Source organism: Coptis chinensis, chromosome 3 (genome assembly GCF_015680905.1).
Source record: "Coptis chinensis isolate HL-2020 chromosome 3, ASM1568090v1, whole genome shotgun sequence".
Classification (NCBI taxonomy): domain Eukaryota; kingdom Viridiplantae; phylum Streptophyta; class Magnoliopsida; order Ranunculales; family Ranunculaceae; genus Coptis; species Coptis chinensis.
Window position 1 is genome coordinate 30,568,278 of NC_141458.1, and position 72,089 is coordinate 30,640,366.

Below are 72,089 nucleotides of genomic sequence, written 5' to 3' on the forward strand. Positions count from 1 at the left end.
TTACAGCCCCTCGTTAAATAATTGATATGGCGATGCATCGGTACCCATATAAGCTTGAATGGTTCATAGGCTTTAATTCAACTTCTTCAAAAGAATATCTTGTTGGCTGGGATCGGTAACATGCGACTTTAATTCTTTCACTTAATTCAGTTTGATTCAATGGCTTGCTTATTATGAGTTGTGAGTGAAGCAAGGCTGTTAAGGTAAATGTGAAACTAAGGTGCCAAAGGCCTATATTGCTTGTGGTGAGAGGAGAGGTGCACTTCCGATTGAAGACTTTCAGTAGAAACAAAACTATGAAATACCATCAGGAGCCTTAGGTACCGATTTCTACAATAAAATTCGCTGTGAAATACCATATCATCAGGAGCGGCAAATGGAAACCTATTGTTTGTGAAATACCCAGGACATGATTATAATGGAAACCAATGAATTTTATTGTTTGTGAAACAAAAGGTAACCTATTGGTTTACGTTTCTTATGAGAGTCCTTGGATATAAAAAGAAAGCAAGTCGGCTCATCATCAGTCATAAAACTGAGAGAGAAGAAAAAAAATAAAAAAATAAAACAAAGTTATGATATTATAATTCTTTTTCGTTCGTCTTGCTCAGTAAGGTTTGTATATGTGCACGTTGGAGACTCTAGTGCTTAACAAGATGATTACGTGGCTTAAGGGTTTGATCAATTGAATTGAGGTTTGTGAAAAGATTAGATTTTTTTTTTAGTCTGTGACAATAGGGTTTGATTCTTTTCTTATTTTTTGACAGTATTGAAAATATTTGTTTAATGGAGAGGAATTATAACTTGAATAGGAGATGGGGTGATAAAGGGGATTTTAATATGAATAGGGTGGCGAAGGGTATTGAAGTAGATAGTTTGAGAGCAAAATATGATATTGATGATGATGTATCTATTGAGTATGTTAGTAGCGATATCGACCAAAAGTGTAGCTAGATGGAGATTACATCCTTTATAATTATCTCCTGGCTATTGGGCTATCTTTGCCCGTGTAGCGAGAATTTGTAAGGTTTATCAAAGGAGTATGTCTTCAGACCTTTTGTTTGAGTTATTGAAGCCTATGCGGCAAAACAAGGCTTCTTTTAAAAGTTATGCGTTGGGATATCATACTCATCACAACAAGAATTATCGGTTTTATGGGATGCCTTCAAACTACAAGAATGTGAAATTGTATGGTTTTAAGATCAAAGGCAATTGGAGGTTCGAGAATATTGATTATCCTAACAATATATCAGGTAAGGATGTTAACTCAATATTCTTATAATTATTATTTTAATTAGTTAGCATCACAATTTGAATATCTTGTTCTTTTTTATTAGGGATACTCTGAAGTTTCCAAATATATCAATATTTAGCAGCGAGAAGATAAAAAAGAAATTTGTTAGTTTGTTTAGTCATAATGCAGATGTCTATGATCTGTCGTTTCCAGATGATATTGTAGATTATTATCATGATATAGAAACTGGACTACTTAATGAGCCTAGGGAATTAGCACCTTACTGTGGCTCAAAGAAGAGAAAGAATGTTATTGTAGATGATAGCAGTGAAGATGATGAATAAGTGGAAAGAGATGACTCTGAGGATAGCGGACAAGAAAATATTAGAAAGAAGAAAAGAAGCGTACGTCCAAAAAAGATGGAAAGAAAACTTGGGATAACTCAAGTAAAATTGAGGAAAGAATTGAGGATCGAGAAATGGTATGTATATAATATTTCTTTTAAAATATCATATATGTAATACCTATAATATGTTTTGGAATGACGTTTCATTATGATAGGTTTTTTGTCTTCCTGCAAAAAAAACTACTGATGTGCATGATATTGATGATGATGATATCAGTAGGGAAGCGGTGACTAATAGTATATCTGAACTTGATGTTAGTGTTGATCTTGTTTTTGTGATTTAGAATTATTTTCGTTATTGATTGTGTAATGGTTCTTTTGTTAATGTAGATGGAAAAAATTGCCTATGGTGGAGATACAATTGGTTCAACTTCTGTTGTCAGGATCAATTTTGGAGTGCCAACTCCTTTTAGTGGAAGTAATTTTGGAGTTCCAATACCTGTTGTTGGCACCAATGCTGGTGTAGCAACTTCTGCCAATGACACCATTGCTGGTGTGTCGAGTTTAGTATCAACTGTTGTTTGCACTAATGCTGGATTGCCGACTTCTGTTGATGACACCGATGCAGGTGTGTAAACAGAAGTGTTAACGATTGTTGGTACAAATCCTGAAGTGTCTACTATTGTTAGCACTAATGCGGAAGAGTCGACTTTTGCTGATGGCGCCAATGTTGGTGTGTCGACAGAACTGTTAACTGTGGTCAGCACCAACACCGTTGTTGGCCCAACTGTATCTTCTTCATTGTAGCCATGGATGAGCGGCAGTTCTGCAACGCTTGTGCTCATCACTCCAAACGTGCAAGCCTTGGCAATTGAAGGTTAGATGTTGAATAGTTATTTTTTATTGTATTTACTTATTATTATATATTATTATTTAAATTATTTTGTCTAATATTTCAGATCCAGAGTTATTGTGTTTGGATTATCAACGAAGTGTAGATTTTATAAAAGCCATTAATATGTTGAATTCAAAGCTTGCAGAGGTAAGTGTGTGTGTGTGTGTGTGTGTGTGTGTGTTGTTTTTTTTTTTAATTTCATTTATTTGGTTGCTAAAAAAATATAGTAACACATTATTTTTTATTTTCTTAGGCGTCGAAGCTTGGGGATTGTGCTAAAGAAATCTTAGAAGCAAAAGAAAATTATAAGATTAAAACTAATGAATATATGAGATTAAGAAATATTTGGAAGGAGAGAGAGCTCATCTTTCAGGAGAATGAATGTATGAGAGGAGTACTTATGAGAAATGAAGTAGTTTTGCACGACTATGAGATGAAAATGAATATCATGAAAGATGAATTCTAAACATAATCAAGAAATTGTTGTTCTTAGAGAGCAGAAAGTTTTGAGTGATGAAGTTGAGATAATAAAATGTGAGAAATTGGAATTGGCTAAACGAGTTTGTGAGGCTGAAGAGATTAGAGGAGAATATAAGGTACTACTGGAAGAGAATGCATTTTTGAAGAAGGAGTTAGATGAATATCATGAGAAGGTGGAATATTATAGGGTTAGGTGTGAAGAGAAGGATGATATGATTGAGAAGCCTGCAGTTGAAACTAAGAAATCTGGGGCATTGTTGCGTGAAACATTGGCAAGACTTTGAAAATCGAGAGATTCTGAGAAACGGGAAAAATTGCAACAGTTGTCAGATTATTATACTATGTGTTATAGGAAGTTGGAAGATGTATCACCGTCGGATCTAAAAGGTGTTCCAGTTCCAGTGGAGGATAGCATTATGCCGCAACTTCTTGAGTGAAGTTTTTGTTTTTTATTGTTGGGATGATGTGAGGTTAGGTTACGGTTTTTTCTTTCTCGATTATGTTTATTTTTGCACGGTCTCATGATATTTGGATTTTATTTGTTTTTTATTAGATTGGTAATCAGAATAGATCGAAATATAAATGACCGGTCAAAAATATATAAGAGTTGGGAAATTTGGCTTTGAGGTAGGTCGGCAAAATAGATATAAGAATTAAGAATAATGTAATTGGGGTGTCTTCGCCCCCATAATGTATTGATAACATAATTAAATCTGGGGTGTCGCCGCCCCCATAATATAATGATAACGTAATAAAGTTTAGGGTGTCGTCACCCCTAAAGTGTAATGATAACAGAATGAAATTTGGGAAGTCGCCGCCCCTATAGTGTAATGATAATGAAATGAAGTTGAGGTGACACCCCCAAATTGTAACGATTATATATTGAAAGTTGGGATGACGCTGCCCCCATAGTGTAAAGATAACATAATGAAATTTGGGGCCCCTATAGTGTAATGATAACATAATAAAATTTGGGGTGTCGCCGCCCCCATAGTGTAATGATAATGAAAGTTGAGGTGACTCCCCCAGATTGTAATGATGATATATTGAAAGTTGGGGTGACGCTGCCCCCATAGTGTAATGATAACATAATGAAATTTTGGGTGTCGCCGCCCCCATAGTGTAATGATAATGAAAGTTGAGGTGACGCCCCCAGATTGTAATTATTATATATTAAAAGTTGAGGTAACGTCGTACCCATAGTGTAATGATAATAAAATTTGGGATATTTGATCTCTATTAAAATGAAAGATGGATCGAATTTTATTGAATTATGAAATGATTACAATGAATGAAAAACAAACATTCAACGATAAAACTTTTTCAAATGAAAAGCATTCCATGGGTTGGCAAATTTTTCTCTAGTGATTCGACGAAGGAAATAAGACCCTTTATATGTTGGCCTATTAATGATGAACGGTCCTTCCCAATTCTCTAACAGCTTCCCAGATTCAATGAGCTTCTGTTTTTGTCTAAATACCTAATCTTCTAGTTCAAAACTCTTGAGGCAAAGCTTTCTATCATATTTGTGTTTCATGTATGCCTGATATTTTATTAGACATTGTAAAGCTTCTTCTCGAGTTTTATCAATTGATTCTGCCACCAAAGTTAGAGCAGCATCATTGTTTCCAGTTTGTACTGCTTCTGCTCTTGTAGTTGGTGCAATTAATTCTGTCAGGAAGACAACATCCATGCCATAAGATAGGTTAAAAGGGGAAAGATTGGTAGAATGCTTTGGAGTGGTGCGATAAGCCCAAAGCACTGCTACCAACTCTTTAACCTAATTTCCTTTTGGTTCATGAAGCTTCTTCTTCAAAGTCGAGAGAATCATCTTATTGGTTGCTTCTGCTTGTCCATTTGCTTATGGATAATATGGTGAGGAGAAATTATTCTGAATTTTTAGTGAGGCGCAAAATTTGTGAATTTCTTCCGCATCAAATTGTTTACCATTATCAGAGACGATATTAGATGGAATACCAAAGCGACAAACAATGTCTTTCCATAAGAAACGATGTACATCTGTTGCTGAAATGTTGACAAGCGGTTGAGCTTCTACCCATTTAGTGAAATAATCAGTCACAACCAATAAGAATCGTACACTTCTAGGAGCCTTTGGTAGGGGTCCTGTATCGCCCATATTTAAAATATGTATTTATTTATTTATGAAATAATTTAATTATTTATTTAAAATTCGCTGGATTGGATTTGGGATATGTAGGCCTGATTTCTGGGCCCGAGTCTGTGTTGGGCTTAGGTTTCAAACCCAGGTATATATACATATTTTTCTAGAGAATAGGGTTTGGAGATAAAAAAATAAAATAAAAATGGAGGCGGAGGCGGAGATAAAAGCTTGATTGCTAGAGCGTTGGAGCGCGACAATTCGAACGATGAGGGATTCGTCGAGTTTTAATACAGGTGAGTAGTTAGTTTTTCTACTTCACGTGTATACGGAAACAGCCTTGATGTTCAATGTTTTTACTCATTTTTACTGTTCGTTCTTCCTCGTCCTGTGTCGTTATTGTTAAACTGATTTATGTTATATATGGTTCGTTGTTATTAATTATTGAAAAAAAAAGTTATTGTGTTGGCGAAGCTCCAAGAGCGTTAATTGCGGCACAAGACAGAAAGATCGTCTCTGTTACTTTTTAAACTTGTATTGGGTTAAATATATGATGTGTTAGTTGGATATAATATTGGTTGTTGAGGTTGGATTTGGTGCTGTCGAAACTTGTAGAAGCTTGGAGGTCGTTAATGGCAGACGACCCAGTGGAGGAAGGGTTATCGATATCGATATTCATTATATGGATTGTCTTTGTGGGTGATATTGAGGTTGCATTAAGGTTTTGATTGTTAGGTTGGTGATGGGGTAGTGAGTGATCGAGTGCTGGAACGTGGGGAGGTGTTGTCGAAGCTTGAGTGTTCATTAATGGCATCAAAACGCGATGTTGGAGGAGTGATGGAATTTAAATTGGATAGTATCGGCATATGGGGTTTTTCGAGAGGAGTTAAACCGCTGGGATGAAGGGTCGGTACAATTGAGGAGTGGTGGTCGGCGCGAGCTGGAAGTGGTGGAGGAGAGAGCTGCTGGAGGGAGAAGACGGCCTGTTTGGTCAGTTGGGCTTGGGCCTTGGTTGGTTTCTTTGGGCCCGATGTTATTTTGTTTTGGTTGGGCTGGTTTTGATTTAAGTTTTTGGGCCTAAACACTAGTTAGTTGTTGGGCCGGATTAATATTTTGTTTTGGACCAGTTTTAGTTTAAGTTTTGGGCCGGGTTCAGTTTAATTCTCTGGGCCGAACCCATTTTTGTTTTGAGCCAGTTTCTAATTTGGTTTTTGGGCCGGTCCATATAACTTAAAAATAGATCCAATGGGGGCTTTAAATATTTAGACTTTTGGGTTTTGGTTTCGGGCTTTGATTGTGGACTTTTGACTGTATAATTGTGCTACATTTTATGTTGTAAATTGTATAAACAAAGCAAATGCAAAAATGTTATGGAAGCCTGTATAAATTGGTTTGTCATTATCTAATTAAGATTTGACGTGAGTAGTGTGTAAAGCATATAATATATTGGCACGTAACAAGAGGGGAGTTCTTATAAGACTTAGATATATACGTTTTTATGAGAATTAAACTACACATGGACTCAGATTCATGGACTTTAGTATTGGGCTTTGATGGTGAATTGAGTTCACATAAATATATGGAACGAATACATTACATGATCGATTACTACTATGAGTTGCTACTTAAATGAATTGTAGTATTTATGAAGGCTTGATACCTTCTATATGGTGTAGTGCAATATATGATTGGCACGTGAAATAATAAGTTTTGAGATTTGATATAGAGATACTTGGATATCGTGCAATGAATAGTATTGGCACGTGATAATGTGGATTGTATTATAACAAGAAACGTTGAGCTTCAGTACAATTAAGTATACTAGCATGAGATAGAACAAGAATTATTCTGAGATATAAATGTATGACACTTGAATAAATTACGTAACGAAAATCCTAGAACCTAGCTCCCACAACTCATGTGATTTGGCCCTTGTGATGGCCGCATGTGATATGATTGGCCCTTCGGGCGTTTCAGTGAATCTGAATGGCCCTTCTGGCGTAAGTAATGTGATTGGCCCTTCTTGCATTTCAGTGAAGCTGAATGGCCCTTCTGGCGTAGCCGAATGGTGGCTTGATTATTCCATTCGCAAAATTATAATGAGACGCGCGATATTTTATGCCGAACAGTGGCAGTACTTACATACTGACTTTCGTGTGAGGGTTACCTGGTGTGCGGCATCCTGCTCAGGGTAGCTACGCACGGAGTGGTTCATTATGTGAGGGGAGGCATGTAGATGTACATGTTCGGTGTTGGGTAGCGATTGTGGTAGCTAAGGAAACTAGGTAAGACATAGATACGACGTGATTTTAGGGACACGCAAAGAAAGCCTTAATTAATATAATTATGGTAATATGTTGGTTAATGATATATCTTTAGATAGATGATTGTATATGGTTTTGCAGAAGGGTGGGTCAAACTAATTACTTGTGCGGAGACGACCCACTCTGTAATTAAGCATGAAATGCGGTAAGTATAGAATATGCTTGGCTGGTTATTAGTTTAGTTAGAACCTAAGGCGCCTCGTGGAGGAACTAAATGCCTTTTTAATTATGTGTATGGTTTGTTGTGTGGTTAGTGGGAAGTTAAGGCGCCTCAATGGAGGAACTACCTGCCTTACTTATTATAGTTAAGAATGTCGTATTAGTTGTTGGAAGTTAAGGCGCCTCGGTGGAGGAACTAATTGCCTTATGGATTATGTATGTATATGTATAAGTATATGTTGTATTTTAGAACTACTCACACCAGCATTTTTATAATGCTAATCCGATTTGCATGTTTGCTTATCGGGTGTGTTCATTAAATGAACATAGTTGATAAGTCTTGACAGGTTTAATGTTGAAGAAGGTTGGTTGTTTCTTGTAGTTTGCGTTAGCGTCGCATTTCAGGATATGTTTGGTTTTCCCCTTAAGGTGAAATAGATTTTCAGTTGAGACAATATTTTTGTATTTTCATTTGTAATTTTAATTAAAGAGTTATTGAAAGGAGATTTGTGACCTAATCTTATTTGTGAATTTTTGTAATGAAGATGACTTTTGTTTAATTTGAAATTTTTATTGGTTTTAATTATCCGCGTATTAAAACTGATTATGGGTTTTTTTGGGGAGTGGAGAGTGCATCACACCTCGAAAATCAAAGAGTTGGGAACAAATATTATTTTTTCTGAATTCTGTCAAAATTCGGGGTGTGACAGGTCCCACAATATCCAAACCTCATTTTGCAAAAGGCCAAGGGCTTAGAATTGGGTGGAGTTCCGTTGCTGGAAGTTTTCCCATATTTGCATGTTTTTGACACTGTATGCATTTTTGGGCAAATTCTGTTGAGTGCCTTTGCATGCTAGGCCACCATTATCCTTGAGTCATGGCTTTATGTGCAAGACTACGTCCTCGAGAATGGTTTCCACAAAGTCCGGAGTGTATCTCTTCGAGAACTAGATGACCTTGATCTTTGGAAAGACACCTGAGAAGAGGACTGAAATTGTTTGCCTTCCTATAAAGTAGGAGCTTGCCTTTAGAATTTGGAATTATGACAAATTTCTAGGCATCTCTCTTAATTTTGTAGGAAAGTGACAAATTCTCAAGTAGAGTCCCATATTGCAGAAATTCTTAATAAGTAGGTCTCCAATCATCTGGTGAAAAATCACTGTCGATAGATTGGAGATCCAAATGTGGTACTTCTGGAGAATTATTTGCTTTGTGGGATTCATCTTCCATATCAGCATTGCTTTGGTCGGCATCATGTGTGAGTGGAGAATCACTCTCAACACGATGATCAGCCAAATCTTGATGGTCGGCTAAATCTTCTTGAGCTGCTTTCTCTGAGTGAGATTCTGAACTTGTGTTGGCCGATTGAGCTAGCTCTTCTCTCTTTCTTTTCCTTGTTGTTACAGCATTCACTTGTTCGAATTCGAAATTCCGAGATGTCGTCTAGAAATAGCATAGATGAGCAATATATAAGTTTTGAACATGTTCTTCTATAACAGTTATGCTTGGAAAAGGTTAGAAATCAATATAGATTTTTCTTTCATTGTTAACATCAACTGCGGCAGAGAGATAGGCTAAGGCATAGGCGTGACGATTATCATTGCGAAAGCGCTGGTGAACTGCAATGGATTTGAAATGAATGGATAGCTCATGCATTTTTTAGACATATGCAGCCATCCTATCATTTCGAGCAACAAAAGATCCGCCAAATTGATTCGTAACAAGCTTTGAGTCAGTGAATAACTCAATTTTTGTCGCCCCCAGGTCAAGTGTTGTTCGTATTGCATAAAGAACCGCTTCATATTCAACTTCATTGTTTGATGCACAAAATCCGAGGCGAACAGATTTTTCAATTTTCTCGCCATCAGGTCGGATTAAAACACAACCAAGGCCTGAACCTAATTTGTTCTTGGAACCGTCCGTGTGTAGAATCCATAAAGAAGGGTCGGCACTTGTGGATGGATCAGCCGATCCTTGTTGTGGATTAGGAGGAGGTTTCTCAAATTGCTCTTCCATGGTCAGTATGTCATCGACAGGAAAATCGGCCATAAGTAATGCCATTGCGTGGCCTTTCTCAGATGATCGGGCTTCGTAGATAATTTCGTAGGCACTCAAATATGTTTCTCATTATGCTAATCAGCTCGAATCAGCATTTTGAAGAACTTTTCTCAAGGGGTATTCAGTGTAGACATTGATGATACGCCCTTGGAAATAAGGCTTCAATCTCCGTGCACTATGAACAAGTGAGAGAGCTATTTTCTCAATTTGTGAATACCTTGCTTCTGGAGCTATAAGGGTCTTACTTATGAAGAAAATTGGCTGTTCATTTTCATCATCAATGAATAAAACGGCACTCACAGCTATTTCTGATGCTGCGAAGTAGATGCTAATTGTTTGTCCAGTGGTTGGACTAGCACGAATTGACGACTGTACTAGGTATTCTTTCATTTTCTGAAAAGCTACGTCACACTCATTTGTCCATTGTGGGGATCCCTTAATGGCTTGAAAAAAGGGGTGGAGTCGATCTGAATATTTTGAGATAAATCTACCCAAAGTGACTATCCTACCCGTAAGTTGCTGGATTTGCTTCTTGGTTTTTGGCGAGGGAATTTTGGTAATTGTACGGATTTGACCAGGATTAGCTTCAATGCCTCGTTTGGTTATAAGATATCCTAGAAATTTACCCGATGCTAACCCAAATGCACATTTTGATGGATTTAGACGCATTCGAATATGCACCAGGCGATCAATTTTTTTTTGCAAGTGATGAAGGTGTGAAGACTCTTCATGCGACTTGATGACCATATCATCAACATAAGCTTCCATAAACTTGCCTAAGAAGTCTGAAAATGATGTATTTATGAATTTCTGATATGTTGCCAGTGCATTTTTTAGACTGAAAGGCATTACCTTATAGCAAAATAAGTCTTGGTCTGTTATGAAAGTTGTAAGTTCTTGTTCATCTTCGGCTAATGCAATTTGATAAAATCCCATTGAGGCATCCATAAAAGAAATTCATTTAAACCCCGAAGTGCCATCAACCATTTCAGAAATACGAGGCAAGGGATACGGGTGAACAGGACATTTTTTATTGACATCAGTAAAATCAACACAGATTCTAAGTTTCCCATTTTTCTTAGGGACTGCTACTACATTGGATATCCATTTCAGATATAGTACAGGCCGAATAAAATTAACACTTAGAAGTTTGTCAATCTCTTCTTTCACTTTCGATTGGGAGCCATTCGGCGAGGCTTCTAACGCACTGGCTTTTGTGTTTTGTCGATATCTAGCCTGTGACATGCAAGTGAAGGATCAATTCCAGGCATTTGTTCAACCGTCCACACAAACACTGTGCAATTTTTCTTCAAAAGCTCAATGAGTTCATCCTGTTCCTTCTTGGAAATTTCCACAGAAATAAAAGTGGTTTCTTCTTCCTTGTTCCCGATCTGTACTTCGAGGAGCCTGTCGATGGTCGGGGAGCCACCTAAACGCTGCTCCATAGCGTTTACCCAGCCAATGGAATTCTGTAATTGCTATTTTATTCCATCGACATTTAGGATGGTGTTGCCCTTGACTTTCGAATTTTTATAATCTTTGAGTACAAACTCATGGCACTTCAAAGATGCTATCTGATCACTTCGAACTTTGCATACCATACCATTACACCAGAACTTCATAGCCTGATGGAAAATAGAAACAATAGATCCCATTGAGTAGATCCAATCTCTTCCCAGAATGACATTGTAGGAGGAGTTACAATCCAAGAGAAGAAAATCAGTTGTAACTTCAATGTTCAATAATGTCACCGGAAGAAAGCATCTACCAATTGATTTTGCTGCTGTCCCATCGAAGCTAATGATAGGATTTGGATCGGGAACTATCATTTTCTCAGGGAGATTGAGTCCTTTGTAACAACGCATGTAGATCACACTTACTGAACTACCTGTATCGATCATGATTTTCTACACACGATGAATTCCAACAAAAGCTTGTATAACAACAGCATCATAATGAGGATGGTGCACTCCTATCAAATCATTGTCAGTCCAACAGAAAAGTCCTTCCTCATAAGTCTCAGTACCCATACTGTGGGGAAAATCATATCCACTATAAACATAGTGGTGGCTGAGATCAGTGATTTTGGAGTGATTGAAATTCTTGCGCTGGGTGTTAGACATTGAATCAACTCTGGCATGATCGACTTTGATTACATTGTGTGTGGTCACTACTAAAGCTTGTTTCATTTTACCCAGCACGTAATCTTAGAGCATACCCTTCTCGATCAAACCTTGGATTCTACCCCTTAGAAATCGGCATTGTTCAGTTTCATGACCAAAATCATCGTGGAATTTGCACCACACAGTGATTTGTCACGTGTAGCCTTAGTATCTTCAGAGAGAGAAAAAGGTGGAGATAAGATATTCTTTCCCTTAATCTTCTCATAGATAACAGCATACTTCTCGTTGAAGGTGGTAAGTTTTAACTCGGGAAGTTTCTTTTGTTCTTTGTCGTTCCATTGTTGTGGCCTACCATCACTCTTGGACTTTTGATCGGTTATTTGTTGAAACTTCGGTTTTTGACTTTGTTCCTGCGGCTTCCTTATTCGATCCCTATCTCTGTGAACTCGTGCCGATGTATCATCTTCAACTCGAATAAATTGTTGAGTTCGAGCAAAAAGTTCATAACGAGTTGTTGGGACGTCTTTTACTATAGAGTTGTAAACTCCATCCCTATCATAATTAATGCCTTCCTTGAAAGCATAAATGACAAGAATATCATATTCATCTGGAATTTCAACAGCTGCTTTCTGAAATCTCGCAACAAACTTACTGAGCTTTTGGTCCTTTTGTTGTTTAATACTGAATGGAGAATCAATATTTTTTTATTCTTTCCAGTTGTGACGAAAATGCTCGACAAACTTGTAAGCAAGATCAGTAAAATTATAGATGGATCTTTCTGGAAGCATGTTAAACCATCTCATCGACTCAATTCCAATGAGTGTGGACGGGAATAACTTGCAAAGGAGAGCATCGTCGAAAGTCCATAAGATCATCTTCTTTCTGTAATTAACAAGATGCATCAAAGGATTTCCATCAATCTCATCATACTTTTTAAATTATGGCTGCTTGAAGTCCTTGTGATGAACAATTGTTTGGATTTGGAGAGAGAAGGTAGAATCGATACCACTCACTATAGCGATATTTCATATTTTGTTTTCTCGTGACTCCTTATCATTAACAGCCTTCAGTATCATCTCATGGAGACGTCGTACAGAAAATGGAACATTCTCTCGACGATGGTCATGACCGAACTGTGGACATTTTGGCCAAGATTTCTTCGGAGGAGGTAGAGTGAATTCTCATCGGCCCGTCCATGCAGGTGAAGGTGATCGAGCCAGTAGTGGAGATCAGTTCCTTCGTCTCCTATGGTGAACATCGGGAGAATACGGATGGAGTGATGGACTGTCACAACCATTTTCTTGACCTGTTGCAAGTGAGTCTCCATCTCCATGGCTACCATTGTCAACATACTTTGGCTGACAATGAGCTCTTGGATTGGGACTACAACTTGAGTGACTAGGTTGTAAACTAGAACTGCTTGGTGAATAGTGCTGCTGTCGAGATCGGCGTATACTGCTATTGCGACCAGGACTTGCAGTGGCTTGTCTATCCCTCCTAGAGCTTGGGGTAGGAACTTCATTGGTTTTTTGTTGGTTGGGTAGTCTACCTTGCCGACCTGTATGGATATTTTGTCGATCTCCCTTAGTATGGTTCGAATCGGCTAAACTAGTTTTCGTCATTAGATCTTTTGTGAGTTGGTGATCCCTCACAGGGTGGTCGGCATCAAGGTTGGCAGAGGAGTTTGTGGATTCGCTTACGATTACACTGGAAAGTGTTGGCTTTTGGCATTACACATTCTGTTTGTGCGAAGCCTTTCGTAAGCAACTCACACGGTTTCTCTTGGTGCGAGAGTTTGTACTTGGAGTCTTTGACAAAGATGCTTCAGTGTTCAAACGATCCCAAACATTTTTTGTCGTGGACCCTGAATCATCTTAAAGAAGTTGACGCAACTATTTCTTCAGATTGTTATTCTTGCTCTCCAATTATCGGAGACGACGGTCGACCTGAGTTGATGGATCGGATACATGAATACCCACTCTCTCAATCGCAGATGGCCGAGGACCACCAGACTTGGACAGTAAATTCCCAATAGAAGGAGAGTGCTGAACTTGTGCGGTAAAAGGGAAACTTTCCGTTGTTTGTTTTTCGAGAAGCCATTGACGTAACTTTTGTTTTTTGGTTGAGGGTAGGAGCACAGACGGCGCCAAATATGTTTCAGCAAGATTTGCTTAAACACACCAGTTGGGTCGGAAGTGGTCTTTTTCGGAGGAGATTGCGAAAGAGATGGTTGTTGGGGAGAGTTGAGACTGGACTTCGGTTTTAAAGTTGCCTACGTACCCAAATATATTGCTTGGGATCAAGTCTCGATTGCGTAGTTCTAGAAAAATGATGAATGTTGGATTTTATAGGTAGGATTGGTGATAGTTACTTCCTCGTTCTCCAATATTCCAATCGTGGGATGAAGATGGAGAACTGGCGGGAGAACTGTCCAATCGTGGGATGAAGTTGGAGAACTGGCGGGAGAACTATCCAATCGTGGGATGAAGTTGGAGAACTGGCGGGAGAACTGTCACACGATATGAAGTTGATGGAAGTGAATCTTGAATGTGGACGAAGTTGTGGAAGTTGTTTGACTCGCAAAACATCTGCGCAATTGATATTGATTTTACATGTAGGTATGTAGGCTTTCAGCATAGGCTTTGAACATGGGCTATGAGTGTGGATTTTATTGTAGATAAACTCTGAGCATGGGCTCTGAGCGTGGCCTTTTTGTAGATAAGCTCTGAGCATGGGCTCTGAGCGTGGGCTTTTTGGGCTCTGAGCATGGGCTTTAAGTGTGGGCTTTTTGGGCTCTGAGTATGGGTTCTGAGCGTGGGTTTTTTGTAGATAAGCTCTGAGCATGGCTCTGAGTCTGGGTTTTTATTGAATTGGACTTTTATTGGGCAACATTTATGGGGGCCGGAACAGAGATAATAAGTAAGTAATTTATAACAGTAGTACCCTCTCCCCTATCTTTTATTCTTTTCTTATTAGCTCAATTAGAAAGAAAAAATTATAGCACTGAGAGACTAATTAGGAACTCACCCGGTTTCAAGTTAGAACGGGATGAGACCTGGATAACCTGGTTGAGCCCTTACTTTTGAGCGGGGGAGTGCTACCATTCCAAAAGAAGAGCAGTTCAGTAGAAGCAACACAAGTAGAAGAATAAAATGCATTGCCCCGGTCCAAGGGACTGTTGTATGTGTTAGAGTTATCCCTCATATGAGGATAAGGAAGAAAAGGAGAGAAAGAAGATTTGTTCGCGTGAAGAGGTTTGAGCGCGCGCGCGCTCAAATTGGTTTAAGCTCAAGGTGCCCCCCTTGTTACGGGAAAATGGAACAGGCACTTGAGGGCGCGCACACTCAATATTGGTCTTGCCGAGAACGCGCCCGCACCCATGTTTATTTTCGCAGTTTCTATTTTGCTACAGTAACCGCAAAATTTGTTTTTAGTATCAAAACAAAACAAGGTTTTGGAAAACCTAACACAAGTCTTAGAAACCCAATTTTGAGAGCAATCAAGATTGAGAGAAAACTTTTGCAGAGAGAAAAGCTTGTAAAGGGAAAGGAGTGATCTAGTAAGGTGGAGAGACTAAAGAGGAGTGATTGTAATCTTCTTTCCTACGTTATAAAAGGATTAGGAAGTAGGCATCATTGGCGGAACCATGGTACATCTTTGTATTGTGGTATGCTTTATATTTTCTTTGCATTATTATTTGTTGTTAATAGTTGTTTAAAGAGTTGGGCATGCTAGGTTGGTTATATTGGATATTTAGAATTTGTCTGGAGTAGTAGTGTGTTCATATTACAAGTTATCTGTGTAGTGGGGATCGATTGATATCGTTATTCCCCAACAGTAGGAAAATAGGATGAGCTTTTTTACTAGTTAATAGTTAACTGGGATGTGTCTACGGCATGTGTGCGATTGGTTGGTTTGGGCCGGGCAGCACAAAAATTCAACTTTCGGTCAGTGGTAATCTCATAATTGTTTGTAAAATTGAGGGCAGTGTGATAAATCAAGAGAGACGCGTCTGAATTTTACTATACAAATGGACGGTTTTACCCCTCCCACACATATGTTACATAACCGTAATAATCAAAATTGGATAAGGGTATAATCGGAAATAGCTACTATTCACTAAACCATTCTCTTTAAAGTAGTTAGATACTAGCCTTGGGCACGTGGTTCCCACGTAGGGCAAGGAACGGGTTGGGTTCAGGTCGGATATGGCTATATCCGAATCCAAACCCGAATAATTTGACAATATCCGAACCCAAACCCAAACCCGAATCCGAATCAAACCGAAATCTTCTATCCGAACCCGACCGACCCAATCGGATAACACTAAAAATTCAAAAAAATCCAAAAAATATATCTGAACCCGAACCCAAATCCGACAGACTCGAATCCGAACCCGACCCGAATAAATAAACGGATATGAAAATTGACCTGAACCCGAACTATTCGAATTCGGGTCGGGTTGGATTTGGGTCAAACCCGACTTGATTCCCTGCCCTATTCCCACGTCGCCTCTCTTTCTCTCTCTCTCTCATCTTTTACGTTCTCTCTCTCATACAAAAAAAGAAACGCCTCTCTATATCTTCTTGTACTCTCATATTTTTTTTTTCTGGTGGGCCAACAGAAGACAAAAAAAAAAAAAAAAAAAACATAACAAGCTCAAATGAACACGTGTCCAAAATTATAAAAAGGCATAACCTATAGACAGCTCCATCATCTCACTCGTCCATGCCCCTAATAAGTAGTAGAGATGTGTTATTGTTGGTATATAGCAAATTTGATAAGAATAGCAATGGTCCCCCAATGGTACTGTCATCCACTCATCCCGTCCATTAATTCAAACACGTGGTTCATAAATGAGATAATATTTGTAAATTGTGTGAGACAGGTTTGTATAATCAATAATGGAAAATGATATTGTGCATTCAAATTATCTACTGCTTCTTTGAATCTTTGAAGATACTCTGACATTGTTGAATTACCTTTAGTAATGGATTGTAGTCTTATCTTAAGTTGATGAATCTGAGATCTTGAAACTGAAGAGAACAGTTTCTCTAAAGTAGTCCATAGCTGATTTGACGTTGCAGAACAAACGACATAAGGAAGAAGACTCTCTGAAATAGTAGCATTGAGCCAAATCAACAGACTTTGATCTTTCTTGTTCCATGAAGTATATAGAGGATTGACACAAGTAGCTTCAGCAAGATGTTTGAGTGGACGAATCGAAGTGCCATCAACAATATCAATCAACTTGTATGTTCTAAGAATAGGTAACCATAAAGACTTCCAAAGAACATAGTTGTCCTTGGTTAATTTGATTGTGATGAGATTTGAGATGTTGCGAAAAGATGAATCTGTGTAACTCATCATGTGTTTTGAGTAATGTACTCAAAAATGGAAATCAAAAGCTTGACTTCAAATACTGTAATCGATTTAAAGCTAAACCGATTAAACAAAAGATTGAATAACAGAGATTTGAGAAATCACACTTACTTCTTGCTGATTAAACCAAATTTAAGATAAGAAGAATAACCTTTGAACTAAAATCACCATTAATTAAGACTCTTCAAGCTTTGAAGCTTTTGAAATGATGAAGAATGAAATTGAGTTTTGAGATCACCGCTAGGTGTTTTTCTGCTCCGATACCATAAAGAATTTGTGATTTCATTGATTGCAAATGAATTACATCATGTCTTTATATAGACAAGTTTCTAATAGAGTAACATAATTATAACAGACTTCTAACAATTAACAGAATTACAACAGACTTCTGACAACTAACAAAATTACAACAGACTTTTGACAACTAACAGAATTGACAGCTGTATAACTAACTACTTCTAGAATGTTCTTGTATCTTCAATGACTTGCTTATCAGTGTGAGTGGTCAAAAAATGAATGGACCACACAGATAGGGGTGATCTATGCAGGTGTTGAATATGGCAGTCTCAAATGCCATCAACGACATCTTCAACAATGTCGGAAATAAAAACTATATATACTAGTATAACTGCTAGCAGTGGGGAGTGAGTGGAGAGAGAAGGCGGAGAGGGAAGGTGAGTTTGGGGTGAAGAAGAAGAGAAAGAGACTGAGGACGAACATACAAGAAAACTACCAAACAACATGGTCACATACCTAGGTCCAGAACGTTCGCTCCGCTCAGTGGACTATGCTCAAGTTACCATACGTTTTGCCCAACTCCAACACACACACATGTTTTATATATTTATTTTTGAATAAGTTGGATATAGCCATATAGGGTAGTGTTACTAAATTATAAGAAAAATGTGAGAAAAGAATACAATGTTGGGTGATGGACTTTCGTTTGTGTTTAAGGTTCACTAGGTGTAGCAGTACATAATGCAATCGAGTTGGTTATTCCTTTTATGAGTTCTATGTGCGCTGTATTTGCATATCAATTATAGTTGGTAAATCTTAGTACTATTGATGGATGGTAAAAATCAAAGCAATATAATCATTAATTAACCAGACTAATTACCTTTTTACTACACCTAGTGAAGCTTACCGTTTTCTTATGAAATTCACGTACGTGAGCGTATCGATTAACAAAATTTAATTTCAAACATAAACACGTTAGAAACATACAATATAATTCAATATTTTTAGATAATTTAGATTATGCTAAACACGTGTAAAAATATATTGGGCTAGTGTTAAACAACAATAAAAGAATATTAAAACATTCGATTCCCTTTTTCAAAGGGGTAAGGGTTTTCCTATGGAAGCGGCTGAACCGAATAGTTACCTACGTATCTTCTCTGTTTACTAGGGTGTTTCTATAGGAATATATGGTGTAAAGTTGCCTCCTTCCGATATAGAAGGGAGGCAAATAACTATCATTTTGGCGCTAGCTTTCTAGCTACATCAAAATTAAATTGAGCTTGAACTTGAACTTGAACTCAGCTTAATATTTAATTTCTATATCGCCAAACTTCCACACAGTTAGTGTCCATTTGTTTAGCAATGAGTAGTGCTACAAGGACCTACTTTTTAGACCTACTATTGCAACTCACTACTTGGATAACATCGGTTTGCATTGCAATACACACAGACACGTATCTATATATAAATCAATGATTAGGACTTTTGACACATCAGTAGGTCCAAATAATAGGTCAAATAAGTAGGTCGGTGTAGCATTACTGGTTTAGTAACAAGACAATATAAATATAACGGTTAATACCATAATCGAGCATTGAATAAAAGATTGAGACAAAATAGCCCATTGAAAGTGGCAGAGAAGTTTTATTCCAACTACGGATGTGGCCCCCACGAAAAGCAAACTGGTTTGTTACGTTTATACCCTTTCATTCTTTTTCTCCTTCTCTTTCGCCAATACTCTCTCCCACTTTTCTCTCTCTCTCCTTCTCACCAGTACTCTCTCCTACCTCTTTAATCTTTGAATAAAAAAAAGAACTAAAAACAACAATTTAGTTTTAATCCTCTCACTCTAACACTTCTCTTTTGTAGATCTTCGAAAATTAATGCCATTCAAATTATATGTTGAGAATAGGAAAATTGTTTTTGTAAGTAACAGCCTTGTTGTTATCGGTGACGTTATCGATCATAATTGGGTATGCTTTCGATTGATTCATTGTTCAAAGAGATAGGACTAATACCCGATGGGCAAATATTTGTAGGAGTATCCTTAGCATGAGGTGTCCTATTGATATTGATAAGGGCCCTCAAATAGCTAGAATGAGATGAATTTAACAACACCACACAATGTCGTACATGTGAGATACAATGTCTTACTATGATCATATTTAGTTCAATATAATTAAACGTGTATTTTAAGGTTGTCCAAATACGAATTATTCGATAATGAAAGCTAACTTTTGGTGGAAAAGTCATATAGAGATGGGAACATTTGATGAGTACTGGATTATTGGAAAGAGATCGACTTGAAGCAGTAGTGGCAATAGGGATGAAAACCATATTAAGCGTGTATTTTCAGGTTATCAAAATACGAATTTAACAATACCACATAATGTCATACAAGTGAGCTACAATATCTTACTATGATCATATTTAGCTTAGTTAAACGTGTCATTTAATAGCACCACATAATGTCGTACATGTGAGATACAATGTCTTACTATGATCATATTTAGTTTAGTTAAACATGTATTTTCAGGTTATCCAAATACGAATGTTACAGCACTACATAATGTCGTACATATGAGATATAATGTCTTCATATATAAATGTTGTGGAAGGGTATTATGGGTATTTCATACTATCATCAAGTGGGGGCCACGTTCAGAAGTGGAATAAATCTTCTCTACCACATTCAACGAGCTACTATGTCCTAATCTTTAAGTCAACGTCCGATTCAAGAATTTACCCTAAATATAAAAGATCTCACATTTCAGTGGCCAAATTCTACGAGGGACTAAGGCATTAAGTAGAATTGATTGTCACTGAACTAAGAAACTGCAAAAACTTTCAGCTATTGAGAAATCATCCGAAAAAAATATATACAAGTGTTAGGTACTTAGAGAATGTTCCAGTACTTGCTACATATTCTAACACTAGGCATTATTCGTGCCTTCGGCATGAATGGCAATGAAATTTCCTGATTTTGCATTCATGTCATAAAAAGTAAAATAGAAACTAATTTGTTTTTCAAGTTAATTTTCTCTTCATGGGCATTGAGAAGAAAGAGGTATTACAACAGTAATACCTATTACATTAATTACAACATAAAATTCTTGGCACATTCAGTTTTAGGTGCTTCATCTCCTATCCCAGACCATATTCAACAAAGTGTTTAACAAACAGAGCAAATACATTATCTCCTTATAAAAGCCTGAACATAGTCATTGATAAGATTGCATGTTTAGTTAGATAATCAACAACTTTGCTTTTCTACACAATATGTATAGATCACTTCTAGTTTTCCAAATCGGTAATGAGTTCCAACACTGCCATGGAAGAGCTTCAAAATTATTTATGATCTCAAGAAATCATTAAATCGGTCAACTCTAATGTAATTTTCTTTATCTCAATACATGCAACTTGATATGACCCCAATTCTATAGCTTGTAGCTTTTCAAAGAAAACAAACTTCTTTATACAGTTTTAACAACTTCTTAACTTCACCCAATAGCTGATCATCCCTCCATAATTGCCATGAATTGAATTATTTGCATCACACCAAAAAGTTATATAAGCAAGGATATCTGAAAATTTTAAATCAAAACTCACCAACCCTCATATGGAATTCATTACAATCGTCAACAAATGTTGATTTTTTGAAAAAGCAATCAGACCAAATTGCACTGGTGAAAGTCAAATTGGATCAAAATTAATCTTTACCTACCATACAACAATGAAAATGGAAAAATTGAACATGTAGTAGTACAAAATTATTTCCTATACCATTTAAAATTTTAAGCTTTAACACCTATCTTCTTGAAACTATGAAGCAAAAAGAACTTGTTCATTGGAAGAAAGAACGTGTTCATGGAAAGGATACCCGCATCCCACTCACACCGATCCACATATGGATCATTCCCGACCTCATACTAATCAAAGACAACACTCACCTAAGTCTCCATTAAAGCCCTTTGTTCAAGGATGGCTCTAAATGTAGTTTCATGAAAATACAAATTTGCTATTTGGTTCGTCAATAAAAGGATTATAATAAGTTGAAAGGAACAAATTAAAGCTCTAATGAAAGGGGTGTGAGGGAGGTGATTAAGGGAAGGGAACGTGGTGTTTTTTGGTATTTATTTCCATGGACTATAGAGAGAGGTGAGATGATATATGATCAAGTAAAATATATGAGAGGTGATGAAGGGAACCAACATACATGATCAAGTAAAATATATGATAGTAAAAGACGAAATCGTCAAGAAGCTACATTGATCATCTATGGTGGTCCTGATCCACATTTCACACCAATCTAATAAGAGCAAGTAAATCTAACCTTTGGCTTGTCGATTGACAACTTAGATAGCTAATTACATTTGGAATATTTTACACTTTACATACTATAACTCCAAATCAAACTTAATACATCATGTGAGCAATGAATAATATGTGAAGTTTCTTTTTGATACACCATACTACCTTATGCAAACAAAGAAACTAACAACGTCATATTTTTTTTTTCATTTTTAATTGTTTTTATTGTTCTTTTAATTTCATTAACCAATGATTGCAATATCAAATTCCATACAAAACTAAGAAGTAGACCTAGATTTTCATGGTACTCGATCTAGACAGTTAGTATAACTTGCAATCAGAACCCAATAGCAAACAAAAAGAAAAGATGAGTAATTGCAAATATATTTCTCATACAAAACAATTACATCACAATAAGCACACCAGAATGGAACGATTGATTGGGAACAAAAAAATTCAACACTTAGAAGAGAATAAAAAATTGCAAATGCTCCCTTGCTTTCTTATGTTGGCCCCTCTCCATACATTATTTGAACTGTTAAGTAGAAAGTGTAGAAAGTGTCAAAGTTAAGTCAACCAATTTCTTTTTGCTAAAGAGACCACATATACATCAGGGAATAAACAAAGAGTCATGTTACTGCCAGACCCCAATTTGTGTTGGGCAGACCCCGAGTTGGGCCGAGTTGAGCCGGGGTCTGCCCATTATGTTGGGCGCAACACATAAACCATACACCCCCCAACCAAATACCAAGAAATCGGCAAACCGGCCCCACAAACCTTCAAATACTCGATTTCCATTTCGCAATTTCTACTTCAAACCCTTGATTTCGCACTCGACCAAAAACCCACAAACACTCGGAATCATCCCTTCTCTTCAAACACTAGAATAGCATCTCTCACTCGATTTCTAAAGGTAAGATCCTAAAAATGCGATTTTTTTTGTTTGTTTGTTTGAATCTTTCCCGAATGTGTACGTTATCTTGTACCTAATTGTTAGTTTCGTGGGATTTCATAATCAGATAATCCAGTTTGTCAATGGGAATAGTAGGGCCTTGATAAAGTTGTTCAATCACTTTGTGAATATATGTTCTCTGCAATGCTCTGTTCCTATGTTATTTTAACTTGAAATTATGAAATTATGGTGTAACTCATGAAATTATGAGCAGTAGTTGTAACTCATGAAATTATGGTGTCTAGCTAGAAATTGCTACGTCTGTTTTTCCACTTCATTCGTGATATGTAGTGGGGCTTGGGCTAGTCTTTATAGGTGGCTTTAAGAAAGAGCAAAAGTGATTTCAAAACCATTGTGGTTGTTGTCGCTGCTATATATACGTAACATTTTTAATGCCCGGAAGAAATAGCTAGCTTATATTTGTTTGTTAGTTTAATCTTTTGTATTTTTAGTTTCTTCCATCATGTTAATGGAAAAAGATTTTTTGCATTTTTAATCTAATTGGCATTGCTATGGGTTTGCTTTATAAACATTTAAGTGGGATTGAATTATTAATTGAAGATATTTTGTTTGTTTACTTGATTGGATTTATATGAGATGAATGATTCAAAATAAATAAATCATTAAATCAAGCAATGAAGTTATGAACTTATTGTCTCTCCTGTTGATATCACTAGATTTTTATTTGAGGCCATATCGACTGGAGTACTGCTTGCTTTCCTTAGCACAGAGAAAGGAAAGAAACTGTTCTAAGTTGTTGGCGTCTCTGAAACTATACTACTTATATAGCTCTGTTTCAGGTAACTGTTCTATCTTTCTATATATATATATATATATATATATATATATATATATATATATATATATTTTGTTTTTATAATGTTATGTTTGATTCAATTCTTTTGAATTCTAGACACCCATTTTGTACATGCAAATCATAGTAGGAGTGTGACGCTTAACTAAACTAATTAAGGTCCCGAGTACCTACCGTCCTACCCTGGTACTCTCGTGCATGGTCGTAAGGCTTCTTTCCAACTAAGAATTTGCCATGAAGATCATGCAAGTACAAAAGATTAAAAGTTTTTGACATTTTAGTTTATGTTGGACGTCCCAAACTAGCAAGAGAAATGCCAAAATTCATTAATGTGTATCGCCGACACTGTACTTACCTCAAACTCAAGACCACATGGCTGCATTTAACTTGCATCTATGCCATATGCTAGAGTCCAACTTAATAACTGATAGCAATTTTTCTATAATGCCTTCTGCTATATATGTGCAAAGTAGATCCATTCGACTCTACAGTTTTCTCTGGCTTCTTGATCTTGATGTGCTATGTATACAACTGTGACTTTAATAGCTTCTACACTCAGTTCGTATTCATTAGTTTTTGAGTTAGAGACTTAAGATCGAGTATCGACAGTTGTTCCCCTTTGATGTTGGTCTTTCTTCATTCCTCCACTCGTGAGATTATGGCCCTTTCATTTTCCCCATCGAGCTTCAGCTCTTATATTGTCTTTCTCTTATGCCGCGTCGACTATTTTTGTTTTACAAATGTGCTTCTTTTTTCGATGTTCATTATCTCCATGGCGGCTTTAAAGTTTTACATGAGTCGTTCTCGCAAAGTTTTCCTAGTCGATTTCGCATGCTACAAACCTAGAGATGCATTGAAATGTAGCTACGAGACCTTCATGAATCAATTAAAACTGTTGGGGGTATTTTCAGAAGAAACTTTGCGGTTTAAGAAGAATATCTTGAATAAATCTGGGTTGGGAGAGTCAACATACTTACCTTAGGCATTCATGAGGTCACCACCAAATCCATATCCATGCATAGAGGAGGCAAGAAAAGAAGCAAAAATTGTTTTATTTGGAATTTGGTGATTTCCGTCTATTAGGTTTTGGGATTCAAGTTTATTTCTAGCATTACTTTGTTCTTGATTCTATTATTCCTCTTTTGTTTCTTACAAGATATCTTTTTTAAAACATGTTCAGATTTTTATTGGGAAGAGAGTAGTGTCTTTGATTCTCCAGTAGTTCAATTTGAATAACGTGAGGTGATTTAATCTCACATGGTGTACAAATTGCTATTTCCTCTCCTGACATTTATATTTCAATCGATTTAACTATAATATAAAAAAGAATCATTCATTAAAGTATTTTTCATATCTAAGAGGTTTCCACTGAAAAATGCTCTATTTTGCAAACATTACCTGGTATTTGAAATTGATAGGTGCTCGGTGTCAAGGCCGACTGGAAACATCATCATGCATGCATGCATGAGAGGGATATTGTTGTCACAATTGTGCTTCTATGCTTGGTACCAGCTTACCGGCTATATGAAATTATGGAACAAATAAGTATAGTGAACGAACATTTATATTGGTTGAATTAGATTGGGTTTTTTTTTGTTTGTGTGTGGAGGGGGGATTTAATAGAGGAGTATAATTTGCCTAGATAGCTTAAATTGTTCATACCAATACTACTCTTCTCGTATTTAGGGTTTATTGATTTAGAAATTGGTTTTTGGTACATATCTGGGTGTTTAATCAATATTAGTTCAAAATGGTCTAGTTCATTACTTGAGAAGTAGTTCTAGTAGGTTATTGGTTAAACAAACATGTGTTGTGGAAAATATTGGTTTAGATCATTAGAGAAGTGAGAAATCAACTTGTAGTCTTGTAGCCATTTTAAGCATATTACTTGTAAGTTTAACAGATAGCTAGGCACATCACCTATTTAAGATTGCTTGATTTACTACACAAATATTAATCGTATGGGAACTACACACCTTAGATATAGATTGGGATGCACACCGCCTTATTTCAATTCGTTCTTGTTTTTCCACGTTGGTATTGCAACAATTTGAATTAGTTGAATGTCTTATTTTTAACTCCTATTTATTTTGTAGAAATGCCTCGAAAAAAGAATGTGAATGTGAAGAATGTAGCAAAAAGGATTTTCACGGGTGCTAAAAAGTTGTTAGGTGGGGTAGTAGTTCGGGTCGCGATGAGGAGCCTGAGAAAAAGAGAGGAAGGGGAACAACCACCTTGGCATCAGTTCGTAGAGGGGATCGGAAAGCGGATGATTCCAGTAATGTTGTAAGTGGTGTAGAGTTAGGAAATCAAAAGAGAAGAAAGGGGACAGTTCTGAGTGATCTAGATGTAGATGTAGATGTAGATTTAGATTTAGATGTAGATGACGATGACGTAAATATGGATCGTGGGAAGAGTGTAGTTGTAAGTCATGCTGATAGTGAAGAAGATGACGAAGAGGGTGTTGATGATGCAGAAAAGGAGAATGACGAGGAGGAGGAGGACGTGGAGGAGGAGGATGACGAGGAAGTCCCTGAAGTCCCTGTACCTATACCTCCAGTGAATATTGTGAGAAAGTCCAACAATGACTTGGAGTTCCAGAGAGGTGTTTATGGAGGTGGCCCTCGTGTGTCACATATGTTGTATGACTATGCGGTGCACGTGGCTCGCGATATTTCGGAGGGGTAGGTAATATTATTATATATTGTCTATTAATATTTAAATTTTGTATTACGAAACCTTGTGCATACATTAATACTGAGTTTTTGTTGTTTTAGGCGGAGCGAGGGGTGTTGAAGTGTCATGGGCACCTAAACAAGTTGGTACAATGGGATATCGTCGAAGAGTGTTCAGACTGTTTTAATTTTCATGTGGAACTTCAAAGGACCGGCTTATGTGCTCTGGTCTTAGGTGTATATAGGCATCAGGATCCTGTGTTGGTCTTTGCGTTTGTGGAGAGGTGGCATCCAGAGACCAACACGTTTCATATGCCGTGGGGCGAGATGACAATCACGTTGGACGATATTTCCCAACTCTTAGGAGTTCTGATCAGAGGCAAAGCAATGACTGGGGACACTGATTTGACCCTGGAACAGACAAAAAGACTCCTCCACCAAGGTCTTGGCATACCCATGGACAAGATAGATGCAGAGATGAAATCTAATAAGTTCACTTCCAAAGTTAGGATGGATTTCTTGATAAAGCTTGAGTTTCTTTGGGAAGGTAACGGATGAAGATTTATTTGGGATGAAAATGGGGTTGTTGTGAAGAAGGCGTCAACCCAAAAAGAGTTGCGGTTTGTTGTGAGAGTTTATTAGTTTTTTTTCTTTGGATGTACCGCCTTCACCGACACGTCTGGAACTGCAGTTCCCGTTTGTTATCTGAGACTGCTTATGAAATTTGCCAAGATCAGAGACTACGCGTGGGGTGCAGCCTTACTGGCTTACTTGTACAAGGGTCTTGGGACTGCCACAAGTGCCAAGGTGAAGGGTGTTTCAGGCTATTTCACTCTCCTGCTGTGTATTAGTTTTTGTTTTTTTTTTTCAATGTCAATTTTATCTATCTATTACAATATTAACTGGGTGTCTATATTAATCTAGGCATGGATTTATGAGTACTTCCCGGTGTTCAGGCCATTCCCAAATGAGGACTATCAGTTGAGCATGTTGCATAGTCATAGGTACTCAGTTACTCAGTCTTTTTATGCTAGCACAACAGCTGCATTGAAGCATACCCGAGCGATGATTAATAATATGACTTGTACCGATGTAAGCATTTTTGTATGTAAATAGTTTTATTTATTAATTGATATTATTAGTATGTGGTTAATGATTAATTTCCTCGATCATATGCTATTTGACAGGTTGAATGGTATCCCTATGCTAAAGTCCGAGCTATACGGCCAGTGGATGAAATAGCATTTTTTGAGGGATTTATATGCTTTCTTGATAATGTCAAGCAGTACAATGTTTTGAGGGTTGTGCGTCAGTTGGGTCATATGCAGTTTGTACCTTCAGATCCCCCAAGACCAAAGACCCCGACGCGAACTACTTCCGGACGCAGGTACGATGTGAAATTTAATATTGTGTCTTCCTACTGGAGTAAATGGCAGAATCACTTGATACAACTTGAACATCGAGGACCCATTGCGTCTTATCCATAGGAGTGTGTTAGTAGATACATGAGTTGACCCATTGGGTCTTATCCATAGGAGTGTGTTAGTAGATACATGAGTTGGTACGAAAACAATAGTCATATTCGAATGATAAACCCTGATCATCTTAATCACTACTCCCTACAGAGTCTTCCATATCATAATCTGGTGAGTTAATACTTTACAACGTTAGTTTTTTTTTTTTTTTTTTTTTTTGTTTTGTTTTGTTTTGGTATTTTATAAATGTAAATATATATACTAATGTAGTTTTTCGTTTTAATTTTGACAGCACCCCGTTGTCGATGAAATTTCTTGCTTGCTCAATCAAGGCCTGCAATTGGGTGGGACTGCGATTCCAAACGATGCACGGAACGAGTTCATGGAGGCATACAACTTGACCCAGTGCAAGTTCATTGGAGGACGATATCGTTAAGGAGCATTGGATTTAGCAATGTTGAGTTTGGTTAGTTTAGGGTTTAGTGTGTTGAGCATTCGTAGTCTTGTTGGAAGTCTTATTGGAAGTGTGTTATAAAGGCAGTCTTTTGATGATGTTTATTTAGATCCTTGGTCTATCTTGTACTAGTGTTTATGTGGAGAAGTTGAAGAGAGAATGATAACTGAGCTGTTTAGAGTATTGAGATTAATGGAAATGAATTTAGCTAATCTTTTATATTATGTAGCTTACATCTTTTTATCTTGGTTTTGGAAGAGAATGATGTAAGTTACTCTTGCTGGTTATGTTAAACTAGGTTCTAATTATTTACTGGTTATTTATGTGAATGGTTTGTTTGTCAGTTCTCAATCTTATGTGTGCATGCTAGTGTTTAGTTTCCTCATAGAGTTCTAAAAACTTCTTCAAGGATGGCAGTGATTTGTTCATCACTGAATTGAACTCTTGGGTTTATAGAGATTACCAGAGATGACATTTCTTTTGTGTTGAGTCCTCCGTCTTTGTTCTTGTCAAAATTTTGGAATATCTTCTTCACTTTCTCCACTCTCATTTCTTTTAAAGCCATTGTTACTATAACAGTTTGTAAAGCAACAAAAGTGGAGAAAATGAGGCAATATAAAGAGTGAGTTTGCTTCAGGTTGAAAGATTCATGTTTTTGAAAGAAGACTGAACAGAGAGAAAGAAGTTGTTTGGGTTGTTTGTTATGGTTGTTTGGAAATGAGTTACTTGGTTAACTTGGTTAGTTAGTTAAACAAAGAAGTGCTCATTGTTGTTTATGTGAGGGTTAACTGAGAATGGAACTTACATGAATTAAATTTTCACATGAGTTCTTGTTGCCAATATGCCATGTATAAAACATTGATAAATTGCCAAAACACGAAACATCTGTTTTTTTGCCTCTTGAACGGTGTGGCCACACCGTTCAAGAGGCAAAAAAACAGACAAGTCATTTTTTCCAAGTTTTAGTCTCAAACGATATGGCCACACCGTTTGGGACTTAGTCCAAACGGTGTGGCCACACCGTTCAAGTGGCAAAAAAACAGACAAGTCTTTTTTTCCAAGTTCAAATCTCAAACGACACGGCCACACCGTTTGGGACCTAGTCCAAACGGTGTGGCCATGTTGTTTGAGACTAAGTCTAAACGGTGTGGCCACACCGTTCAAGTGACAAAAAAATAGACAAGTCTTTTTTTCCAAGTTCAAATCCCAAAAGTCATTTTTTCCAAAATCAAACAAACATACATACATCCATACAATTAATTCGACAAAAAAATACCATCAAATTTAAGAAAATTGTATCAAAAACCAAATTACAATTCCAACCACATGAACATTAATTACATAGACTTATTCCTAGTCAACATCTATTATTGGTATTTCGGACCCATCATTAGTATGCTCGTCTTCCAATACTAAATTGGGAATATTCAGTGACGTAAATTGCGCTTGTCTTGCTTGTAATGCAGTATCCCAACTATCTGGAATTAAGTGTCGAGCTCTACGCCATCTTCGCATCGGTTTTGGAACCGGACAATCATCAACAAGTTCAATATGAACAAAATGACATCCCTGTACATAAGCGGTACCCAACACTTTTTTTACTCTCTCAGGATTTGGTTGGGTTCTCAGTGGCAAAATAAGATGGCAGTACATACTTCCTAAATGTACGAGGACGACATTAAATCTCGAAGCAAATAGATATCTAGCAAAGGGCATGCTCATCCACTTACCAAGGGGTGCCCAACCGCATTCATGGGAAATTGTAGGTTTCACGTACCTAATCTCACTGTGAGTGTACAATGTACAATATAGGGGCAGGTTGTCATTAAGTTCTTGTAACAACTCATTTCTCATCCACGGCCACTCTTCCTGACTTCTTCCCAGTGCAATACACATTGCTTTATACCTGCAATTGCCATCACCCACAGGGTCATCCACTTTAACAATATATTTGTGCAGTTCTTTTGGAATATCCAAACCGTAATGTTTCGACCCCCTTAGGATGCCAATGTCTAACTTTTGAGGTGATTTTTGAGAAGAGTTATTCCGTGGTGTGGTTGTTTTAGGTGGTAAAGGTGATTTTTTAGAAGAGTTATTTCGTGGTGTGGTTTTTTTTTGTGGCAAAGGTGGTTTTGGAGAAGACTTCTCTGCAGGTGGGTTTGGAGTAGCGTATTTCGATGGTATGGGTGTTTTATGAGAAGGCTTGGAATTTGGCGTACATTCCGATTGTTGCGATGAGACCCACTCTTCATGCTCATGTTGGGAATGTTCAAAACCAGATGAATCTCACTTTGAAAAGTTCTCATCCTCAGTTGGAAGCTTTCTCTTGCAGCTACCCTTAGGCAGACCTTTGGTTTTCGCCTCCTCATGAGGTGGTTCTAGCCATGTACTTTCTAGCACAGCAATCTCCATAAGTTTCCTAACCATAACCCTCTGCTCTTCTTCAGAAGCCATTTCATACCTTTTCATAAACATATCCATCGGAGGTCTACAATCGGGACCAACACCCACCGACACACTTGGAAAAACAGACAGAGTTTTCCAAAAGGGATCAATAGCACTCAAAGATATGGAACGTTCTTGCTTTTGAAGTTCAATGATTTCGTGAGCACATGGCAATCCATGACTGGTGTGCAAATAACACCCACAAATGAACTCAGAGTCCTTAGCAGCATGGCTTACACGGGTATCTAGTTCTTCATAAAGCAAGTCCAAACATTTTCTTGAGACCAAGTTTCTGAGTTCACGAAATAAAGGAATCCGATTGGTGGTCTTTGGGTTACAATCGGACTCTTCTCAAACGCACTGTAATCTCGGGCATTTGGATCTCTAAAATCGGGTGGATCAAGTAAAACATACTTAGAAAATCATGTATGTTTGTGTTTCCTAGAACACGTTTCACCTGAGCATGAGACCCTTCGACTCTATTAGTCGTTGTACTCCCAAAGTGAATGTGTTGATCTATCCAACAACATACGAATCGATCCTTGTAAGGCAACCAAGTCTCTCGCAAATAACTAACAAAATTGGAGTACTCAACCCTATACTGTTTTTCCAAAGCAGCAATTCTACGGTTGAAGATATCCTCAGTCCTCGATTTCACTACAGTGTTCCACGAGAACTGGCCTTTATCTACAAGTTCTGTGGTGGGAAAAAAATCATTGCATTTTTGAAGGATGCACATAGAGATATGCCATCTACAGAGATGCTTGTGCGCGTCAGGAAACACAATATTAGCGACACTCATCAAGGCCAAGTCCCTGTCAGACACGATCACAGATGGCCTTTCTTCACCCAGCAAGCCGTTAAACTGACGCAAAGCCCACTCATAGTCTATCACTATTTCGGACTGGAGCAACACTTGACAGACCGTGAAAGACTTCCAGGTTAAAGTCACCCCCACAAACTGTACAAAAGGCCACCGATACTTATTGGTTTTGTAGGTTGCATCTATGATGAAAACTTTTGGAAAAGTTCGAGCCATTTTAACACCGTCTAGATGGGCCCATAACAATCCCGTTATCTCATCCGTATTCATATCCTCTCTCACCTCCTCGAAATAATGGTTTTCTACTAACAACTCACGTAATCTCTGCATTTGCGAGCGATCGTTCATATCCAATGTCCTCTCCTTGTGTCTGGCATTGTAGACTTGATATATGCTAGATAGGTTATCAGGAAACCTATGTCTGATGGACTTCAAAACTTCTTTAGGCTTAACTCCATTTTGAGTCATCTCTGACAAGAACTCGAATTGTGGAACAGTCAGTCGAGTAGCAAATGCATGTCCTTCAAGGGTCTTCGCCAATGGATGGTTGTGAACACCATTAAGAACGACAATTTTCCAACTATCGACAGTGCCGCGTTGGAAAATATATCTTAACTTAAATGGACATCCACGTTTCTTGGTTCCCGTATTTCTCTTATTAGCTTTCTCTGCTTTTTTGTGTGAACGATACACGCCCGAACTCTCGCAATCTAAATCCAGCCTTGGTACTCGGTTCCCGTTAGCATTCTGCGACTTCCCAATTACCACAACCACATTACATTGTTTTCCCCGAGCAGTTGCCCAACCAATTACGTCATTACATGTATGAAATACCTAAAGATATGAAAGAAAACAACAATCAATAAACTAATATAATTTCATTTAGAAAATAAAAACAAGTGAAAACAATGCCTACTATGTACCTCTTCTGTAGTAAATATTTCTGTTGTATCCATTGAAAGCGGTTGAACATCATCCACGTCATTCGAGTTTCCAGAGTTCTCGAAACACACCGAAGGATCCTAAATAAAGAACAGTTGTTAATTGATGTTTGGCTTAAGTTCTAAATGCCACAAACACACCGTTTACCACTGTTTGTGTTTTTCTATGTTCAATCCTAAAACGACATGCCACACCATTAGAGATTCCAAAAAACAAAACTTCATATTTTTTCCAAGTTCAAATCCCAAACGACATGGCCACACTATTTAGGACCTTGTCCAAATGGTGTGGCCACACTGTTCAAGTGGCAAAAAAACAGACAAGTCTTTTTTTCCAAGTTCAAATCTCAAACGACATGGCCACACCATTTGGAATAGGTCCGAAACGGTGTGGCCATGTCATTTGAGACTAAGTCCAAACGGTGTGGCAACACCGTTCAAGTAGCAAAAAAACAGACAAGTCTTTTTTTCCAAATTCAAATCTCAAACGACATGGCCACATTGTTTGGACTAGGTCCCAAACGGTGTGGCCATGTCGTTTGAGACTAAGTCCAAATGGTGTGGCCACACCGTTCAAGTGGCAAAAAAACAGACAAGTCTTTTTTTCCAAGTTCAAATCCCAAACGGTGTGGCCATGCCGTTTGGGACTAAGTCTAAACGGTGTGGCCACACCGGCAATTTTTTTTTAGTCCATATGCCAAACGACATGGCCATATCGTTTTGGACTCAGTCTAAACGGTGTGACCAGACCGTTTGGTGTGAAATACAAACAACCTAGTCGAGTCGTTTAATTACTACATGCATAATTATTACATGTATAATTACTACATGCATAATTATTACATGTATAATCACTGTACACATCAATAATTACTACATGCATAATTATTACATGTATAATTACTACATGCATAATTACATTTAATTTAGATTTACCTTATTCTTATTAAATGCATCATCATCCATTCCTCTATTTTCTTCACTTTGAACTTGTTCTACATTTTTTTCTTGAATGGGGTCATGATGCATTACATTTTCTTCGTCATCTTCATGTTCTAAAATGGGATTGGGCTCTTCCATTAGTGTTTAGTGTTAGTGTTAGGGTTTAAGGGTTTAAAGGTTTAAGGGTTTATGGTTTTTGATGGTGGAAGAGAAGAGAATAGAAGAGAAGGGCTGAAAAGGTTGCAACAAGTCAAATTCACTTTGGTTTGGGAGGTGCCCAACACAAAACAACTTTTGGGACCAATGGCACATTTGTAATAGGTGTTTTAGTTTTTAGGGTCTGCCCAACACAATATGGGGTCCGACAGTAACAAACACCTAAACAAACCAGCACCAATAACGACTTAAACTGACCTTATATGGTATCGAGCTACTTCACTTCATGGACTATTGCTTTGGTACCCATTCTCTTCAACCTTCACTAACTTCCCACACAGGTGGTAATAGTCCTTGAAGCTTTACAATGCTATCGTCTTTCAAAACGCACACAATAGAAAAGCTTAGAATTGATACATGGTTTACGGCATACCTGAGAAAGAGAGGACACAATCAATGTCAGTCCAACTAAAATTAAATGGACGTTTCCTTCGTTGGCTGAGAAAATGGGAAAATTACATAATCAAATCAAAGAAAGCAATCTAAATTTGGCCGTAAAAGACGCATGAAGTTTGTGCAAGAAGACATAAAGTTTGTTTCAAAAGTGAGTGAGGTACCTGTAGAAATCTAGCGCCTAGTAGTTTATAGTTCTAAAATGATTGTTTCAAACATGTACTATGTCAAATGCAATTCAAATGCCTAAATGAAAAAGAGAATACTAAGGCAAAGAAAAAGAGATTAAAAAGGTAAAAGGAATTAGGAGCACAAAATAAGGATACTTCTAGTAAGTGACCATGCCTTCTTGCACCAAAACCCTAAACCCTAAACCTTCTAAATGCGCCAATACTTACCTACACTCTTTTTGATGTAGTTAAAATTACGATCAATATTTTTTATGAACTTGAAATTGAAGTGCAATTGCGGCATTCTTCAATGTTTGAACAATCCTAGTAAACTTGAAACGTATACACGCATATTTAGAAGTGAACACTAAGCATACCTTTGAAATATTCCAAAAGACAACCTTGTTAATCAAGCTACAAACTATTCATGTACCATTTTTGAAACCAATCTCCTAACAAACATATTGCTCAAATGCTTATCTGTAAAACATCAAAGTTGTGCAAGGTCCTATAAAAAACTTCATTGCATAAAACAAACTTGTAGCATAATCAACTTTTACCGTTCAATACCAAGATTAAACATCGATTTTATTGATAATTAACATTGATAAACATAGAACAAATCCCTCGTTGTGTGTTTTTTTCCTTCTACCCACCAATAGTGCCTCACAAATTTTGTTGGCCTATTAATTTCCAAAATGGAGCAAATGAAACACCTTAAAAGATGTACTACCCATGACCAAGAAAATATCATACTATGAAAAGCCCGAGATAAAATGTGCGACGTGGTCTACCATACAACGTGTACAAAATTGTTAGGGAGGGTGGAAACGACATTCTAATCCTCTCCCTGAATTCATTCTATATTTCCATGTCATATGATCGAACTGTCATTACATGTCCATACATACAATTGACCCATCAACATGTACGATATTGGTCACATCTCGTTGATGTTTCCCATCTCAAAATCAAATCACGTCTTCCTCTCAAATATCTATAATGCTTTACATTGTTGTTGCATATTGAAGTCACCATTGACTTCTGCATAGTTATTGCTGTGTTAAGCCATCTGAATTCCAGCAAGAGTGAGGCTCTTGTCCTTGCACTGTTTATCTCTAAAAATTGAAATCAATTCATTACACATTTCCCAGTACTGATTTCCCACCCCAATAAAGTCATAAAGCATTTCCACCAATAACTTCCTACCTAATAAACTAATAAAGCATTAAACTAAACGTGACCATGCTTTTTTTTTTGCTAAAAGGTAATTGATTAAATTAATTTAAAAAGGAGGTTACAAGAAAAAAGAATAAGAAAAAGAAGGCTGAAAATGGTATATGGTGGACGACATCAATTGTGTATCCACCATTGACTTACAAGGAGGTGTTGTCTTATGCAATGAACCTAAAGTAAGTAGTATATTGGATTTCCAAGTTCCTCACAAAAGGAGGTCTAAATGTCCACCATTTACTTTCTCCCTTTGATAGAGCCGCACCATGTCTTGCACAACTGTCCGCACCTAAGTTAGTCTCCCTCCAGGTGGAAGAAATATTTATCCATGAAGATTTGGCCTTAAGCTGTATCCACCTTGTTTTGACCTTCCAATGCATTTTATCATCTTGGAAAGCTTTGACCACAGAAACCGAGTCTGATTCCACCCAAATGTTCCTCCATCCCAAATCTATTGCTTTTGAGTCACCTATTATCGCAAAAGTTTCTGCCTTGTAGTTGGTTGTAATGCCAAAACCCCATGCAGCAACCCCCAAAAAATCTCCGTTACAGTCTCTAAGGACCACACCCCAACCTGACCTACCAGGATTACCTCGTGAGCTCTCGTCAACATTAACTTTCACTATACCTGAGGGTGGAAGAAGCCAATAACATTCCAGGATTTGCGGTGCTTTTCGAAACTTGTGTTGCAAGTTAAAAACATGTTGCACCTTCATATCTACCAATGAATTGGTCATGGTACCTGATGAAATATGATATGCTCGTATGATGGCTCTTCTTGCCAGGTAGCAAATATCAGTTAAGCTCAAAAGTTTCTAGTCATAAAGAGCTTTGTTGCGGTTCTTCCATAGGCTAACCAAACTTGTCAGGGAACAAGCCTTCCAGTTGTCAAGAATAAGAGAGCTGTGATGTTTGCCCTGTTGCATTATGTCATTGAATGATTCAATATTGGATTGAATGCTGAAAATCTCTCGGGCATGCTCCCACACTTTCTTGGCCAGTGAGCATTGGTAGAGAATGTGTTCCAATGTTTCCCCTTCTTGTTGGCAGATGCAACATCTAGATGCCAGCTGAATTTTTCTCTTTTGAAGCTGATCGTTCGTCCTAGAGATCCCTCGCATCAATTTCTAGCCAATACCTTGTGTTTTGGGAAGTACATGCGAGCTGCAAATAAACTTGCGAAATTTTGAGAAGTTTCACAATATAACACCCCTATTTTTATTCTCCTTTTTAATTAAATACATATAAAGTTAAATAATAATAATAATAGCTAAAAACAAAGGATAAATATTAGAAAGAGATAAGGTAAAGAGAATAAACCCCATTCCCTATTTTGTAAGGAGTTTTTGAAAGAAAAAAAAAAGATTTTACACAGAGAGTTTTAAACAGGGAGAGAGAGAGAGAGTTTTACACAGAGTGTAAAAAGGAGATAATGGTGAAGATTATTATGATTGCTTTCTGCCGATTGTTACGGGGCGTTATTCGTTCTCAAGTTTTTATTAATTCACACCGCTCGTAAACACAACAGAGGTGAGTAAACCTAACTTAGTTAGATTTTCACATTAATTAACTACATTAGCACCTAGGTTTACTTAATAAATCACTAAGTAAACCTAACTTAGTGATTTATTTTTATTTATTTCTTATTCATATACATTCGCACCTAGGTTTTATTCTTGTGATAGTCACAAAGTAGTGATTATAACAGATGGTGTGAGTATTTCTTGATATGGTTTTCACTGGTAGAAATTAATGTGGGTATTCCACGCTGGTATCCTATTAGCTAAATTTATGGGTATATGTATTGATATGTTTACCTGGTGGTTAGACTTTGTATTATACTGGTTGATTTTATTTGCATTGCTAAGAATTGGTTATTTGAAATTGTGAAGTTGAATATTCAAAATATAAGAAGTTATGACACATGATGTCTATGGATGGATTTATAATGAAACTCTAGAAGGGGTACGATTTTGATTATACAGGAGGATACACCCTTTACTTGTTGCCCGTTTAAAACAATTAGTGTCAAATTTAGTGTAACCTTTATATATATTGGTTTTGAATGAACCTACAAGTCAGACTTATACAAGGCTATAAGCCTAACCTCCACATTGATTTTAAACTTATCTCTTGATTTTCTTTTAGTATAAAGGTCTTACCTGAGCATTGAACTCTTCTATTAAATTAGATAAGTACTCATATATAGGTGTACACTTTGTTGCAAAACTGGTGTGTTTTGCTGATGTTCATGTCATGAATTTTGTCTGATTTGGAGACAAATTTCAGTGTGTTTAGAGATTGATTTTGGTTTTCTTTAAAGCACGTTAAGTAATTGTTATTCGCCCTTTTTCAAACTCAAAAATCCCCATAGCATTTCAGTTTATGTAGAAGGAGTTACACCCTTCGGAAGTTGACAAGTCATAATTTTCTGACTGCAGAAATCCGGTCTGTCTAGTTTGGAATCGAGTTTTCACATAGTTAGGGTATTCAAACTCTCGCCGAAACATGAAAAAGTGAGTTTTCTGAGACTTTTTTCCGACCCAATTGGCCTCGTTGCATTCTGAGATCTGTGGAGATAGATATAATGTCTGGATGTTTGGTTGACATAAAATAGTGCGTCAGAAATCAGTTTCTACGCACTGTGTTCAAGTCTAGTTTTAAAATAGTTAGGGTGAGAGTTAGAATTCTTATAAAACATAAAAGAGTAAGATCTGGAAGTCTTCTTTCTATTCCAATTGGCCTCATCTCATTAGAAGTCCCATGGAATTAATTATGGTGTCTGGAAGTTTGACAAGCAGAAAATAGTACGTCAGAATTCAGTTTCTGCACACTGTGTTCGAGCCTAGTTTTTGAACTTTTAGAATGAGATTGAGTATTTTGTAAAACATAAACGAGTAAGTTATGAGAGTCTTCTTTTCAACGCAAAAAGCCTTGTCACGTTTGGACACCTGTGGAAAGAGTTGGGGTCTCCGAAAAATAACGCGTCAGAATTCTAGTTTGCTGAAAATTAGGATTTTTACTAAGTTTGAACTATTTTTACTCCGAGATAGAATGACATTGGAACTTCGAGTTCTACATGAAAAAGTAAGTATACCTATCCTAGTTTTCAAATAATCAAGTGGGGTATCATTTGGATGGCTATAGTAAACGTTATTGTTTTGGCAAGTTAACTAGATAACTTACCATGTTTTCTTTTTAAGGGAGCTCTAGTTAATTTTTCTTATTGTAATGAGATAAATAATTTTACTTAGACATACGAGTGTCTTGAATCTTGATTGTTTAATTTCACATTTGTATTATATTCCAAGTACAATTGTTGCATATACACTAAATGTTAATATAGATTTATGTTGTCTCACGTGACATATTATATTAAAGTTTGTGTTTAATATATATATATATATATATATATATATATATATATATATATATATATATATATATATATATATATATATATAATTGAGGAATGAAAGAGAAATGAAGTGTAAAACCTTAAAACATGAATTTTTATTGTTCTTTGACTTTGACTATATGGCTGATAAGAACTACAGAGGCTTGATTCCAATTTTTAAAGATTTGGATACGTAGGCAGCTTTGAACAAAAGTGCATCCACTATATTATATATTAGTTATTAGTTATTAGTTATTGTGATAATTATATGTGTACAATGTTAGTACTTAATTGTGTACATGATTTTCTTACAAGGAAATGTATGCGAGGTTTGTGTGAGTTGATACTCACGAGGGATGAATGTACTCCCTAGTTGTGATATGATATATTTTCTCGTTCTCATAAGTAGACGAGTGGTTTTTAAGAAAAGTATTGGCTTTAAGTATGAGCGAGTGGTTGGATATGATTGGTGATATATTATGATATGATGTATATAATTTCTTATGAAAGAATGTGAATAGGATTAGCGTGATATGATGGATATGGTGGTGTGATATGAATGTTAATTAATATTGGTGATATATTATGATATAATGGATATGGTAGTGTGACATGAATGTTAATATTGGTGATATATTATGCCAGATTATATATACTCATGATGGTTGCAGTGAGAGTGAAATAGATGTGTACTATAAATGATTACGTTTGGGAAATCTAACTTTGTTTTGCAGGAGGGTAAGACTTATTAACTTTTTATGCAGAGACGTTGTCCTACCCTAAGACGACGTGCTGGCTTAAAGGTAAAGTGTATCAAACTTATATTTAAATAAGTTATCATATGTGTATGTAATAAGTTGAATGTAAGTGGAAATTATATTGTGAGTTATTTTGGAAAGTGAGCATGATGAATACTGTTATCTGAGATTCCTTGGAAATGTATATTGGGAGTTAAAATTTTACTTGGGAAGAAACTGCATGCCGTTTTGAGAATACAGAACTAACTTGTCTTCCAAGTTGAAATGATTGAATAGTATATTTCTTTATTTGAAAGATATTAACGTATTGCTATTTTATATTTAGTCGTACTCATACCAGCAAATTCAATTTGCTGACCCATGTGTGCTTTGTTTTGAAACGTGGGTGTGTTCTTGGAAACATAGATGGTGGAGTGCAGTGGATGAGGACAAGTGATTAGGAGTTGCTCTTGGAGTCTTCTAGTTTAAGTTTTTCTGAAGTGTACGATTTTGTTTTGAGACAGATATAATAGAGTTGGTTAGTTTCTTTGTAGTTTAATAATGTGATGAAGAGTTGTTCCTTTTAGTTTTCTTTTGATTTTAGTTTTTATATCATGTTTGATCAGGGTATTGGGTTTTGTTTCACCCCGGGTTTCCAGATGATTGAATATCATTGTTTTAAATATTGTTTAGAAATTTGGGGTGTGAAAGTTTGGTATCGGAGCTTAGGTTAGCCTAGAATGAGAAGGTCTAGGTGATCCTCAGATTGTGGTAATTGGTAGTAGGAGTGTTTTTGTGGTGTTAAGCTTTCTTGTTGTTTTCAAGTTTGTTTGTTCCCATTTTGGATTTTGGTCTTCTGCATTTCCGTATAAAGTGGAGTTTCTCATTATATGGTTTTAATTTACGTATGTCCACATGTAAGGTTATACATAATTGTATATGTGTATTCCTTTTAAGGTGTGTATATACTTGGGTATACACTTATATCTCATTTCTGATATTTGTTTACTATGACCTTTGGGTGTAAGCTATAAATAACGTGTTTAATTAATTTTGCTGGCATGTTTTAGATTATTTCTTGAATCTTAGTTGTTGGGATATAATTTGTTAACTCTATACTCTATAAAGATTTATTGTTTGGCATAGTATTTGTTTAGTGAATCTATATTCTTTCCTAGAATCTCGGGACGAGATTCCTTTAAGGTGTGTATATTATAACACCCCTATTTTTATTCTCCTTTTTTAATTAAATATATATAAAGCTAAATAATAATAATAATAATAATAATAATAATAATAATAAGAATAATAAGAATAAATATTAGAAAGAGATAAGGTAAAGAGGATAAACCCCATTCCCTATTTTTAAGGGGTTTTGAAAAAAAAATGATTTTACACAGGAGTTTACACAGAGAGTTTTAAATAGGGAGAGAGAGAGAGTTTTACACAGAGTGGGAGAAGGAAAGAATGGCGAAGATTATTATGATTGCTTTCTGACGATTGTTACGGGGCATTATTCGTTCTCAAGTTTTTATTCATTCACGCCGCTCATAAACACAACAGAGGTAAGTGGACCTAACTTAGTTAGATTTTCACATTAATTAACTACATTAGTGACTGATTTATTTTTATTTATTTCTTATTCAGATACATTCGCACCTAGGTTTTATTCTTGTGATAGTCACAAAGTAGTGATTATAACAAATGGTGTGAGTATTTCTTGATATGGTTTTCACAGATAGAAATTAATGTGGGTATTCCACGCTGGTATCCTATTGGCTAAATTTATGGGTATATGTATTGATATGCTTATCTGGTGGTTAGACTTTGTATTATATTGGTTGATTTTATTTGCATTGCTAAGAATTAGTTATTTGAAATTGTGAAGTTAAATATTCAAAATATAAGAAGTTATGACACATGGCATCTATGGATGGATTTATAATGGAACTCTAGAAAGGGTACGGTTTTGATTATACAGGAGGCATGATACACCCTTAACTTGTTGCCCGCTTAAAACTATTAGTGTCAGATTTAGTGTAACCTTTATATATATTGGTTTTGAATGAACCTACAAGTCAGACTTATACAAGGCTATAAGCCTAACCTCCACATTGATTTTAAACTTATCTCTTAATTTTCTTTTAGTATAAAGGTCTTACCTGAGCATTGAACTCTTCTATTAAATTAGATAAGTACTCATATATAGGTGTACACTTTGTTGTAAAACTGGTGTGTTTTGCTGATGTTCATGTCATGAATTTTGTCTGATTTGGAGATGAATTTCAGTGTGTTTAGAGATTGATTTTGGTTTTCTTTAAAGCACATTAAGTAAGTGTTATCCGCCCTCTTTCAAACTAAAAAATCCCCATAGCATTTCAGTTTATGTAGAAGGAGTTACACCCCAAATGATAAACTGGGAATTATAACAACCCTTTTTTTTCTAATTAAATAAATAAATATTTATAGCATGTATTTTATTTTGTTTTATTAGTATTATTTGGACACGGGATTAAATGGGCTTTAGTTAGAAAAAAGGGGGGATAAATAGTGAAAGAGAAAAACGTGGGTAGAGATAGGGATATGGGGTTATAACCACCGAACCTCTTTCCTTGTAGGTGGGTTTTAAAAAAAAAAAAAAAAAAAAAAAAAAAAAAAAAAGAGAAAAAAAAAAAAGAGATAGAGTTCTAGATTTTAAACAAAGAGGAAAAAAAATGGAAGAAGAAGGGGTAACAATCATTTGTCTAGTATCAATACAGATTAAGGCCTAAGCAGCAAAGTCATATATATTCCTTTAAAGGATTGCTAGAGGCACCGACACACTAAGGTCATCTGTGCTGCCGCTAGTTACAATTGAACGGTCAGTACTTAGGATCCAAACTATATCTTGTGAGACCTCATTTATAAGCCAATTTTCACTGTGTATAAGTACTGATCTTTTAAGATTCTTTTGTTTGCCTTCTGTTCTCAATTTTAATTGATCTCTGTGTATCAGTAATATAAGTTGGTGTGGTGAGTATCCATTTACTCTTAAAAAACTGATGGCATCAGTATTTTAAACTGGGCAGGCGTGCTGAACCCAAAAAGTGATAGAGCCATTCAATCGATAATCCACGCGTCCTGTATGTTCAGCTTGTGCTACACAATCCACTTCCAAAGTTTAAAGGCCACATGGACGTCTATGGTCTAGATCGACCTTGGCACCTTGCCATTTTAGTAATTGAGTCAATTTTTGGTCTGTATGATATTCTTATTAGGTCCATCCATAGAATACTTATAGTATGCGTTAAGTTATTCATGAATTTTACAGAGTTTAATGTGTTGGGGTGCCGCACTAGGATACTCCATAATTATCATAATATAAATAGTTCAAGGATTGAATTAATCATAATACAAGTAGAACTGTTAACCTGCATGATAGACCTCTCAATCAGTATCGCGGAGTGTGAAGAACAATTTTATTTTATTTTTTAAAAAAATAAATTATGTGTTAAAAATTCTATTCGTCAGAAAACAGTTTTCTGATAGGGTTTGATCACAAATTTCATAAAGCTAGGGGGAGAGTTAGAGTTTTTGTAAAACATGAAAAGTTGAGTTTTATAAGTATTCTTTCTAACTCAATTGGCCTCGTCCTATTCCGAGTCTTGTGGAGACAGCTATGATGTCTGGAAGTTTGGTTGACAGAAAACAATGCGACAGAATTCAATTTCTGCGCACTGTGTTCGAGTCCAGTTTTCATATAGTTAGAGTGAGAGTTAGTATTTTTGTAAAACATGGAAGAGTAAGTTCTGAGAGTCTTCTTTTCAACGCAAAAAGCCTTGTAGTGTTTGGACACTTGTGGTCTCCGGAAAATAATGCGTCAGAATTCTAGTTTGCTGAAAATTAGGACTTTTACCGTTTTCGACCTAACTTTTCTTCTAGATGGGCTGAGGTTGAGACTTCGAGTTATACATGGAAAAAGTAAGTCTACATACCCTAGTTTCTAAATAATTAAGTTACATGTCATTTGGATGAATGTAGGAAAAACTATAGCATTGACAAGTTTGCTAGAAATCCTACCGTGTTATCCTTTATGTGCATGAACCTGTTTTGGAAAATATGTATAGTAATGAACTAAGAGTCTCTTAAATTTTTGGGTGTTTTTATATAGTATTTGTAGAATGCTTTTAGACTGTGGTTTTATTTGGAATCGATATGGTTCATAAGATCGTTTTTGGATAATCGAAAGTAGAGAAATATCCATTTTTGAGTTTTTTGGACTTAAAGGTTCATAGTATATCTCTGGGGATGAAACTTTATGTATATGATTGTAGGAGTATTTGAAACTTATCGTATGTGATTCTATATAGTATAAGTTGTTGTTTTCTTTAAAGGCACATACAAAGATATTGATAAATTGGTTAAGAGCTACATAAGACTTGATTCTAATCTTAACAGATTGGATACGTAGGCAGCCTTATGTAAAGGTGCAACCACCATATTATATATTATATATTAGTTTTAGTGATAACTATATGTGTATAATGTTAGTATTAAATTGGGTATGTGATAGTGGTTGTTTAACAAGGTATTCATTGAATGTGCCATGAATGGCCTATTGGTGTTATGATGGGTATTCCTTGAATGTGGCAGGAATGAACCAAGGTATTCATTGAATGTGCCATGAATGACCTGTTGGTGTTATGATGGGTATTTCTTGAATATGGCAGGAATGACCTAAGGTATTCATTGAATGTGCCATGAATGACCTGTTGGTATTATGATGGGTATTCCTTGAATGTGGCAGGAATGACCCAAGGTATTCATTGAATGTGCCATGAATGACCTATTGGTATTATTATAGGTATTCCTTGAATGTGGCGAGAATGACCTAAGGTATTCATTGAATGTGTCATGAATGACATGTTGGTGTTATGATGGGTATTCCTTGAATGTGGCGGGAATGACCCAAGGTATTCATTGAATATGTCATGAATAACCTGTTAGTGTAATGATAAGTGGTATTTCCAAATATGAGGGACACACCATTTTTATCAGTTACACTTCAATGTCTTAAATAAGGTTTGATTATGAATGGAAATTTGACTGGCTGAGATAAATCCTGTTATTGTGATGTATAACTCTGTTTTGCAGGAGGGTAGGATTTGTTAATCTTGTATGCAGGGGACGTAAATATCCTACCCTAAAACGACGTGCTGGCTTAAAGGTAAGATGTATCAAACTCATATTTAATTAAGTTATTATATGTGTATTTAATAAGTGGAATGTAAGTAGTATTTATATTATGAGTTAATTTGGAAAAATGGGAATGATGAGTACTGTTATATGAGTTTCTTGGAAATGCATATTGGGATTGAAAACTTACTTGGGAAGAAACTACATGCCATTTTGAGAAAATGGAACTAACTTATCTTCCAAGTTGAAATGATTGTAATATTTTTATTTGTGAATGAAGAGTTGCTCCTTTTGTTTTCATTTGATTTCAGTTTTTTTCTATATCGTGTTTAGTGATGGGTTATTAGGGTTTCGTTTCATCCTGGGTTTTTAGAAGATGGAATAGGATGAGGATAATTCCCTATTTTAATTTTCTGAAAATTTGGGGTGTGACAGTTTTATAAATATATCCGGTGATAAAGAGTTTGGCATGAAAGGAAAGTTGAGTCCACGGTATATTGGACCATATGAGATAGTAGCCTTCGTTTGTAGTTTGGCGTACCGTCTTGCTTTGCTGCCTAACTTAGCGATGATTCATGATGTCTTCCACGTGTCTATGCTACGAAAATGTGTGAAAGATCCTACCGAGGTTGTTCAGCCAGCAGAGCTAGAGTTGAACGATGATGTAACTTTTACAGTGAGGCCTATCACAATAGTAGATAGGGATGTGAAACACCTTAGGAGGAGGATTGTAAACTTAGTAAAAGTGCAGTGGAGTGAAAGGGAAAATTATGTGACTTGGGAACTTGAAGATAAAGTAAGACAGATGCATCCTGAGCTTTTCTCTGACACTCTACCTTGAATCTCGGGACGAGATCCTTTTAAGGTGTGTATATTATAACACCCCGTTTATTTCTTTTATTTTTCGTAGTACAATAATAATAATAATAATAATAATAATAATAATAATAATAGATAAAAAAAAATGGGATAAACATTAGTTAAGGATAGGAAACCCCGTAGGTTAAGAGATAAACCTTCCTTCCTTGTTTTTCGTGGGGTTTTAAAACAAAAAGGAGTTTGCACGGAGAATTTGGAAAACACAGAGAGTTTTATACAGAGAAAAAAAAAGAGTTTTACTAAGAGAGGAAAAGGAAGTTTTTTTTTTTCTGATAGCTTGCTGATAGTCGGAGCGTACTATGGGTGAGTAGAGAATACATCACTTCACTGAACATGAAATTTCTTACTCTTACGGCTTGTTTTTGGGTTTACTGACAAAGTTATAAAGATATCAGTTTTCTGCTATATTACTCATTTTAACTTCCTATTTTTTTATTTTTTTTTTGCTCACTCTGTATGTGGCGGAATTGGAAAATACCTATTGTGTTCATATGGTCGATATATATTTAATTTTTTTTTTGTTTAACTACTATTTTTCGCTGGTTCGAAATTGCTTCTGGTTAATTAATATTGCAAAATGGAATTTGCTGGTATGAGTAGACTAACAACATAAAAATATTTCCAGACTTTAATTATCCAAACCACACTTTATATGTACCCATAACTTAATCATTCTCAGCTTGGAAGACAGGTAGTTCCGTCATTTCAACTGGCATAGTTTCTTCCCAAGCAAGACTTCCATTCTATTAGCTCATTATAATAACTCATCTTAATAACTTAGTAATTGAATTAAATCTTACCGATATCCACTTCTGTATAAGGGTAGGACAGTGTCCCTGCACAAAATATTATTAAGTCCTACCCTCCTATAAACGAAAGTTAGAAATTCTAAATAATATATGTAGATATCCTATAAGTATTCAAATGCAAGTCCAAGCACACCCGCACAATCAAATCAATTTCTCTTATTAATTAATCGATTACTTTTCTTATACACCCACCCTTTAGTACATATGTACCTTAGGTCATTCCCGCCACATTCAATGAATACCCAGTTATAACGCTAACGGCCCATTTATGACACATTCAATAAATGCCCTCCTATCACATGACATTTTCAGTCGTAAAGTCTCATTTCCAAAACTTGAGGCGTGGAGAGATTCTAAAAGGGTGTGGTAAATTTGTTTACGCATTATTGAACTTTATTGCATATATTATTTCAGAGAACGGAGGAGTATCTTGTTTCTTGTATTATTGTTTACGCGTTATTAATATATCGATGTTTAAGTGTCATAGCGTCGTATATCATAAAAGACTGAAATATCACAAAGTAGTTAATACACGTACACACATATAGATATAAAGGTCTTAGCCTAAAGCCAAGCACACTAATAGCCCTAGACCTATCCTAATAGACCAAATCATAAACCGAGTTAAAAGTTAAACTTGGTCAACTAGTCAAAGTCAACCTGCCAAGGGTCAACAGCAGTCAACCAGTCCTAAAGTCAATCTAATCAAAACCCAAATACTAAGGCCCAAAGTCTAAAACTTAAGCCCATAAGTGAAATCTCAACATAAAACATTCAAGCCCACACATTGATTTTGGCCCAAGCCCAACAACACCAAAAAAACTTCACTGTTCATCTTCCTCACCAACGCCTCCACCACCACAGCAGCCATCACAACCACCACTCGCCACCACTATTAAGCCACTCGGTTTTAACCCTCACAAAAAACCCCATATGCCGATATCCTCCAATCTCGATTCCCTCACACTTCAAAAATCGCATCCCACGCCATTAACACTCCTGTGACAGCTTCACCATCACTCAAACACTAGCCAAACACACCAAAACGACTCGATTTCAATCCCCAACTAAAACCCCAACAATATTGTGTAATCAAACTTGCTTTTTCCCCCCACTCCTCACCATCGCATTTTGACGGCCATTAATGCTCTGTCAGAGCTTCACAGCACTCAAACAACAATCATTCACTACCCATCATTCCCCGACAACCCACGAATCCTAATCCAACCCAAAACAACAACCATATAAGTTCAATCCCACAACAAAAAGAATTCAAACCAAATCCAGGACGATTTCTGTTGTTAGGCTTACGCCGCCATTAACAGCCCATAAAGCTTTACCAATTCAATTTCATAGTCTCGCAAATCAATATGTTAACATGTTAATCAATTTGAGAAAAAAAAAAATGACAAAGGAATATGCATAACAAAAATACTGAGTGTAAAACTAGGTTTTTTCTTTATACCCGTAAAACTGTAAAACTCTAGGTTAGGTGAAATAGAAAAAAAAAAATAGAATATAACTACTCACCCATGATACGCTCCTGCTACCCGCTGATATCAGCTATCAGAAAAAGCTTCCTTTTCCTCTCTCAGTAAAACTCCCCTTTTTTTTCCTCTGTGTTCCAAAAAAACTCTCCGTGTTGTTAACTCCTTTTTGTTTTGAAAACCCCCCAAAAACAAGGATGAAGGTTTATCTTTTTACCTACAAGGTTTCCTATCCTGAACTAATATCTATCCTATTTTTGTTTTATCTATTATTATTATTATTATTATTATTATTATTATTATTATTATTATTACAATAGGAAAAGTAAAAGAAAAACACGGGGTGTTATAATATACACACCTTAAAAGGATCTCGTCCCGAGATTCAAGGTAGAGTGTAAATTAACCAAACAAACACTACGTCAAACAATAAATCTTTATAGAGTATAAAATTAACAGATTATATCCTAACAACTAAACTTTAAGTAATAATATAGAACATGTCAGCAGGGAGATTAAATTAAACACATCATTTACAGCTTGCACCCAATGATCATAGTAAACCAATATCAGAAATGAGACATACGTGTATACGCAAGTATACACACCTTAAAAGGAATACACATATACAATATCATATAGATAGGCATACTAATATGCAAATCACATACTTTGAAAGTGTGTCCATATACGTATAGAACCCAAGAAATACATGTACGCTAGCATACACAACTCAAAAGAATAAACGTAATTAGTTTCTTCAATTGCCAACACTTAAGTAAACTCATTATTTCTCAATTTAGCAAAACTCATATTCTTCGAGTTAAATCATACTAAGAAGGCAAGGTAGTTCCTCTCACACGGAGGCAGTTAGTTCCACTCTTAGTATTTCACAACTAATCCAAGGCGTTTAACAATATATATACATATAATACTTTCCTTTTCAACGATCTTCCCTATCAAAACTATTCGTTTAAAAACTCATATGTTTCATCCACCATCTTGGTGTTTACAAATATATCAACATTTCTCTCTGTCTCACGAACACCACATGTTCGAAAATGAATATATAAAATATATAGGCTGATTCATATCATCAACGACCTACACTATGTCCACCATCACATAGGATCAAACACATATAATGTGAGGCATGCACATTGGCTCACACACCAACGATATGCAAGTATACACTGGTTCACACACTAACGATACATACAAGCTCTCTACCATCACATAGGATCAGACACCAACGATGTGTAGTATGCATACTAGATCACACTCCAACGGTGTACATGTATACACTGGATCAAACTCCAATGAGGCATACAGAGAGATGTTATGTATATTGGATCACACACCAACGATATACATAACTTGGACAATATCAACAATTCCAAATCCAACCTTTACCAAAAGGGTTTCTTTATTCCTTGGATAATTCCAATTTACTCAAATATGAAATTTTAAAATAACAATTTCTTCTTTAGCCAATACTTACTTAAAAATAGAAAACTCCGTTAGAAAAACAACACTATAACATGATGAACAATTTCGATTATAAATTTCATAAGAAACTAACTGTTAAAACAACCAGCATTTTATTTTCATAATCATACGATAAATTCTTACATGCTAAGTACCAATAAAGGAAGTAGTAAACAACAAATTCAAACAAACCTAACATTAACCAGTGCAGTTCTTCACATAGTGTCCCAACTGTCCACATTTATAACATTTGCCTACTAGTTCATTTGGTTTAGAACATCTTCGAATAGTATGCCCAACTTCCCTGCAGTTCAAACAATTACCATCAAATTTCTTTAGCGAAGTACTAACGTCCTTATTCACATGCTTACTTGTTTGCCTATTATATGGGTGATGCCGACTTTTTCTCTGCCCTTGACGTGGTTAACTAGAAATAAGGTGTAAGCTGACTGTTTTGGGGCATTCTCTTTAAACCTCTCATCTTTGGGTTCATTATCTAATTGTTCATATTTTAATGCCAAATCTAACACGCGATCGAAAGTTTCTGAATCAAAAGGTATCAAATAACTCGATAGATATGGCTCTAGTCCACGGATGAGTTTCTCGTTCTTCTTTACTTGGGTATCCACTAGATAAGGAGCATACCTCGATAGTTCATTGAACTTAGTCACGTACTCCGTAACAATTTTCCCTCATTGGGTCAGATTAAAGAATTTCTCAGTTAATTGCTCCTTAACAGCATTAGGAACAAACCTTTCCTCAAATCTTACCTGGAAATCCTCCCAAGTCATAGTTCCTACATCCACATTATCCTTGATAAACCTCCACCAAAATAAAGTTGACCCCTCCAACTGGTGAGAAGCCAACTCCTGCTTCTGCACCTCAGTGAGTTGCATCTTAGCCCCTTTCTCTCCCTTGAACTTCTGGCCTCCTAAAGTTGCAAAATCCTTGTTTCTCCTAGCAAAAGGATCCCCTAGATTAGCATGTTGACCACTCTGAATAGTTTGCACCAATTGAGTTAATATTGCTCCCAAATCAACGGATATGGTATTACTTCCAGTACCAGTAATGTCATTGTCACCTCCAGCCATCACCTTAAAACAAAACAGACTTCTATTAGTACTCCAAACATTTTAAACTCAAACACACCCAATCACCACATTCCGAGGATCACCTAGACCTTCCAAATCTAAGCTAACCTAAACTCTAATACCAAAATGTAATTGATTAATTAATTAATAAGAAAAGTACTAATTTGTGAAACCTAAGCGTGACATGCTTTTTGTTTAAATATTGAACTAAGTTGTGTTGATACAAATTGTGTAAATATAGTAGAATCTCAAATCGAACTCACCTAGAGGCTAAAGTAGATTGTTAAGCAATTAAATCACAATCTAACATTGCTTCCTCTTCTTCTGTCCCACTAAGAATATTTTTTTATACAAATTCTACATTTGACTACAAAAGAATCAACACGATCAAACTGTCACTTACAATATCCAAGCCAAGGGTTGTCATCAACTATATATTTACCTAATTCTTAAAACTCTCGGAGAGGAGCTTCAAAGTTATAAAACATGCACTCGCAGAAGTATTAAAATTGTTACTTTGCTACAGGCTAACACAACTTTTAAAATTTTGAAAAATAGTCGTAGGCTAATGGCCTTTATTTCTCACATTCCCCACTCCAAACATCTTTCTGAAAAACTACCAATACAAAAACAAAATCAAGATCTTCATGGATAAAGATCAACAGAAGTAGCACACACAAAAGGGAAATCAATACTATTATATGCATCTTTCGATAAATGCAGACAATGTGAATCTAATAAACAAAGCAGATTAAGGGCAAAACTCCAAAGTGTGGGCAGGACTATAATGGTACCACCAACAACTATGAACGGAGAAGTTATTGCAGCTTCAATCAAGAGACTTTGCTTTGTGAAAAAGTGTTTTGGTACCCATTAACAAATTATAGAATATAGTAAACAGTAGCAAAATCAATAAAAAGAACAATATCAAATCAACCGTATGAAATGAAAAAAAAGGGCGATTACATAATCCTTGCAAACAACCATAACAAACTTGGCAAGTAAGTACCTCTTAGCAAAGGCTTGCACTTGTATAGAGTATAAGGCATCTGTAAAAGGAAATGAAAAGGAAACATTATTATTTGCCACTGATTCTCAACCGTTTTCAAATAACTTAAATATTGGTGTAACCGATTGCCACCAGACAACTCAATTAGTTAAGCATTTTTTTTTTTTTTTTTTTGATAATCAATTAGTTCAGCACTTACCCCCTCTGAGTCTCTGACAAATAACTAAGTATCAGGAATAATATTAACTTTGTAAGATAAACTTAATATCATGTTAATACTCGCAAGATAGTTTGATTTATACATAGCTTGGTGTCTTGCCATCAATCTTGCTAAACATGTTGAAGCGATATTTAGAATCATGTAATATCTCGAGTTTAATACCCACGGATGCAGTTGTTTTCTAGCAATATATTGCCATTTCTTCAAACAATATACATTTAATTAAACAATATACATACTTTTATTGATATTCACTTAAGGCAAACCATGTTCATAAGTCCTCAAACTAACACCAGTATAGAAACCCCATTTTTGCACCCCAGGCATAATTCATTCACGATTTTGCCTTGAATTAAATATGATCGTATAAGGTGATTTACTTTCTAGAGTCTTCATTTCAACATCAATCTTCTTTTTTTTCATCTTCTTTTAGCACCTTTAGACTCTCCTCATCATGTTCTAGCTATGGCTGAAGTTTTGTTGCTTTATGAGTTTTGAGCTAAAAATGACCAAAATGCCCCTGTAATTTGGATCCCAAATCTCATTTTTTCTGCTCTTTCTTTGGATAATATTATTTCATATTTGAATTCCCCTTGAAAAATCTTCAAAATGAGTACAAGCTTGCCTAGGTTCCTTTTGGATTTCAGAAACCCTAATCTTGCCCTATCCCGTTTTAGTCTGTTGTGCGCACTGTTGAGTGCAACGATTTTTTGGAGTAATATTTCGACCCAAGGGTATTTTTAAGAGTTCATGGGCCTTTCTAATGGATTAAGGATCATTTTTTGTGAAGAAGAGTTTGCCTAATTTTGACCCGGTCAAAGGGAATTTGCAGCATTAAAAATATGGTCAAAATAGGCCTTTTTGTGGATTTGGACCCGTGCTCGTGGGCTGTGGATCCAGCTCGAGTTGGACCTTTTCATTAGGGTTTCTAGCCCATTTTTCAAGCCTCTAAAAACCTAGAGAACCTTCTTTATTTGTTTGATTTGATTTGATCCCAAAAATCAAGAATATTCTAGAGAATATGCTATTTTGGAGCCAAGTTTGGAAACCCTGGATTATGGGCTCATTGAGGACGTGTGGGGTTTGATTTTTTGCCCTAATCCATCTAAAATATCCAAAAACCAAGGGCCAAGATCACACCCCTTATCCCACCTCTTGAATCAAGGGCCAGATTTAGGAGGTGCAACTAGAAAGAGATCAAGTCATTGGATTTTTCTTCATCAACACTCAGCTATTGGATCAAACTCATTACCATATTTAAAATCCATCCCAAAAATCTATAAATATGGGTCTCATTCACCCACAAAAAGGCAATCTGGAACTAGGAATTCAGAGTTAATAATCTAGACCTAGCTATTCAGAGCTAATAGCCTAGTAGTTTTCTTTTCTTGAGTGTTCTTTTTTTTTTCTTTTCTAGTTCATCATTCTAGAGTAGAATTTCTTTAGTTTAATCTGGAGTTGAAGGTAAAATTTTGACTTCGAGGTTTTTCTAATGAAGTTCTTCGTGTTCTTCGTCTTTAGTCTTCTTTTCCCCTCTTTCGATCTTGAGTAGAAGCTTCTTTTCACCAAAAGTTGCTTTTTTCTCAAATCACTTGTTTCAATCCAAAAATCATAGTTGTCAATTCCAAATCAAGTTTATCATCATCATTTATCAACAATCAATCAAGATCATCAATCAATCAATCAATCTACAATCAAGTATGAGGCAACATTCCAAGCAAGGTGACATCTTTCTTTTCTCTTTTATTTTAATTAGTATTGCATATTAGGATTATTTTTTTAGTTTTATTATAGCATATAGTTATTAGTTTTTTTAATAATTTAGTGAAGATCATCCAACTTGGTAGATTAATGTTTGAAGCTTTCTTCGTTTGCCTATCTTAATATATTACACCTTAATAAAAGTAAGGCTGGTTTTACCAGGCGAGCGTGGGTGCCTAACACCTTCCCACATCATACCTTGACTCCCGAACCCAATAATCATCTAGTTTCGAGGGCTAGTCCTTCACATAGGTTTTACTCAACTTTTCCTTAATAAAGTTAGTGGCGACTCTAAAATCAATTGCATAGACCTAGATACACATTTTTGTATGCACAACCGGCAAAAAACAACTTCTCAAAAAAAAAAAAAAAAACACACACACACACACACACACACAAACAAACAAGTAAGATGAAAACAATTTACCATGGTGTTTGGTGAACTTGGTTGATCAGTGTAAAGTTCTTCTTATAAGAACATCCTTCATTCATTTCCATCTTCGACATCGCTTCAGAGCACTAAACCAATCCTCTTCTGCATCAAACATAGCCGCCAAAAAATCTTTAATCCCAAACCACCAAATTGTAAGGAAAAATAAATAAATAAATAATAAGTCAGCCAATTAAAAAATAATAATCACCAACACCAATGAACAAAAGTATGGTCGATTTAAGTTCTATATTTCAAATTAATAAATTATAAATTCTAACATTTAAATATTTCAAAAGAATGTCGTTCAAAAGGGATGATAAGTACTATACATGATAGGAAAACAACTGTACACACAAAAATGGATTGACAAACTTAGCATAGAATGCTTAGATCAATTATGTATAACCCATAGCTCATTTATGCATTCTCTTCGACATTTACGCAAACAACTATTTGACAATTCCCTTGACACCAAATCCAACCATTTATAGTTCTGCATTACCCAACAAAAAGTGAAAGCAACAAAAGATATATGAAGAACCATAGGAATACATTTAAATATAGTGTTCACAATTGTAGTTATGTACTGTGTCAAAGGAAGATAACAATTAAATAAAAATCCTTAAGAATCAATTACTGAATTTAGGGAAAAAAATTCTCAAGTAGTACCTTCTGAAGATCGTACCCTTCTTGAGATCGTTGCATCTTATCTTCGGAAAGAGAGTGGCGAGGTGAGGATTTATAGTGGTACAATTAAATAAAATATGGGTATAACTAATCCGAGGATTTGGGAGTGAGGATTGACTATTGAATATAAGGGAGACTCTCCATTATTCTTATTTCAGTTTTCTTTTTTCTAATAAATGCATTTATATTTTTATACCCATGAATTATTTCAACGTAGTTATTTGTTTCTAAACTGGGGCGAGTCTTGGGGAATAAGCCCACGTCTGAAGCCTCGAAGTTCCATGGTTTTTAACCCTTATCAACTGCCATTTCTAATGCAAGTACCATGGTTGTACATTCTGTCTCGAAGTTAGTTACTACTCCCAGTCCATGCACAAGTTCTCCCAAAAGCTCGGCTTTATTGTAGTCCCTGTAGATCACTCCTGCACCTCCTACATATTCATGGATTTCCAATGGCCGAGCTCAAAAGGATTACTCAAAACTCACATTTGCATATCGATGAGACATAGCACTAAATAGACTTGAAAAATTGCTCAAGTATTTTACTCTATCTTAGGATACTCACTTTAAATCTTCAAAATCTACTCTCTATAACTCATAACTTAGTGCAATATCTTTCGCAAAAAATTAACATAAATCATTTGAAGATAATTTGAAATCTAAAATGAATTGACAAACAAAGATTTTGATGTAAAAGAATAATACGCTATACACTTCATCCATGCTCATAACCAAAAAGAATAAATCGACGTGAATTCATGGGCCGGTAACTTTTGCCGCACCAAAATCAGACATTGGCACTCTCAACAATGTCTATGCTTAGATCACAACCATTTCATTTGCTCAGTGATGCATGTGAAGATAAACCCTTATGTTTAACTCCCATTGTTGACCACCCAAATAAGACATTAATTCGGAGAAACAATAACTAATCATGTTCGTATGACCTTAGACCCAGATGCACATTCATGCATGATGCATGCCATTACTTTCAGTAATATTCATCTTCAGAGCGTTGACAACCAATGATATATCATTTATATCTAGCAGCCATGATAGAAATTGGCACACTCAGCAAGGTCTATGCTTAGATCACCACCATTTCATTTGCTCAGTGATACATGTGAAGATAAACCCTTATGCTTAACTCTCATTGCTGACCACCCAAATCAGACATTAATTGGGAGAAACAATAACTAATCATGTTCGTATGACCTTAGACCCAGACGCACATTCTTGCATGATGCATGCCATTACTTTCAGTAATATTCATCTTCAGAGCGTTGACAACCAGTGATTGATAAAAGTAAAATTGATAGTTTTACTAATGAATAAAGCGATAAAACTCTAAACGCAAGTAAAACTAAAACTGAACTATACTCGTGATTATCAAAGATTTCTACTCTCGATACTATTAAAGTGGAGTTGGAATAGAAGATTCGTTCCACTCCTAGTTCTTTAGCATTCAAGTTTCCTACGACTATCAATCCTACCAAAGTCAATGAGAGTTTTACGAATTATACTACGAAATGCTACGGAATACTAAAGTTTGAATCTATAATAAGATTTAGGGGGGAATTGAATCCACCTTGAATCCAACTTAAGAAACTAGTATAGATTGTTGTAATCCAATTCTTACGTTCTTACGGTAAGAATTGGTCATTCTAATCCCTAATTATACATGGCATCTCTACCAATTCATAACTAGCATGTGAGGACGTCCACCCATTCTCATGGCGAATCAACGACCTTTTAGAGTGGAATATACTCTTACAACGATTCTCGTCCACCCATTCTCATGGCGAATCAACGACCTTTTAGAGTGGAATATACTCTTACAACGATTCTATACTACACAATCAAGTTTTCATCAAGGCTTCATCAAACCCTTCTAATGGAGGTTTAGCCTTGATTCATCAAACTATCATTTCCATATGAAATTGAATAAGACATAATATAAAGATTCTAACTTTATTAAATTCAACTAAACAATAATTGAAATCTAAATTAACAGCTAAGAAATCATTAACGACTAAGAATTGAAATTAGATCTAAGCAATTTTAAATAACAAAATCGAAATTATCAAGAACTAACTATTTTATTTATCTAATGAATAATAAACAATGATTCAATATTGAAATTAAAACAAGAATAACAACTAATTAATTAATTGAAAAACTAGATCTAGAACTAAGCTTTAATGGCTACTCTAATAGCTACCCTAATCCTAAGCTAATTCATCTTAAGAGCTAAGTCTTGTGTGTGGAAATGGAGGAGACCAGATCCACATTTTCATGCATTGACTGAGGGTCCATGTTTTGGGCCAGAAAATCGAGCCTAAAACCTAATTTCTTCAGTCCACAGGGATCTTTTCAGCTGGCTTTGACTTTAATAGGCTTTTCGTCCACTTTTGCTCCTCTGATTAGGTCAAAGTTTGAACCATTGGAAAGCGTTTTCCGAGCCGATCGTTTTGACATAAGGTACGCCCAATTCCGAGGTTTTAGTCCAAAGATACGGTCTTCGGAAGTTCTGCTGACTTCTGTGTGCTGCTTCTACCCGTCTTGGCCTTTAATCTCAGAACTTCTTAGCAACCAACCCTTGCTCCTTTATATAGCCAAAGTGGCACATTTCTGCACATAATTGACTTCAATGCCTGAAATACATAAAAACATGTAATTAGCATTAACTCTTATTTATTACTCGCATAATTGGTCTAAAAGTATTATTGTTAAGGGGTTAAAACTACAGTTTTGGGCTCTTATCAAACCACCCCCAAACAGCATTTTGCTTGTCCTCAAGCAAATATGAGAAATCAGCATAAGTGACCAAAAATGGAGTCCTAACTAATCTCGTTTTGCCAAGTGCAATTGCATTGACCATATGCAACAAGGCCTTAAACCACTAGGAATTCCCTAGTGGACAAGTTGTAGCCTCGTGAGAGTTTTCCAGTGAAGGTACTCACAAACTTTATCTATACTGCAATGACTCAGAAATAAAATTATTGTTTCCTTATCTATGTCTCAATTATCTATACATCTTACTAGCAATAAATACAGAATAATCAAGTCGAAACCTAAGCTAATATATGCATAATAATCAATCATCTACGAATAAACATATATACAATGAGTAATACTATGAGATGTACTAGCAGGTCCGTTTCTGAAAACTCAAAATAGCGTCCTTAAGTAGGTCCTCACATAAATATTAAGACAAAAACCACTCTGATTTTTCCACTCAAGTTTCGCTACTCCAGTGTGCAGTGGGCACACTTTATCTTACAAACTCAATGACACACAAGGAAGTCAGAGTCGATCAAACACATCTACCACTTACTATCACACTAACCTATTCCTAATTGAGCTAGAGGTCTTTATTAGGTGTTGCGGGGATTTGGAGATGGTTTAAGAAGGAAGAAAATGGATATTCAAAAAGGACAAGTCTGAGATAATAGAGGCTTCATATTATGCAACTAGATAAACCATTATTCTTTACTTTTGTTTATACACTTTGTTTCCATCCTTAGCCATTTTTTTTTTTTCTTTGGCTTTTGACTCCTTGATTCTATTTTTGGAGTTCTAACTTTTTATTTCCTTTTATTTTTTTTATTTTTTATTTGGATGGAAACTTACTTTTCTCATCTGAAGCGACTAACGAATTCTTGATTTCAAAGGTTCTTCTCTTTTCAATTCTTCATCTATATTCTCAGACTTATTCAAAGAATTGGGTAGGTTAATTTTTTTTATTTTGTTTTGTTTTGTAACAGGGTAAAGGATTTGTGGTTTATGAAAGGCTAAAGAAAGGCTCAGAGGGGCGACTAGTAGAAAATAATTTATAGGTTTGAATTTCTGGCTATATTGATCTAAAGAGGGCCTAAATTCTTGCTTAGGATATGGTATAATAATCAAGCAAGTGGACGTGTGATTTCTCTATCCGGATTTTACTTCTCCCTTGTGTCATTTCTCAAATGTTCACTCATATAAGGTTTTAGGCTATATTCTCACAGAATTTGTAGAATAAGTACTCTAGCCTAGATTTCATAAACTTACTGCCAACAATCATAGATCATGTAACATATTTATAGATAGATGCAAGGATTATTACCTACATATTAACCTAAGTTTCTAAAAACTATTCTAATGCAAAAGCTACATGAGATTTCTAGATTATCAAGGGCCTAGAGAAGGAAATCAATACCAATATTCCTAAGTGTATAGCATACTTTTTATTTATATTTTTAAAATTTTTGAATTTTTTTAACTAAAAAACAACTGCATATTATACATATTTATATCTTAACATATGCCTTAATTACACGTGTTTCTATGCCCCCCCCCCCAAACAAGAAGCATGTTTTGTCCTCAAAGTATTTAAATAAATAGGTTAGAGAAATACCATTGAAACGCGTGAAATTCTGGAAGATCTACAAAATAAGGTTAAACATACTAATATAGAAAAGAAAAACTGACGCAACTCTATAAGAGTTCCACGCGTAATGGAGTTAATGAGAAACAAATTGCTTAGGACATAAGCAGATACTAACTGAAATAAAAACTAACCTTAACTCCCGTTTAAGCATTTCCCTCATTTCCCTCTCCAAAGAGAGGAGGTTTCTTCGCATCCTGCCATGCCATGATAACTTGCCAAGCCCGCCGCCGTGTGTCGTCAACTTGTGCTAACTTGTCTAGTGTTACTATGTCTGATGGGGTGTAAAGAGCAACCAAATGAGGTTGCACCTGCCATCCCGGCCAAGTCATTACTCGAAATGAGTGAACCACCCAATTAGTGGGTCTCATGACTTCAACCCTTTTCCAATCCGTGAACTGGGTACATAATTCAGGTAGACAACTGAGCATGATGCGGCAAACCAAAATAGGCATAAGAAGATACTTATGTCGCATGCTTTGGGCTCTCTTAAGACTAGCCACTAATACTCGGGGAATGTCATATTGGCGGCCCCCACCGCCTAAAGCAAGGAAAAACGTCACCCAGTGATGCGATTTGTAGAGGTAAACCGCCAATCCCCTAAAATATTCATCAGGATGAATAACATAGTGGTGCCTACATTTAGGGATAGGCTATCAAGGGCTATGTTGTAACGCCCTTGGTCCATTATACGAAATGCCCCTCCCCCATAATACTCATGGAAATATGTATAGTCATAGAGATATGCATTATCGGTCATATATCCCCACGTGTGAATAGGATCAGGTATTGGTATTCCCGAAACTAATGCTACCACATACTTATTGAATTCTAGGGGTGTGTCATCAACCGTGACGGAGAATTCTTGTTCTCCATCCTGATTACAATAGAACTTAACATTATTGTAAAAAAAATTCAGTAAGTTTAGGTGAATACGAGTCGTCTTCACTTACCAGAAGATGCCTCTATCCGAACTACATGATCCTCTCGCGGAACCAATGTCCATAAGACTCACTTCCCAACAAGTGTTCAAAAGACTGCTCCGGTATTACTATAGGAGAAGTCATCACAAAATTACTTTCTAGAATAGCTGCAACGATCCTGGAACAACCCACAAAAAATTGAAATTTTTCTTGGCCATCGGGTTAAGCGCACGGTCGCGCTCCATCTATCTTGGGTAGGCGCGGGGGTGCGCTTTGGTGATTTTGAGTTCGGGCACTTGGTAGCAGTGGCTCACTTTGTTTGGGATGGGGCGGGGTCGCTTCGGGATGAGAACTGGAATTCCAATGTTGTGGGCGTAGGTCGCGCTCAGTTCAAGGCTTGGTAGGGCGTGGGTCGTGCTCTAATGAAATTCTATCAGACAGTGCCTAAAAGCGCTCCACTGGGGCACAGGCGCGCTCCGAGCTGCTGATACTGCTAAAATGGATAAGAAAGATGGGAACCGTGGGAGTGAAAGGTGAGAGATGAAAGTGGGTGTAATGTGGGTTGTGTGTAGAATGAATGAAGTTTTTATAGGTTTTAAGTTGCTAAAACGAATCAGGAAGTTGCCAAAAAGCTAGCCTTAAGGCAATTGCCGAAAACAAAAAAATTCCAAAACCGAAAACGGAAACAACTCATATTCTTGATTCTAAAACAACCCTAATATCTTTTAGATTGAATTTAGAATAGTAACTTCTAAATTCTTTTATATTTCATCCTACCACAACATCTAATCATAGGTATGCCCATATCGGCAATATTCTCAACCCTCACGTCAAACCAACTACTAAAATGGAGGATCCTATAACAAATCATGCTAGAGTAAATAATACCACCCCAAACAATTCGGGAAGGTAGGATTAACGATAAAAACAATGCACAATATGAAAAGAACCAAATTATATTAAAATTCAAATTCAAATAAAATTAACTACCGAATTTAAAATTAACTACTGAATTTAAAAAAACTTAATATCCAAACTAATAAAAACAATAAAAACAACTAAATACCATCGAAACAACATATTTTTAGAAACACCTAGCCACGTGATGAAGTTGGATGCCGAGATGGAGATTGGGCCTGGGATGAAGATGGGGCCTGAGACGAAGAAGGGCCCGAGCCATCCGTCTTTTGACGACGACACTCATGCCTCTCAGACTCATCTAAAACAAAAACCTCCAGTGGTGGCATGTGTCGTAGGATTTCTACTTGGAATAGGCATTGTGCTTCCATTGCAGCTTTCATCTCTTTATATTGCTCATAGTGACGCCGAAGGAGTGTCTCCATGTTACACAAAATATCCTCCTAACCCTTTTCGAGGTTTTCAAAACTAGTCTGAAGGTTCTTTTGTTTATTTCGAATTATAATATGCATATCCGGTACATCTTCACAAATAGCATAAATGCAACGCACGCCAGTATGCAACACTGACATGCGTTCTGACTCAGACGTACACTTTTCCAAGGCATCTTCATCAAAATATGTCATGTCCTCCATTTCCTCATCTGAATCAACCACCCTATCCTCTGGCAACATCCAAGTCTTTTGGATGCACTCTGTATAAATAATTTCATTTGAATGCAATTTCAACATAGTCCATTTCGGTTCTTGGTTTCCCCAAGACAACATTATCTTCATAATTAAAGCAGGGAATGGTGCAATACTCTTCCCAACTCCTCTAATCATATTTATCAAAAAATCGAGGATACAGAATTCATACCTCTTCTTTTGCAATATCCAGATAACGTGTAGACATGTCAAACCGATGTCGCTCACTTTCTCCTTCCCAATGACGTTCTTACCAATCCACTGAGCTACAACCAGTTGGTTGGTTCGCAGAGATGACTGTCGAGCACAATGAGAATTCGGATTGTATTGACCTTCCATGAGAGTGTCGTTCATCAATGCATGAACTCCAGTATACTGGAATTCCTACACGGTGGCGTCGAGGTGGCGTTCAGGCGTAATGCCTAGAATCTCAACCAACTTCTCTCTCGATAATTCTCTCTTAACCCCAGCCACCTTCATGAAAACTTTTCGACCATCCAACTCTCTCTTCTTATAGAATTGTTCTACCAAATCAGAGTGGTAGAAATTATTTGTCGAGTACCACAACCTATTCTAATTCCTCCTAATCATCTCGTCAGAAAAAAAAATGCGCAAAGCGGTCGGCCGTAAAAGCTTTGTTCCGACAGAATTCTTCGTCTTAAAGCCATTGAAAGTTTTGAATTGATTTAGGGGTTTGTATGTGGTGTAGGAAACGATGTGAAACAACCCTACTTTAAAAAAAAAAATGGTGGTGGGACAGCTGTTGCACGACAGTTCAAATATTTTGTGGTTTTTCTCTAATTTTCGGTGTTGGGGATGGTGGTGGGAGTGTTTTGGGTAAGATTTTGAATTTGGGCGTAGTTGTATTTAGGTTTCTCTTTTCTTTTTCTTTTTTTTTTTTTTAGGTTATGGTTTTGAATTTGGTAATGGCAGTTTTGGAAGGTGAAATCGCGACTGTTATGTTAAAGATGGAGACGCACATGCGTTGCACGTGGGCGCAAGATTGGGCCCAAGCCCAATTTGATTTTTCGAATTTTTTGATTTTTCGAGCAACTTCAAACTAAATTTGTCGCTTCGTTACTGGTCCGATTTTTGCGAATGAGCTATGAAAATGATCAGGAGAGAATTTCTAATCCAATGATCCATAAAACACTCTATTCCAACCGTGGATGACATATAAGAAGATGAAAAATGCCTCGAAGTGTGTGTGTGATGTAAGTTCTGCGAACGAATGAACTCTAATTTCATAGATAATGTCAACCTAAATCGAAATACAATTAAACGGCCTATGAAACACAAATGGAAAGTTGAACAATCCAGTACATAAATGAACACCCCACCCCCAAACAAATTTTTGGCAACGAAGTTTAGAAAATTTGTTTTAAAAGCAGGTCTTTTAAAGTCAGATTCCCGAGACTTCCTAAATTACTATTTTTATGATTTTAACAATTTTTATTTTTTATGAATAAAATTTAATATAAGAAAAACAATAAAGCAATAAATGCATAATTCACACTATAGAAGAACATGACTCAAAATCCGAGAAAACATGCAAGAGTGGAAAACGTGAATTATGTTTAACGTGGACTTAAGATCCGGTACTTACAGCCACACACTCCATAAGGAGGGCCCAGTTACCTAAGTGGTGCACTTACCAATATATGAAATTATAAGGAAGTACACCAAACTGTAGGAACTGTTATTTCAGAATGACTATTTCTACAAATTGCGAACACCACGCGCAGCAGAATTAATGGGTGTCCACAATTTGTGATTGGAAAACATACCTTTGAATCCGATTTAGATAACTCTGAGAATCCAAGCTTTATCAAATCCGAAATCAACAATCAACCTCTTGATCTTCTATTGTATTCCTTTAGAATAGATTGGACGTTGTGTGGACAACGATCTACCAATCCCCTCTTTTCTCTCAAGATCATAAGCTAATTCGGATCTACTTTTCTTGCCTCTTTTTTCAGAACCAGTGAATAGTGAATTTTGGCCAGAGAGAAATTATTCTATTTATAGGCTACAACAGGGACCATGAGGAGAAATTAGGGTTGGGCCTCGATGGGCTTGGGCTTCCCATGTTAAGCCCCGAGAACACGGCCCCAAGTCCGTCAACAAATAGCTTATTCCACTAAAGGCCATTGTTGCACTACCGCCCTAATCCCAAATTACGTGTCAGCATTTATGGGCTCCATATTATATGCTCGTTGATCTCTCCGTGTTTAAGATATCGAATGTCCATTGATTAAGTCAAATTACTGACAACTACATTAATCAACTTCTTATGTCCTTGAGTAGTACCACTCAACCTCATTGTCATGTCGGAATAAATCCACCTGCAGGGTTTACATGACAATCTTTTTGAGCTCCTCAAGGGGACATCATCAACCTAACTTCTTGCGGGACACAGATTCCTTTTATAATCAACAGCACACCTTACATACAATGTCATTACCCAACCCATTGAGTTTGTTGATTCACAAATGAATCTCACTCATTGATGATTTAAAGCAATGTACAATGCATGTAAGTGCCCGTTATTATATCCGGATTAGGAGGACAAGCATCCATAATAACAAAGGTGTTTGTTCTTTTATATAGTTAGTATAAGGAGAAACAACCTCACTTGGTCCTATTCAATACACACAAAGTGTACTAGTGTAATCCTATAGTCAAGATAGACTAATATCAGATTATACTACAATCGTACTAATGGTTTGTCTAAATCCATCTAGGTTGTGAACGATTACTTATACTTTATAAGGTACTGATGATATGATCTTCTGTGTGTTCACACTATATCATCTACAACATAAAGTATTAGACACACGCATATAACTAATAACATATATAATATGCATAATATTTGCCCATATGATTCTCATTCAAAATATAAAGAAATAGAGTTAATACAAAAGTAATGCTTTTAGTATATAACCCTATCACAAACAACAAAATGAGATGTTTATAGTCAAATACTCGAGACTTTAACAAATAACTGGATATATATATATACCCTTCAGTTTTCCATATATCAACAACCTAAAGAGTTGGGGGTCTTTCCATAAATAAATAACATGAAATGCGCTCCCAAACAGAATCAAGCCCCAAGATTCTCTACGACGTAACTTATTGAAATGAAAGCGAAGGCTGATGGATCTAGAATGTAACCGCGCATGCACCTTCTTTTTCGCCTTTGAACGAAAGGGTGTCCAAGTGAATGATCGTGAGAAAATGGATGTTTGTGGAAGATATGGTGGATATGGATGAATTTTAGACGTAAGGAATGGAAGAAATGAGAATGTAGGTTTGGCACAAAACTCATTCATGGTATAAGTGGGAACTGTCCCAATTCTGAAAATGAAGGTGTCAAGTGTATTTCCCTTGAAAATTATTTCTGTATTAAGAGGATTTAGAAAATCATTAAGTACAGAAGAAACAAAAGGGCCAAGCGCAAACTCCAGGTTCCTTTGAAAGGGTGGAAGGTGGGGAATATTGGTGAGGGAAGATGAATGAGTGTCAGCTAGAGCTCTCAGGTCTAGATCATTAGAAGCCTTAAGATATGCCAGGCATTCCTCAATAGGTGGGTCAAAAGAATCATTGGGATAGAGGGTAAAAAATTCATCTTCCATTATAGCGTCAAGGGATAAATGGATGTTGGCAGGGTGGGACTCGCGAGGTGGCAAGGAAGAGTTGCAGAAGAGTTGAAGGAAATCTTCCTCAATTTCCTCTACGTCCAAGGAGTATTTGTCAAAGTTGGAACTTCCAAAGGAAAGGAATTTGTGCATCTGGTCATTCGAAAATGTGGTTTTGAAATAATCATGAGCTAAGCTCTCGATCATGCTAACCTCTCCATCGATATTCGTATAAGGCAACTGTTTGATCGTTTTAAAAACATTAACCGCAATGGAAAGATGGCCAAAAAACAAGGACATCGAACCATCACGGCAGTTTATAAGCGCGTTGGCAGTTGCCAAGAAAGGGCACCCTAAAATGATCGGAACAGAATCGTTAGCGACTTCTGTATTGAGGATAACAAAATCCACAGGATATTAGAAATCCTGAACCTTAACCAGCACGTTTTCCACTACACCCTTAGGATACTTGATAGACCTATCAGCTAGTTGCAACGTCATTGTTGTAGGTTGCATTTTCTATAGACCTATTTGTTTATATAAATAATAAGGGAGTAAGTTAACACTCGCCCCGAGGTCTAATAAAGCAGTGGTCGTGTGAGTATCCCCTAAGGTGCATTATGCGATGGGGCGACCGGGGTCCTTGTACTTAACGATTTCATTGTGTTCGTTAAAGTTGGAAGCTGATTCGGTTAAAAAAGCGTCTTTAGGAATCTTTGTCTTACACCTAGTAGTGCATAACTCTTTAAAAACTTAGCATGGTAAGGTAACTTTTAATCACTTTCAAAAAGGTAAGTTTATCGTTAGATTTTTAAAACTTCCTAATCTCGTCAAAATTTGTATCCTTGTTTAACATAGCTAATTTCGAGGAAACAATGGTTTCTCTCTATATTTAGCATATGGATCAACGGGATGGTTAACCTTGTTTTCTGTTTCTTTTGGTACGTGGTTTAAGCGGGTACCTCTACAGGGGTAGGATCTTCAGTTTTTGTTTCGGTATCTAGTGTAATATCTAGTATAGGGACTACTGGTGGGGTAACTATAGATATAGTTACTTTGTTATCCACCACTCTGCCTGAACGGAGAGTGGTGATGGAATTTATCTCACCTACGTTTGCATTTTCGTTACTAGTATTACCGTTTACCTCAAAGGCTGTGTTTGGTGTTTTAGGATTAGGTATCGCTTGTCCTGGAAACACACCTTTGGGTTGTACTTTCTCTTGAGCTAACTGCTGTAAAAAAAAGTTGGATAGGTTGTAAAATATGTTGTTGAGATTGCATAAAGATATCAAAACGATCCGGTTGTGGAGTAGTATTTGCTACTGGTTGTGTGACAGGAACTGTGTCACGTTGATTTTTAATTGGTGGATTTTGGTAGTTATTATTTACTTGAACGATACCTCTATTAGTATTATAATTATTATTGTTATAATTATTATAATTACCCTGACCTTGTCCTTGTCGTGGTTGAGCTTGGTTGTTATAATTATAATTACCCTGACCTTGTCCTTGCCTTGGTGGACCTTGGTTGTAATTGTTTGTTGGCCTAACATTTGGGTTAAACAACCTTGGAGGTTGGTGATTATTTTGCCAACTGAAGTTGGGGTTTTGTCGCCAAGCTGCGTTAGGTTCGCTATTAATGGAACAAACATTATCTTGTTGTGATTGTTGTTGTTCATAGCGAAAAGGACAATAGAGTCGGGATACTCACGGACTCAAACAGAAATTACATGGATTGGAGTTGACATTCATGGCGGGGATAGGCGTTTGTTGAACGAAATAGCCTCTACCTTTTTAGTTAGAGATTCGATTAAATTTTTAAGTTCGGATCGGGTTTTATCTCAAACATATCGGCCGGCTTCAACTATTGTAGAAGAACTAAGCGGGCGGAGAAATCGTCACTACCGGTTATTATTACGCTTTAGTTTGATCTTCTAAAATTTATAAGCCTCACGGAGACTCCTTTACTTAGGAAACTACCCCATTCATTATGTCAAGCACCTCCTTGTGGTGGTGTAACAATCCCTTGAAAAGGCACGAACTAAGCGTGTCTTTTCGCGAGGTTATGGTGTGGACACTCTATAAGTAGATCGGTGAAACGATTCCAAGCCTCTGAAAATGATTCATGAGGATTCTGTCGAAAGAAATGAATCTTGGAAAGCATTTCATCGGTCTTTAGTGGTGGGTAAAAATGTTCCATAAACAGTTGAACAAGTTTAGCCCACAAGTCCACAGAATTTGGCGCATGGGCAGTTAACCAAGATGCCGCCTTATCGGCTAAAGTGAAGAGAAATACCCTTAGTTTAATTTGTTCAGCACCAACCGTAGGATAGTGGAATGTAGTAAGGACTTGGTCAATCCTACGTATGTGCTGATAAGGCTTTTCATGGTCTAACCCATGAAAAACGGGTAACAAATTAAATATATTTGGGGGGATTCGGAAATCCCCCACTGAGTCTGATAGAACGATGCAAGATTTAAGGCTATCATTCAAGGTTTTGTAAAAGTCAGAGAGAGGAAACTCTCTTTCTTCAGTCATTACTTCAGGTGGTGTGTATGGTATATTAGCTAGAGGTGTAGTGAGTGGTATACTAGAAAGGTGTTTTTGTTGACGTTGCCGGTTGATTACGTTAGGCATTTTTCTTCGACCTGACCTTAATCTCAGGCAAGGCTAAGCCAATCTTAACGAAACACAACAACACTCCAAACAATCTTGATATGTTAGTATGAACCTCTAATAGGAGATGCGAGGTGTGGAAGAAAAGAGTACCTGAATGCCTCCTTGCTTTGCTTATGAATAGCGTCTTGTTTACGCGTGCTCAGTGTGTATAACCAGTTAGAACACTGTAAACTATGAAGAAATGGGAATTTGAAACAAACATGTGGAAATCGGGTAGTTTCAGCAGAGGGCGCAGGTCGCGCTCAGAATAGACCTAGGTAGGGCTAGGGGTGGGAATTTGGCCCTAACGACCCTAACCCGGCCCTGACCGACCCGACCCTAAGCCCTATAAAGCCCTCACAGAGTTTAGGGCCGGGCCGGCCCGGCCCTAATGCCTTCTAGGGCAGGGCTAGGGCTAAGATTCTAAAACATAGGCCCGACCCTAACCAAGCCCTAACCGGCCCTGTTTCATACTTTCACTATAAATACACATACCATAATTGTCCAACTCTTTGTTAAATATTTTCAATTAAAATAACATTGTCCTTTGTAATTTATCACTTACACCCAAGGGTACTTCCAATAACTTGTTTTATATATCAAAAACTTGTCAACTTAGCAGCCATGAAGAACAATGAGCACTAGCCTATTAAAAAATAATACTTTATTCCTTTGATCATCAAGTCAAAGTCCATAACTTATTATTCTCAATTTCTTTTCTCACTTATTTCTTATAAATTATATTTTTATTCACATCCAAGCCAAGTCTAAAACTAAAAGTTTCCTTCCACACCATTAAAGCAAAATACAGAGCAGACATTTGTAACATAGAAACCAAAAAACAACCTTTGTCAGAAAAATGACATTTGTAATCTCAAATCTTTCTCCATCACTTGTTCAAAAGCCAATATTTTCATTTCCATATACAAAGCTTGAATCACTTTTAAATTAGAAGAAAGGTAATATTATATTTGTTTGAATCTATTATAGAAATAATTTATGATATTACAAATAGTTTAACAACTTCCATGACCCTTAACCAAAACTATTATGTTTCTTCTTTATATCTATTACTTCTTCCTTTAAAATGATAATATAATTATTTGTCTATGTATTTCAATGTTAAATGTAATTTTAGTGAGGTTTGAGTACAAGGAAGAACAAATTCCGAACTCTCGATGTACTTCAGTTCATTAGATTGTGGATGTGCATTTTAAATTTTTGGACTTATACATGATTATTACTAGATTGGTTGGACTTTGAGTTTGTAGATTATTGTACATTTTTGTAATATAAATGAGTTTTAAAACTGATGTAGTAAAAAAAAAGAAAATATATAGGCCCGGCCCTAAAGCCCGACCCTAAAGCCTTTAAAGAGGGCTAGGGTCAGGGTCAGGGTTGAGGTTTAGACTTATGACCCGGCCCGACCCGGCCCTATGCTGACTTTAGGGCCGGGCCGACCCGGCCATAATATCTGAAGGGCTTTAAATGTTTAGGGCCGGGCTAGCCCGACCCGGCCCATTGCCCACCCCTAGGTAGGGCGCAGGTAGCGCTCAGGTTCAAGCTGGAGTTCCAAGTATTTGGGCGCAGGTCACGCCCAATTTAGCCTTGGTAGGGCGTGGGTCGCACTCAGGGAAAACCTCGAGGTCCAGGCGCTTCAGCGCGGGGGTCGCTCATGGTTTGCCTTGGCAAGGCGCGGGTCGCGCTCCAATTTAGCCTGCCCAAGGTGCAGGTTGCGCTCCGTATAGTTCTTTGAGGAAACTTTTCAGTATTGAAACGAACAACCACAGTGAGAATCAAATAAGGGTGGGTGGGTTATGGGACTTTGGAAAATTAACAATTCTAAAGAAAACAATACTAAAGGGAACTAAGATGGCAACGGCGCCATTTGATAAAAGTAAAATTGATAGTTTTACTAATGAATAAAGCGATGAAACTCTAAACGCAAGTAAAACTAAAACTGAACTATACTCGTGATTATCAAAGATTTCTACTCTCGATACTATTAAAGTGGAGTTGGAATAGAAGATTCGTTCCGCTCCTAGTTCTTTAGCATTCAAGTTTCCTACGACTATCAATCCTACCAAAGTCAATGAGAGTTTTACGAATTATACTACGAAATGCTACGGAATACTAAAGTTTGAATCTATAATAAGAATTAGGGGGGAATTGAATCCACCTTGAATCCAACTTAAGAAACTAGCATAGATTGTTGTAATCCAATTCTTACGTTCTTACGGTAAGAATTGGTCGTTCTAATCCCTAATTATACATGGCATCTCTACCAATTCATAACTAGCATGTGAGGACGTCCACCCATTCTCATGGCGAATCAACGACCTTTTAGAGTGGAATAGACTCTTACAACGATTCTATACTACACAATCAAGTTTTCATCAAAGCTTCATCAAACCCTTCTAATGGAGGTTTAGCCTTGATTCATCAAACTATCATTTCCATATGAAATTGAATAAGACATAATATAAAGATTCTAACTTTATTAAATTCAACTAAACAATAATTGAAATCTAAATTAACAACTAAGAAATCATTAACGACTAAGAATTGAAATTAGATCTAAGCAATTTTAAATAACAAAATCGAAATTATCTAGAACTAACCATTTTATTTATCTAATGAATGATAAACAATGATTCAATACTGAAATTAAAACAAGAATAACAACTAATTAATTAATTGAAAAACTAGATCTAGAACTAAGCTTTAATGGCTACTCTAATGGCTACCCTAATCCTAGGCTAATTCATCTTAAGAGCTAAGTCTTATGTGTGGAAATGGAGGAGACCAAATCCACATTTTCATGCATGGGCTGAGGGTCCATGTTTTGGGCCGGAAAATCGAGCCCAAAGCCCAATTTCTTCAGTCCACAGGTCCCTTTTCAGCTGGCTTTGACTTCAATAGGCTTTTCGTCTACTTTTGCTCCTCTAATTGGGTCAAAGTTTGGATTATTGAAAAGCTCTTTCCGAGCCGGTCGTTTTGACATAAGGTACGCCCAATTCCGAGACCTGAGTCCAAAGATACGGTCTTCGGAAGTTCTACTGACTTCTGTGTGCTGCTTCTGCCCGTCTTGGCCTTTAATCTCATAACTTCTTAGCAACCAACCCTTACTCCTTTATATTGCCAAAGTGGCACATTTATGCACATAATTAACTTTAATGCCTGAAATACATAAAAGAACGTAATTAGCATTAACTCTTATTTATTACTCGCATAATTGGTCTAAAAATATTATTGTTAAGGGGTTAAAACTACATCTTTGGGCTCTTATCAGTGATATATCATTTATATCTAGCAGCCATCACAGAAATTGGCACACTCAGCAAGGCCTATGCTTAGATCACAACCACTTCATTTGCTCAGTGATACATGTGAAGATAAACCCTTATGCTTAACTCCCGTTGCTGACCACCCAAATCAGACATTAACTGGGAGAAACAGTAACTAATCATGTTCGTATGACCTTAGACCCATGCGCACATTCATGCATGATGCATGCCATTACTTTCAGTAATATTCATTTTCAGAGTGTTGACAACCAATGATATATCATTTATATCTATCACAGAGTAGATACCCAAAAAATAAAGAGAAAAATAAGCAAATAAAAAAAATGAAAAAGTTTGTTCCACATTTTTTGACAAAGTACATATATGAAAAAAAATGTTTATCAAAATAAAAATTTACTAAATTGCGTCTTTGTCCATCTTAATAGATTTATCCATATTAAGTGTTTATTTCCAAGGAAAAATACGAATAGCACCTTGGAAAATGTAATAGTTTGAAATAAAAAATGAAGGGTTATTTGTTTATAGTGGATAGAGCTAACAACCTTATAGTAATCAAGCTTGTCAAGCGCAACCTCTCACTATTGCTCTTTTCTTGAACCTGTTTTCTTGTTGGATTATTAATAGGAACATCACCCACAATCGCTAGAATATTGCAATAACCTTGCTCCTTTGAAACGGGGTTGATATGGAAGGGTGGAAGTCCAAATGTTATTTGAGCATGACTTGGTTTAAAACATTCATATTATCTATAACATTGAACGTGACTAAAAATAATAAAGCTCAAGTCATGCCGGCATTTAACTCCCAAAGAGATTCTAGGTCCAAATTTACAGAGAATTTTTTCAAATGACAAAACAAAGAGAAAACATAGTAAAAGCTAACCCATGCATATATAGTCCCATACAAGGGCTATGAGATGAAGTGCTAACAACAATATCAAAAATAGGTTCTATCTAAGATATAAACTCAAGAAGTACATGTGTTGGACATCAGCAATGTGGAAGCCCTTAACACATACCACAAAGTATCAATCAATCAACTCCTTCACTTGGGTCTGACAGAGGGGATGGCCATCAGAATATGCATGTAAATTTAGTCATCAAAGCCAATAAAGCATATATGTATCTGACTTAATGTATACACCCCAT

At 36.4% G+C, this 72,089-nt stretch overlaps 1 protein-coding gene across 1 annotated transcript; it reads left to right on the forward strand.

Annotated features, from left to right (window-relative positions):
* Positions 1-35,972: 35,972 nt before the first annotated feature.
* Positions 35,973-45,354, forward strand: LOC147509118 (uncharacterized). Its single transcript, XM_086597721.1, has 2 exons — positions 35,973-35,989; positions 44,949-45,354. The coding sequence occupies exons 1-2, from the start codon at positions 35,973-35,975 to the stop codon at positions 45,352-45,354; spliced, it is 423 nt and encodes a 140-aa protein (XP_086453847.1).
* Positions 45,355-72,089: the final 26,735 nt, after the last annotated feature.